General features: G+C 49.6%; 3 protein-coding genes across 5 annotated transcripts; 2 read left to right on the top strand and 1 right to left on the bottom strand.

Annotated features, from left to right (window-relative positions):
* Positions 1-14,473: 14,473 nt before the first annotated feature.
* Positions 14,474-24,686, bottom strand: LOC125133582 (zinc finger protein OZF-like). 3 transcript variants are annotated; one of them, XM_047791874.1, is made up of 4 exons: positions 24,408-24,686; positions 19,676-20,001; positions 18,138-18,264; positions 14,474-16,397 (listed from the first exon to the last, which is right to left on the bottom strand). In XM_047791874.1, the coding sequence occupies exons 2-4, from the start codon at positions 19,898-19,900 to the stop codon at positions 14,902-14,904; spliced, it is 1,848 nt and encodes a 615-aa protein (XP_047647830.1). In that variant the 5' UTR covers positions 19,901-20,001; positions 24,408-24,686; the 3' UTR covers positions 14,474-14,901. The 3 variants fall into 3 exon arrangements, with proteins under 3 accessions (XP_047647830.1, XP_047647831.1, XP_047647832.1); XM_047791875.1 differs by having other exon boundaries at positions 19,676-19,998; XM_047791876.1 differs by having other exon boundaries at positions 19,676-19,714.
* A 7,105-nt stretch (positions 24,687-31,791) lies between these two features.
* Positions 31,792-45,246, top strand: ZNF550 (zinc finger protein 550). The gene is made up of 4 exons (XM_047791948.1): positions 31,792-31,973; positions 35,044-35,170; positions 39,708-39,803; positions 43,450-45,246. Exons 1-4 carry the CDS (start codon positions 31,947-31,949, stop codon positions 44,442-44,444), a joined length of 1,245 nt encoding a protein of 414 aa, XP_047647904.1. The 5' UTR covers positions 31,792-31,946; the 3' UTR covers positions 44,445-45,246.
* A 3,643-nt stretch (positions 45,247-48,889) lies between these two features.
* On the top strand, positions 48,890-55,453 carry LOC125133616 (zinc finger protein 549-like). The gene is made up of 3 exons (XM_047791949.1): positions 48,890-49,156; positions 51,759-51,797; positions 54,774-55,453. Exons 1-3 carry the CDS (start codon positions 48,955-48,957, stop codon positions 55,325-55,327), a joined length of 795 nt encoding a protein of 264 aa, XP_047647905.1. The 5' UTR covers positions 48,890-48,954; the 3' UTR covers positions 55,328-55,453.
* Positions 55,454-69,909: the final 14,456 nt, after the last annotated feature.

Below are 69,909 nucleotides of genomic sequence, written 5' to 3'. Positions count from 1 at the left end.
TGCAGGCTTTCCCTGCCCCTGTGCCGGGTACCAGCCCGGGTAACCTCAGGCTGACTGACTAACCTCCGTGCCTCCTTCCCAGGGCTACCTCTTAACAGCTGTGAGCTTGGAAAAAAGCCACAAATCCTCTTGCTTTAACGTCCTCATCGCCCCTACATTCTGTTCTTCCACTGAAAAGGCTTTTAAAAAGCCTAACTCAGATCGTGTCCTTCCTTTGCCAAAACCCACCAAACTCCCAGGGACCCAAGAAGGTACAACCACCCATCCGCCGCTCCAGGGGCAGCACGGCCTCAAACCCCCTTCCTCGCAGAAACGAGGCGGACTCCGGCTTCCCCCGAAGTCCCGACTCACTGGCATCTCCACGCCTCCCCCACTCCACGTGACCCTGAGCGTCGGAAACCCGGAGACCACCCCTGCCGGCCTCCCGGTCCGGGACCAGGCGCCGCTCCCTCGGGCCCCTCCTAGTCGGCTGGGGAAACGGGCAGGGCACCGCCCGGGGCCCACAGCGTTTGCCTCGGCCGGGTCGCTCGGCGCGGCCGCTGCCGTCGGCGCCTCCGGCCGGAGCGGAGCGACCACGGCCCAGCGACCGGGCGGGACGCGGCACCGAGACTCCCCGCAGGCGGCGGTGTCCGGACCCGCAGGCCCGCCCTGGGCGGTGCGCGCAGAGCCTCTTCCGGCGCCTTCGAAGCCCGACACCTCGCTTCCTACGCCCCCAACACCAACTCCTACCCAGCTCCACACACTCTGCAGCAATCAAACTATCCGCCACGAGACGCCGGAAGTCCCGCTCCAGGAGGTTCTCCCTCCCGGAAATACTCTTTCTGTAGTTTCATTGGATGAACGCGCTGTCCCTTAGCGCACATTCTTCTGGGTAATGTAGTTCAAGGCGTTCGAAAATGTTGCTGAAGCGTTCCCGCCGTCGCGCAGTGGTTAACGAATCCGACTAGGAACCATGAGGTTGTGGGTTCGATCCCTGGCCTTGCTCAGTGGGTTAAGGATCCGGCATTGCCGTGAGCTGTAGTGTAGGTCGCAGACGCGGCTCGGATGCCGCGTTGTTGTGGCTCTGGCGTAGGCTGGTGGCTACAGCCCCGATTTGACCCCTAGCCTGGGAACCTCCATATGCCGCGGGAGCGGCCCAAGAAATAGCTAAAAAGACCCAAAAAATAAAATAATATAAAAGGTTGCCGAGCCCCTGAATGGCCTGGGAAAAAGCAGCACCTGGAAGGGCGCTGGGAAATGACCTACTTGGTGTTGGATGGGCTCCATCCTTCATGAGGGGGCATTGGAAATTTTCCGAGAGTGTAAAGAGCATTTAAGACTGAATTCCCGTCGTGGCTCAGACAGACTGAACCCAACTAGTATCCATGAGGTCTCAGGTTCCATCCCTGGCCTAGCTCAGTGGGTTAAGGATCCAGTATTGTGGTGAGCTGTGGTGTAGGTCTCAGATGCTGCTTGAATCCCACGTTGCAGTGGCTGTGGCATCAGCCAGCAGCTGTAGCTCCCATTTGACCCCAAGCCTGGTAACTTCCATATGCCTCGCGTGTGGCCCTAAAAGGATAAAGATTAAAAAAAATTCTCTGGGACTACTAATCACAGTAGTGCTTGGGTGTTATCTCATCTCAGACTGCTTGAATCCAACCCAAGGTGACATCCAGTAGTAACTGGAAGCAAATACACTTTATTCTTCTGCTCTTGAAATGCAAGACAGGTTGAAGTGTAAGCTTTGATCAAAGAAAAAAGTCTGACAGGACCCTGACTGGGAATAATGGGGAAAAAAGATATTGACCAGGCCTGAAGCAGCTGGACAGAAGGAAGAGAGCTGCTTCTGGCCCCCCTAAAACAGGCCTTCCTGCCTGCACATTCAGTGAGTGTGCCCAACTCAGTGACACTGATATATGATCAGGCCACCCAAGATGGCTGTTCTTTTGCTCTTTACACATCCCCTGCACTATTAGTTTGATTCACCAATACTCTGCTCACAGGGCTGAACTTCTCTCCTAATCATAAGGCCTAATCAGTAAATGCCTAGGTACTTCCCCCGGCCACCGCCAGTGATTGTTCTCATCTTTAGGTTATAACGACTTCACAATGATAGCTTATCAGAAAGGCTGTAAAGGGCAGGCTCCTTTGCTGCTTTCCTTGATAACCGATGAGTAAACCTGAACTCAATTCCCTCTAAATATGGTCACCTCCCTGTCCTCCCAGGGGGAGAGACTGCTGCCACATCCTGCCTGCTGTCTGCAGACCATGGTGTGGTGTCTCTCCAGGACCTTACTTTGGATGAGGAGGATTCCCCATCCATTAAATCACTCATGTCTCTGCCCTGGTCTCAGGGCTATTTCTTTGGTCTTGAAGATGGGCAATTAAAAGATTTATAAGCCTGTAGGGTGCAGCCCAACAACTGATCTATCCCTAAAACAGAAAATTGCCTTACCCGTAGAATATAAATCTGTTTCGTTTTGGGGTTGTTTTTGTTTTTGTTTTTGCTTCTTCAATATACACTGTCATTTTGAAGTGGATAAAATATCAAAATGACTATTGTTAATAAATATATACTACAGTATACAGATCTATGAAAAACAAAGTGAAAAGTCTAACAGAGAAAACAAAGTTTGCAGCATGACAATGTTTTCACAATTTCTTTCTTTCTTTTTTTTTCTTACTTTGTTTTTTGGCTGCCCAAGGCACATGGAGTTCTCTGACCAGGGATCAGATCTGAGCTGCAGTTTCAACCTGTTCTATATGTGTGACTTGCCGGATTCTCTTAACCCACTGTGCTGGGTGTTGAACCTGCCTCCTTGCCCTGCAGAGACACCACAGATCCCATTGCACCACAGCGGAAACTCCAGGTTTTTACAGCTCTTTCTGCACATAGATACACCCTTCTGTCTGTATGGCCGCATGGCCATATATGATTAGATACATTTGTTTAGTTAAAAAAAAAAACTCACTTCGTATATAGATCTATAGTTTGCTTTCCTCGCTTAACTGTGTATGTCGTATGACCTCAATCTATTTGCTCATCTCACAACGGACAGCTCCTTTTAAGGACAGCTTGTCAACCCAGTATCTGACTCCATCATTCAGGTCCTGGCTTATTACACCTTGTCAGTATACACCACAGTGTCTGTCTCTGGACCACCAAAGCCCCCGGGTCCCTGCAGTGCCCTTCTTCCAAAGCAGGGTGACTGAACGTAGATCCCCAGGCCCCTTTCCATGCTGGTCAGGCCACATTCCAAAGCCCTCCCCTTTCGCACCATCTCAGCCTGGGGGAAAAGAGAGATCCCGATAGTGGACATCGGGGGAGTGGAGGGAGTCTCCCCACCAAGGTGCCCTGAGGAGCCTGGGATTCTCAACAAGGGCCACAGAATGTGGGCTACTTCCAGTCCTGGGGAACCATCGGAGGTGGTACTGGCAAAAGTGCAACAGGGGCAGCAGAGAAGCTGCTTTGGCAGCAGCGCCTGGGGACTGACTTCACACGTGGGTCCAGGGGCTGCAAATCTCCTTTTCTTTCTCTTTGCAGCTCGGTCTCTGGGCACACGAAGGAGGACTTGGCTGGGCTGGGAGGCGGCAGTCTGGTCTATGCCACCTGGGACTGCACTTCTGAGTGGAAATTGTGCCTTGGAAGTGAAAAGGCAGGACTTGGCTTTGGGGACAACATTCCAGATTTCATGTCTTGGGCCATGTCATGACTCAGCCACCTGATCAACGGTGGGGTCCAAAACCTTTGGGAGGAGGGCGGGATCTCAGCCCCAGGGTATTTTCTATACTGCTGGTTTCAAGGGGTGTACACACGTACAACTAAGTCAAAATGTACATTTCAAATATGTGCAATTTAATTTACACGAGCTATACATCCATTAAACTATTTTTAAAACAAAATTTAGAATTTTATACTTTATAATCATTTTACTGTGGTTTATTAGCTACATTCATAAAATTATTTGTGGTTACTCTGTCTGTATGGTGGAAAAAGAATACAGTGATGGGCTACTCACGACACTTTCCAACTCCATGTTCAGTGATATTAAGTCGGCAATTTAACCCTGGCTATGGTAGAAGGATCTACACCAGAGAGGGCAGCAAATACTACAAACCAGGGCTTTTTTTTTTTTTTTTGTCCTTTTGCCTTTTCCAGGGCCGCTCCTGCGGCATATGGAGGTTCCCAGGCTAGGGATCAAATTGGAGCTGTAGCTGTTGGCCCACGCCAGAGCCACAGCAACTCGGGATCCGAGCCCCGTCTGCAACCTATACCACAGCTCATGGCAATGCCAGATCCTTAACCCACTGATTGAGGCCAGAGATTGAACCTGCAACCTCCTGGTTCCTAGTCGGATTCGTTAACCACTGAGCCACAATGGGAACTCCAACCAGGGCTTGATTTATAGTGTGAATGAATGTCTGGACTTAAGACTGAGGTAGCTGCAGATTTATCTTCAACGTGTGTAATGTGTGTGGCCATGACCCTGTGCATAGTAAATACATAGAGAAAAAATTAGAATTTTCTTTCAGTATTCCAAATTACAATTCTATGCAGAAAAGAAGTCCCATTAGTGGTGAAAGAGTGAAATCTCAACAGATGTCTTTCTTGTCTCCCGGATTTCCTACTTGTCAATGAAAGAGGAAATAGCAAAAAAAAAAAAAAAAAAAAAAAAAGCACAAAATAAAAGTAGGCAAGAGACAAAAGTAGAGGGAACTCCCTGGTGTCTAGCAGGAGAGCATCCAGCATTGTCACTGCTGTGGCATGGGTTTGATCCCTGGCCCAGAAAGTTCTGCACGCAGTGGGTGCAGAAAAACAAGCAAACAAACAGCAACGGAAACTTAAAAAATAACACGAAAATTAGACAAATGAAGAAAACTGAGAGAAATACAGTAAACATCATGATTTTATCGTGGGATTTTACAGTCTTAATGGGAAGGATCAGCCTGCGTTGTCAGCTCCCCACGGCACCCCATCACCCCAAACCCACGCCACAGCTGTGACCAGAGCAACAGCAGCGATAACACTGGATCCAAAACCCAATGAGCCACAAGGGAACTCCTGCACTGACTTAGCTTTTTTCTTTCTTTCTTTTTTTTTTTTTTTTTTGTTTTGGTCTTTTTAGGGCCGTACCAGAGGCATGTGGAGGTTCCCAGGCTAGGGGTTGAATCAGAGCCACAGCAATGCCAGATCTGAGCTGCATCTGTGACCTACACCACAGCTCACGGCAACGCCAGATCCTTAACCCACTGAACGAGGCCAGGGATCAAACCTACCTCCTTGTGGATACTAGTTGGATTCGTTAACCGCTGAGCCACAACGGGAACTCCTGGCTTAGCTTTTAAGGTTGAGTTCGTCAAGTATGGCTGACACAGGGGGAGTGGCAAGTCCCTGCTGATGAACAATCATTATATACGGAGTTCTCTTGCGGTGCAGGGGGTTAGGGAGACTCTTCGTCTCTGCAGCAGCTTGGCAGCTGTGCCACAGGTTCGGTTCCTGGCCTGAGAACTTCCATATGCATGGCTGCACCCCAAAGATTTTAAACAACAGCAAATACCCATTACATAGCAAGCACACAGTGAGTTATAGTCTTCTGGTGGGGTGGCAGGAACAGTGGGGAAATAGGTAAAGGGGTTAGAAGGAGGAGCCTTGTTGGAGTAACATGGTGCCCTAGCCCTTAAGGAACAGACGTGGTCACTTCTGTGTCTCTGGGTTAAGCCCTGGCCGTGCAACCTCCACATGCCATGGGGGGCAGTGGGCGAGAGGCTCAGGGCATGGGAGGGTCACAGTGGACATTCTCGGTCCTTCAGGGCTGCTCACGGTGCCTAGGACGGTGAGTGGATCCACTTGTTAATGAGGCAACAGGGACATCCTGATGTGGGTTTGCAAAGAAGAGGGACAGGGGTTCCTGCGGCGGCTCAGCGGTAATGAACCCAACTAGAATGCTTGAGGATTTGGGTTGGATACTTGGCCTTGCTCAGTGGGTTAATGGCCCGGTGTTGCCCTAATCTGTGGTGTAGGTCACAGACGCAGCTTGGATCTGGTGATGCTATGGCTGAGGCTGGCAGCTGCAGCTACAGTTTGACCACTAGACTGGGAACCTCCATATGCTGAAGGTGTGGCCTTAAAAAAACAACAAAAACAAAACAAAACAAAACAAAGATGGACAGGACCTTGGAAACAAACCACTGCATGTGGTGACAGAGCCAGTGTCACATTTGCTATAACACGAATGACCCTATGCGGGGTGCCTGGTTTGGTGTTGCTGCCCCTTTGAAAAACTTCTTAACAGAGAGCGTATGAGCAGCATGGAGCTGTGCAGTGGGGGAGGGCCCTGGGGCCCTGGTGGAGATGCAGGTGTCGGATGTAGGTGGTTCATGGCTGGGACATAGCAGAAAGGGTCCCTGCTGGAAAGGGCAGAAGAGAGCCAGTGGACCTTTGCAGTGGAAAGGCACCACTTTCATCAAAAGCCTGGCAGCTGTATGTCCTAGAGGAAGGCCCTCAACCTCCAAAAGCTACAGACCCTTGCTTTCACAAATGGACATAATAATAGAATTTTAGGAGTTCCCGTCGTGGCTCAGTGGTTAACGAATCCGACTAGGAACCAGGAAGTGGCAGGTTCGATCCCTGGCCTTGCTAAGTGGGTTAAGGATCCGGCGTTGCCGTGAGCTGTGGTGTAGGTTGCAGACGTGGCTCGGATCCCGCATTGCTGTGGCTCTGGCTTAGGCAGGTGGCTACAGCTCCGATTCGATCCCTGGCCTGGGAACATTCATATGCCACGGGAGCGGCCCAAAAAATGGCAAAAAGACCCCCAAAAAAATAAAAATTAAAAAAATATATTTTTAGCACTGATCGGGTTGAGTAGGTAAATGGAGTGATTCACAGGAAAGCCCTCAAGGTTGGTTCCTAGCAAAAAGAGTCCCCTGTCCATCAGCATGGGATGCTGATGGGTGGCATCTTGGGGTGCCATCCATGTTGGGATGGGCTACAGAGGTATGAATCAGGATGGACAAGGTGTTGAGTTCTCAAAACTGGGTGGCAAGAGGAAGAAAAATGCAGGGACCAGACTCTCCATGCCCTGGACCAGGCAAAGTGGCACTGAATCCCAGAACTCTGTCCATTTGTGGGAGATGCCAAGCAATACATCTTCTCTGTGCCTCTGTTTTCTCCCTAAAGAGGGTCCATTTGCTGCACAGTGAGTGCATGCATGGATCCTACTCTGTAAACTCCCAAACGGCCCCAAATCAGATCAGGCTACATTTATTTATTAACAGACCCTTTATCTACTGAAATCTGATGTTAAACCAAATGGCACCTTTGAATAAGAATTTTCACATTCCTTTCATTCATAAGGCTTCTCTCCAGTGTGGACTTTCCTATGGATATGGAGGAGCTGGCTTTGGCTAAAGGGTTTCCCACATTCACTGCACTGATTTAGTTTTTTTTGTTTGTTTTTGTCTTTTTGCCATTTCTTGGGCTGCTCCCACAGCATATGGAGGTTCCCAGGCTAGGGGTTGAATCCGAGCTGTAGCCACCTGCCTAAGCCGGAGCCACAGCAACTCGGGATCCGAGCCACGTCTGCAACCTACACCACAGCTCACAGCAATACCGGATCCCTAACCCACTGAGCAAGGGCAGGGATCAAACCTGCAACCTCGTGGTTCCTAGTTGGATTCGTTAACCACTGTGCCACGACAGGAACTCATTTAGTTTTTTTGGTTGGGGTTTTTGTTTTGTTTTGTTTTGCTTTTTAGGGCCGCAGGTGCAGCATATGGAAGTCGGAGCCACAGCTCCTGATAATGCTGGATCCTTAATTCACTGAGTGACGCTAGGGATCGAACCTGCATCCTCATGGTTACTAGTCAGGTTTGTTATCGCTGAGTTACAGTGGGAACTTCCAGATAAGATCTTTATACACCATGAACTCTCTGATGACGACAAAGGCTCGATCTAGCAGTGCAACACTCCCCACAGTCACTGCACTCACAAGACCTTTCTCCACTGTGAACTCTCTGACGAACACAGACATCAGATCTAACAGTAAAACATTTCCCACATTCATTGCATTCGTAAGGCCTTTCTCCACTGTGAACACTCTGATGAACACAGAGATAAGATCTAACAGTAGGGAGTTCCCGTCGTGGCGAAGGGCTTAATGAATCCGACTAGGAACCAGGAGGTTGCAGGTTCGGTCCCTGGCCTCCCTCAGTGGGTTAAGGATCCGATGTTGCCGTGAGCTGTGGTGTAGGTTGCAGACAAGGATTGGATCCTGTGTTGCTGTGGCTCTGGTGTAGGTAAGCAGCTACAGCTCCGATTCGACCCCTAGCCTGGGAACCCAACCTAGGCTTGGATCCCACATTGCTGTGGCTGTGGTGTAGGCTAGCAGCTGCAGCTCCCATTCCACCCCTAGTCCAGGAACTTCCATATGCTGCAGATGCTGCCCTAAATTAAAAAAAAAAAAAAGGAAAAAATGGTTTAAACAAATTTGTAAACATTGGGAACTACATTCTAACCATTAGAAATGGAAAATGCTGGAGCTCCTGTTGTGGCTCAGCGGTAATGAACCAAACTAGTATCCACTTAGACTTGAGTTCAATCCCTGGCTCTGCTCAGTGGGTTAAGGATCTGGCACTTCCCTGAGCTGCAGAGTCGGTTGCCAACATGGCTCGGATCTGGCTTTGCTCTGGCTGTGGTGTAGGCTGGCAGATGCAGCTCCGATTTGACCCCTGACCTGGGAACTTCCACATGTTGCATGCACAGCCCTAAAGAAAAAAATAGATTAATAAAAAAAAAATAGCTAGGAATTCCCTTGTGGCACAGTGCATTGCAGATCTGGCATTGTCATAGCAACAGCTTGGGTTTAAGGGGGAAAAAAAAAAAAGAGAGGGAAAAAAGCATTATTATTTTTTTTTAAAGAGAGAAACAAGCAAGCCAAAAAAGAGTTCCTGTCCTGGCTCAGTGGAAAAGAATCTGACTGGTATCCGTGAGGACACAGGTTCGATCCCTGGCCTTGCTCAGTGGGTTAAGGATCCAGTGTTGCCATGGCTGTGGTGTAGGTCACAGACACAGCTCCAATTGGACCCCTGGCCTGGGAACCTCCATATGCCACAGGTAAAGCCCTAAAAAGCAAATAATAATAATAATAATAATAAGCAGCCTATAAATTACAACTTACAAAGTAACACAAAGATTAGGTTATTTTATTATTGTTATTTGGCCGATCCTGTGGCACGTGGAAGTTCTGGACAGGGATAAACCCATGATACAGAAGTAACCCAAGCTAGCGCAGTGACAAAGAGAGATCCTTAGTCTGCTGCATTCAGTCCTATGGTGTATTTCTGAACAATGTCCTAACCTCAGGAAGCCCAAAAATGTTACTCTTGGGAGTTCCGGCAGTGGCACAGGGGGTTGAGAATCCGACTGTAGCAGCTCAAGTGGCTGCGGAGGGTCAGGTCAGATCCCCAACCCGATGCGGTGAGTTAAAGGATCTGGTGTTGCTGCCGCTGTGGCTCGGATTCGGTCCCTGGCCCGGGAATGTTCATATGCCATAGGTGCAGCCATAAGGAGAAAAAAAAAATTAATCTTGGGTTTCCTGAGGAAAAAGCTTTCTAAGAATGAAATACCTGCAAAGAGTATGCACCAAATGTGTATTTGCTCCCAGGGCAAGGACTGTCAGGACAGCGTCTGAGAGTGGGCAACGGGGACCCAAGAGCCTGCAGTAAAGGTTTAGAATCCCACCACGACACCTGCTCCTCGAGCAGCGGCTACCACCTCCCATGCAAGCGTCCTGAGCGTGTCTGCACAAGGACTGGAGAGAAAAACTGGGAAAGACAGCTGGGACGGCGTCACCACCAAGCGCCGTTTCAAGTGCGTAATAGGACAGACACCTCTCGGGAGGGGCAGAAAGGCTGAGGGGAAAGGGCTGAAATAATCGAAACCCCAACGGAACGTGAGACGGAAAAAACACTTGAGAGCTAATAGGTGAAAGAAGGAAACCACTAAAATCCGTATTGGAGATTTTCAGGTGATGTAAAGGCTCTTTGCAAAATACATTTTTTTTTTGTCTTTTTGCCTTTTCTAGGGCCACTGCTGCGGCATGTGGAGGTTCCCAGGCTAGGGGTCTAATTGGAGCTGTAGCCGCCAGCCTAAGCCACAGCAATGCAGGATCCAAGACACATCTGCGACCTACACCACAGCTCACGGCAACGCCGGATCCTTAACCTTAAACTGAGCGAGGGCAGGGATCGAACCCTCAACCTCATGGTTCCTAGTCAGATTCGTTAACCACTGCGCCACGATGGGAACTCCCCAAATATGATTTCTTTCCCTAACTCAGAGCATCGAGGGTATCGAAAGTGAAGAGAAAGGAAGGGTGAGGCCTTGGAAGGTATATCCTTAGTTGTGCAGATGAACGTTCCATCTGTGTTGTCGTTCTGTTCTGAATTTTAAGACATGAAGACATATTTGTTTCAGACGTGTTTCTAGGAACGTGGACTGTGTCAGCGTAGAACATGTGAAGAAGCATCCTGCTGTCCATCCAGGGCCTGCTCGCAGAACCCGACATCAATAGCCCTTTGAACACACGAGCCGCCAAGCTTTGGAAAAACCCCACGGCCTTTAAGAAGTAACTGCAGGAAAACTACTCAAAGCAGGTCTCCAGCCAAGAGGCTGTCCAGCTCTCTTCCTGGCTTGTCTTCTTATTTTCTTCCTTAGGTGGTCTGGCCATTCCTTGATTTCTGTACAGGACTCTGTATCTTATCTGCGGTGTCATTTTTGTTGTTTCTGTTTTGTTTTGTTTTGTTTGGGGCCGCACCAGCAGCATATGAGGTTCCCAGGCTGGGGGTGGAATAGGAGTTGCAGCTGCCAGCCTATGCCAGGGCCACAGCAAGGCCCAATCCGAGCCACATCTGCCACCTACACCACAGCTCATGGCATCGCCGGATCCTTAACCCACTGAGTTAGGCCAGGGATCAAATCTGCAACCTCATGTTTCCTAGTAGGATTCGTTTCCCCTGTGCCATGATGGGAACTCCTGTTTCTGTTTTTTACATTATGTGTCTGGCTAAGCCCTTGTGATGAATATATCAAATAAATACATTTGACTTTTTTTTTAAACAAAGAACATGTAAATATGCACTTCCCTACTGGAATTAGCTCTGTGCTTGATACACAAATACAATAAGCAGTTCACCTATGATATCAAGTAGCACAGAGTAACAGAAGGTGATGCGTGCTAAGGAAGCAAGTAGGGAAGCAAAGAGTGATTAAAAAATTAGGAGTTTACAATGTGCTGAGGCACTATATTGAGTGTCCACATCTGGACTTAAGGTGAAGATGACAACAGAGCCCCTATTTTAGGTCATTTATTTCTTCCTTCCCCATTGCTACATAGCCATTATTTTGCTTATTGGATGAAACTGACACTCTAGGGTGACACTGAATAAGACAACACTGAACACCTGTCCTTTTATGCTAAACTGAATATTTTAATAATTCTTCCAATGTATAGTATTTCTAATGGCTCTCTGTAAATGCTGTTTATTAGATTAAGAAGCATCGTATCTATCCTCGGTTCGGTATCTCTCAGTGGACTAGCACTGGTCAAGTCACGAGTTTAAAAAAACAGTGAGTCTCATTCAAAATATCACGTAGAAAATATGTAAAAACATTGCTAATGGGAGTTCACATTGTGGCTCAGCAGTAATGAACCAGAGTAGTATCGATGAAGATACAGGTTCGATCCCTGGCCTTGCTCAGTGGGTTAAGGATCCGGCGTTGCCGTGAGCTGTGGTGTAGGTTGCAGACGCAGCTTGGATCCCGTGTGGCTGTGCTTATGTTGTAGACCAGCAGCTGCAGCTCGGATTAGACTCCTAGCCTGGGAACCTCCATATGCCACAGGTGCGGCCCTGAATATAATAATGATAATAATAATAAAATGAACATGGAAAGGCAAAGAACCAAGAACCACTATAATGACTTTAAAAAAAAAGTCGAAGGTATACACAACCTTGATTTCAAAACACATTACAAAAACAAAATTAGTTGGAATTCCCTTGAGAGAAATTGGGTTAAGGACCTGGTGATCACTGCAGTGGCTCTGGTTGACCCGGGAACTTCCACATGCTGCAGGCTCAGCCAAAAACGAAAAACAAACAAACAAAAAACTCCCCCACAAATCAGTCAACAAATGAAAATAGTGATATAAATAAAGTCAATACATGCAACAGAAGGAAAATTCCAAAAATTAACATATACATAACTGACTGAACTTCAACAAAGATACTGATGTAATTTGAGGAAAAAGCTATAATCTTAAATCAACATCATTGCTGCAATTGGGTATCCATATTTTTTAAAGTAACTTTCAAAATTAACTGAAAACGATTCATTGACAGCAATTAAAAAAAATAAACCGTAAGTGTTACAGGAGGAAACAGAGGAAAAATTCTGCTTTTAATTTTGGGAAACATTTCTTATTTACAACACCAAAAGAATAATCAGTAAAATAATTGGACAGATTAAACTACATTAAAATTATAAAATTCTATCTGGAAAGGCGATTGAAAAACCAAGCCCTGGAGTTCCTGTTACGGCTCAACATAGTATCTGGGATGATGCAGGTTCAATTCCTGGCCTCACTAAGGGGGTTAAGGATCAGCCTTTGCAACAAGCTGTGGCATAGGCTGCAGATGAGGCTTGGCTCTGGTGCTGCTGTGGTTGTGTCGTAGGCCTACAGCTGCAGCTCCAATTTGACCCCTGGCCCAGGAACTGCCATATGTTGCAGGTATAGCCCTAAAAAGGAAGAAAAAAAAAAAAAAAAGCCCAATTTCAGAAGGATGTATTGCTTTTTTTTTTTTTTGACTTTTTGCCTTTTCTAGGGCCCCTTCTGCGGCATATGGAGGTTCCTAGGCTAGGGGGCGAATTGGAGCTATAGCCACCAGCCTATGCCAGAGCCACAGCAACGCAGGATCCGAGCCGCGTCTGCAACCTACACCACAGCTCACGGCAACACCGGATTCTTAACCCACTGAGCAAGGCCAGGGATTGAACCTGGAACCTCATGGTTCCTAGTCGGATTCCCGCCATGACGGGAACTCCGTGGATGTATTGCTAAATATTTACTTTAGAGGACCTCAATCAATAATCCATGAAGAAATAAAACAAGAGTTCTCTTGCAGCACACTGGGTTGGGGATCCAGCACTGTCCCTGCAGTGGTTTGGGTCAGTTTAGTGTGGGTTCAGTCCTTGACTGGGGAACTTCCACATGCCACAAGTGCAGCGAACAAATGAAATAAATAAAATATTTGTGCTAAACAGGTTTTAAAAATACAATCCGTGAAGAAATGTCAAAACTCAGTAATTAGAACAAAAGATATGAACACAGGAGTACCCGTCATGGCTCAGTGGCTAACGAATCTGACTAGGAACCATGAGGTCGCGGGTTCAATCCCTGGCCTTGCTCAGTGGGTTACGGATCTGGCGTTGCCATGAGCTGTGGTGTAGGTTGCAGACACGCTCAGATCTGGCGTTGCTGTGGCTCTGGAATAGACCAGCAGCTACAGCTCTGATTAGACCCCTAGCCTGGGAACCTCCATATGCTGCAGAAGAGGCCCTAGAAAAGGCAAAAAGAAGAAAAAAAAAAGATATGAGCACAAATTTCAAAAATGACATATGGCTGGAAATTAACACATGGAAAACGACTAAGCCTTGTGTTATGAGGGAAATGAAAAAAAATTTTTTTTGGCTGTGCCTGCAGTATGCAGAAGTTACCAGGCCAGGGATCAAACCATGTCACAGCAGTGACAACAGTGGATCCTTAACCACTAGGCCACCAGGTAACTCTGAGGAAAATGGAAATTAAAATCACTTGAGGAGTTCCTGTCGTGGTGCAGTGGTTAACAAATTCAACTAGGAACCATAAGGTCGCAGATTCAATCCCTGGCCCTGCTCAGTGGATTAAGGATCCGGCGTTGCCATGGGCTGTGGTGTAGGTCGAAGACACAGCTCGGATCCCACGTTGCTGTGGCTCTGGTGTAGGCCAGCAGCTACAGCTCCGATTCGACCCCTAGCCTGGGAACCTCCATATGCCATGGGTTCAGCCCTAGAAAAGACAAAAAGACCAAAAAAATTAAATAATAAAAAAAATAAAAAAATAAAATCACTTGATACTACTACAAAAGTATTATATTACTGAAATCAGAAAGCCTGTGCATACCACGTGTTGTAAGAATGAAAAGTATAGGAACTCAAGTGCTGGTGTTTCTGGTTAGTTTGACAAAGGTTACTATCACTTCGGAAAAGGTTGACTTGGAGCTCCCGTTGTAGCTCAGCTTAAGGACCCGATGCTGCCTCTATAAGGATGTAGGTTCCATCCCTGGCCTTGCTCCGTGGGTTAAGGATCAGGTGATGCCACAAGCTTTGGTATAGGTTGCAAATGTGGCTCAGATATGGTGTGGCTATGCCTGTGGCACAGGCCACAACTACAGTGTCAATTTGCCACTGGCCTGAGAACTTCCATATGCTGCAGGTGTGGCCATACAAAAAAAGAAAGAAAAAGAAAAGTTTATCTGGCCCCACGGAAGTTACACGATCACCTACTCCAAGACAAAGGTACTGTGCTGCTATATATTAAATCAAGTGAAGGAATGCCTAAGCCCACGAAGCATTTCCCCAGTGTGAAATGTCTTCTTTTTAAAAATTTTATAGCCACATCCACAGTATATGGAAGTTCCCAGGCCAGGGACTGAATCTAAGCCACAGCTTTGACCTGTGGCAATGCCAGATCCTTTAGCCTAAGGTATCAGGCCGAGGACTGAACCCTCAGCTGCAGACTGACCCAAGCTGCTGTAGTCAGATGCGTAATCCACGGTGCCACAGCAAGAACTCCTGAACTTTCTTATTGTTTATGAGCTTGGAGCTGGCTACAAAGAACTATGCTCATAAGGCTTTTCTCCACGGTGGATTCTCTGATGTACAATAAGACTTGTTTTGTAACTGTAAGGCTTCCCACATTCATTGCACTGAAAAGGCTTTACTCCAGTGTGGATCCTCTGGTGGACAACAAGACTTGTTTTGTTACTGTAGGGCTTCCCACACTCACTGCATTTAAAAGGCTTTGATCTAATGTGGACATTTCGGTGGCTGACAAGTGTATTCTTCAGCTTAAATGCTTTACCACATTGATGACACTCATAGGGCCTTTCTCCAGTGTGGATCCTCTGGTGCTCAACGAGTCTAATTTTCCTCTTGAAAGCTTTCCCACATTCACTGCACTCGTAAGGCCTTTGTGTAGTGTGAACAATCTGGTGTTTATTGAGGGCAAAGCTGCTTGTAAAGACGTTCCCACATTTCTTACACTCATAAACTTTTTCCCCAGTATGAATTCTCTGGTGGACAACAAGACTTTTTTTGTTGACATAGGCTTTCCCACACTCACTGCACATATAAGGCCTTTCTCCAGTATGGGTTCTCTGATGGATAATAAGACTTGTCTTGTAACTGAAGGACTTCCCACATTCTGTGCACTTAAAAGGCTTTTCTCCAGTATGGATCCTCTGATGTACAAGAAGTTTATTTCTGTATAGAAAGGGCTTCCCACATTCACTGCACTTATGAGGCTTCTCTCCGGTGTGAACTTTTTGGTGCTGAACAAGTGAATCCTTCCGGGCATAGGCTTTCCCACATTCATTACACTCGTAGGGTCTTTCTCCAGTGTGGACTCTTTGGTGCTGGACAAGTTTACATTTGTAGATGAAGACTTTCCCACATTTGCTGCAATCAAAAGGCTTTTCTCCAGTGTGAACTCTCTGGTGATGAGAAAGACCCCCCCTGAGTCTAAAGAATTTCCCGCAGTCATTGCACTCATAAGGTTTTTCTCCAGTGTGAACTCTCTGGTGCTCCGTGAATTTATACTTTTTAGTAAAGGCTCTGCCACATTCACTGCACTCGTAGTGCCCTCGCCCAGGGTGGGAGACCTCCCTGCTCTTCCTCCTTCTCCGTGGATGCTCTCCATTGCGGGTGGGCTGGTGCTGGAGAAAGCCCAGGCTGCCTAGGAAATCCTTCTCAACCTCTCGGCACGTGAACATATTATCAGATACAAGTACTTGGCAGCTTGTCACAAGCATGGTGCCGTTCTCCTCCCTTCTGAGCTGTTTCTCTCCACAGAGCTGCTTCTGGTGCTGCTGCAAGTGAGAAGTGAACATTTTCTGACAAGCCCCAGGAAAGGACTGTTTCAGTCCAGGATACACTCCTTGGTGCTCAGCCAGGAAAAGAGCATCTTTCGCTACCAGAGCATATGTATCAGAAGTGAGAGTCTTCAGGAAGGACGGCTCCAGCTTTGGGTTCCTAGCTTGTGCCACTTGTTCTATAGAAACACACTGTTCAGGTATGGCTTCCTTGGCTTCTCCATGCCAACAATCTGAACGGAAAAAAAAATGCTGATAAGGTGTAAGGAAACTTTTGTGGACACGAGCCCATTACAGAATTGTGTATAACATATCTGAGAATAAGTACAAGGGGTAGTTTTCGGAACAAGGGAGGGAAGGTCAGGCAGTAGAAAGGGATGGTGTGAGTACTGGACATCTGATAGGGGCAGATCTTATCAACAGCAAGAACACAGGAAACCAAGATACGGCACTATGTTAAGAGAGGCCTAGGGAGTTCCTGTTGTGGCTCAATGGGAACGAATGTGATTAGTATCCATGAGGATGTGGGTTCAATCCCTGGCCTTGCACAGGGAGCTGTGGTATAGGTCGCAGACGTGGCTCAGGTCCCACGTTGCTGTGGCGTTGATGTAGGCTGGCAGCTGCAGCTCCGATTCAACCCCTAGCCTGGGAACTTACATAGGCCATGGGTGCAGCCCTAAAAAGAAAAAAAAAAGAGAGGGAGAGGCCTGCAACAACCCACTCCTTGGCCAATGGTGTTCAGCAGGATTTTTTAGTGGTGAGGAGCATGTTGTGAAGAACATGTATCCCAATCCAGGAAAATGCAATACACCCGACCAGCTAGTGTTCAAGGACTTCATCATGACTTGAACCTCTAAGAAGAAACTCCTATGGGAGAACACTGCAGAGGGAAAGGGCTGACAATGAGGTAGAAAAGAGCCAACTGTAAGAATTCACTAAGTAGATACAAAAAAGCAGACACAGTGTCAAAATGGGGAAGACAGACAGAAACGAGGAAGTGTCATGATGGGTTTAAAGACTGAAACCACAGTGCGTGAAGGACACAGCCCTGGAAGGATTAAAACCCGCTGATGTCATTATGCCTTCCTACAGCTCCCACGCACCAGGCCCCGGGTCCAATTAACACTCTTCCTACGACTCAAGAGGCATCCACATCATCAGACACCAAGGGCTGCCTCCACCTCTCAACCTCAGTTAGTTGCCTGTAGAAACCTGTCAGATCAAAGGCCTAAGGAGACCACTGGGCAGTTAAAAAAAGACACTGGCCCAGAGTGAATCAACAATGACAGGCTTCAGGAGTTCCCGTCGTGGCTCAGTGGTTAACAAATCCGACTAGGAACCAGGAGGTTGTGGGTTTGATCCCTGGCCTTGCTCAGTGGGTTAAGGATCCGGCGTTGCCGTGAGCTGTGGTGTAGGTCGCAGATGCGGCTCGGATCTGGCGTTGCTGTGGCTTGGGCGTAGGCTGGGGGCTACAGCTCAGGTTAGACCCCTAGCCTGGGAACCTTCGTATGCCACAGGAGTGGCCCAAGAAATAGCAAAACAAACAAACAAACAATGACAGGCTTCAGGAATATTTATTACTAAAATAATCTTGAGGAGACTCCTCAAAGAATAATCTAGGGTTGACCCCAATGCTGGCCATGTAAGTGCCTGAAATTCCTGAGACAGCGGGCACAGCAAGGGCTCAGACGAGCGGCACACACCTTCCACACATTTCAACTGTCAACATACAGAGTAGTGTCACAGCCAATTGCCATTGGTCAGGCAGGCGTCAAGCCTCTGAGGCCAAACCCTTCTGTGAAAGGCCTGAGGGCATGTGGGGTGAAGGGCGGCACACATTCAGGATGGGAAACCCAGCTCGAAGGCCAGGAACTCAGGGAGGTACGCAGAGTGCACCGTCCAAGCTGGGAAGCGAGCCAGGAGAAGCAGGGCAGAGTGGAGGCCAGGGCGATGGTGTGGGAACAAGGTCTTACCCAGGGAGGCCACAAGTGACAGGTTCTCCAGCATCACGTCACAGTACAGGAGTCTCTGAGCCTCGCTCAGGAGCCCCCACTCCTCCTGGGAGAAGGACACAGCCACATCCTCAAAGGTCACATGGCCCTGTCACCAGGGGACAGATGAGATCACAGCAGCCTCGGTAACCAGCACCCCCAGGTCTCCGACCGCCTCCCATGGCCCCGGCCCAAGGGAGATTCCAGGTCCTGATGCCCAGGGATCTGCTTTCATTCATGTCCCTCTGATCGCGGTCTCCACCCACCAGTCAGAGCAGATGGGAAGACAGGCAGTGCCCTCTGTGCCCCAGGCTGCCACACACCCCAGGCCTCTGTTAAGTCACCTCTCCAGGGAGCCCAGGGATCAGGCCGCACACGGTGACACGAATGCTCAGCCTTCCGGACGAAAGCCTGTAGCTCGGCCCCGAGGACATCTTCACACCCCCTCCCTCTCCGCCGCCCAGCCCTGCAGGATCGCCACCCCTCCGGAGCCAGGCCATGGTCCTCACCCCTCCGCCGCCCCTGCCCCTCTGCTGCAGGCCCTAGGCACCTCTGTTCCCTGGAAGGGAAAAAAAGCACCATTTCCCTTCAGCAACTCTGTCACCCAGCCTGACACCCTTCAGGCTCCAACACAGTCTGTGCAAAGCTCTGAGGCCCTGGAGGGGAAATAAGGCACCGGGCCTGCCCTCCCGGCATCCGACCCCCATCCCTGCTTCCCCCTCGGTACCTTCCTCACCCACCGAGACGCCTCTGCGCCATCAGGACCCCTCCCACCCCCACACTCATGGTCACTGTCCTGCCTCATCCTCAGTGATGACAGCCACCCCGGCCAGGGGCCCGGGCACCTGAGCCAGGCCATGGAGAATCCCCTCCCCACCTTCCGGGCACCGGGACCTGCAGGGCCTTGAGTGTGACAAGGTCTGCACACCAGCCACCTGCCTGGGAGACTCTCCCAAGCGAAACCCCTCCCTCACCTCCAGATGTGTGTTCCCAGCTGCCCACCTGACACCTCCCCTGAGACACCCAGGTGAGGGGTCGAATCGGAGCTGTAGCCGCCGGCCCTCACCACAGCCCCAGCAACACCAGATCCAAGCTGCATCTGCGACCTACACCACATCTCACGGCAATGCCAGATCCTTAACCCACCGAGCAGGCCAGGGATCGAACCCATGTCTGCATGGACACTAGTTGGATTCATGTCCGCTGTGCCACGAGGGGAACTTCCTGCCACCCAGCTTTATTGGCCCAGGTCACGGGTCCTGCAGATCCCCGGACACTCCCCTCGCCCCCTCGCCTCTGGCCACAGGGACAGGCTGACTCCCGGGGCTAAGGAACAGCTTATCCCTTGACCTTTTCCACGGGACACATTTGAACACCTCAGGACAACGCCTGTCACCAAGCTTCCCGGGCCTGAGGGGACCCCAGGGGCCCAGAGCGAAGGACCGACCATCCCAGGACAACACTGGGTCCTAAGTCTGGGCGTCAGGGCCAGGGGAGGGGACGACGTCCGGCAGACTTACCTGTGTGGGGACCATACCTACGGCAGCTCCTTGGGGACCCTGTGAAAAGAGGACGAGCTGAGGTGAAGGCGGCCTGGGGAGGACGGAGTGGCTGAGCCGGTTCTTCCTTTCTTCGTCCTGGAGATGAGTGATCTCAGGCCAACCTCCGCCCTCAGTTTCTCGGTCTTCGGAGCTGGAGTCAGACAAGTCTATGGCCCTGGACAAACATGCAACCACCGAGCGCATCACTGTCCTTATGTGCACAAGGGCGACTTCTAGACGTCTCTCTCAGAATGCTGCGTAGACATCAAATGAATGACTGCCTCGCCCCTGTTCAGGCTCACCTGCTACAGAACACAGGGTTAACATTTCTGCAAACGTCCTCGACTGCTAGCTTTTCCTTACGTGTCTCTCAACCATTTCTGAGACGAAACATCTCTTTGACCACCAACTATCTAACTTACGACACCATCGTGGTGGCCTGCAATTCATTTTTATCAGTGAACTACCTGACACCGAAACAAAATCCACAGATTTGAAGGGATCGGTCCCATGAGCTGCCCTCTTGGATGAAGTCAGCTGCGAACCCAGGTCCCCAGGCTACCACTACTTCCGGGTCACTAGGCTACAAAGTCAGGGTTCCCCAGGAAAGCCTCCTTAGTTTGGACAGTTTTCTAAAATGATTCACAAAATTAGGAAAACACTTTTTTTTTTAACTTTTTCCCGTTTACTACAATGGATACGATTCGGGAACAGCCAAATGGAAGAGACGTCTAGGTCTAGGTGTGGGGGTGGGGAGTGAGGGGTGTTTTGAGGGCAGCAGAGTTTCCAGGCCATTTTCGGACATGCCACCCTCCGGGCACTTTCCTCATGTCAACATGCTCACCAATCCAGAAGCTCCCTGGATTTCATTCTTTAGCTGCTTTTATTCCTGAACTCCAATTCCCCTCTGGTACTTGGGGAGTCCTACATGGACCTGAAAGTTTTTTTTGGTTTTTTGTTTTGTTTTGTTTTGTTTTGTTTTTTGTCTTTGTTGTTGTTGTTGTTGTTGTTGCTATTTCTTGGGCCCCTCCCGCGGCATATGGAGGTTCCCAGGCTAGGGGTTGAATCGGAGCTGTAGCCGCTGGCCTACGCCAGAGCCACAGCAACGCGGGATCCGAGCCAAGTCTGCAACCTACACCACAGCTCACGGCAACGCCGGATCGTTAACCCACTGAGCAAGGGCAGGGACCGAACCCACAACCTCATGGTTCCTAGTCGGATTCGTTAACCACTGTGCCACGACGGGAACTCCTGGACCTGAAAGTTTAATCTGCTCTCTCTCTCTTTTTTTCTTTTTTCTTTCTAGGACCATACCTGCGGCATATGAAAGTTCCCAGAGACTTCCCTTCATGGCTCACTGCTTAACGAATCCAACTAGGAACCATGAGGTTGCAGGTTCGATCCCTGGCCTCGCTCAGTGGGTTAAGGATACGGCATGGCCGTGAGCTGTGGTGTAGGCCGGCAGCTATGGCTCCGATTCCACCCCTAGCCTGGGGACCTCCATATACTGTGGGTGTGGCCCTAGAAAAGGCAGAGAGACAAAAAAAAAAAAAAGTTCCAGGGCTAGGGGTCATATTGGAGCTGCGCTGCCAGCCTAACCCATAGTCACAACAAAACAAGATCAAAGCTTCTTTCACAACCTACACCACAGCTCACAGCGACACCAGGTCCTCAACCCACTGAGCACTGCCAGGGATCGAACACACCTCCTCATGGGCAGCAGTCAGTTTCCTTTCTGCTGTGCCACAACGGAAAATCCTTGAAAGTTTAATCTTCCAATCACCAAATTTTTCTGATTTAGTGTGATGACCACTCCAATCTTGTTTTTTTTTTCTTTTGCTTTTTAGGACCACACATGTGGCATATGGAAGTACAGGCTAGGAGGTCAAATCAGAGCTGCAGCCACTGACCTAGGCCACAGTCACAGGAACTCAGCTCACAGCAACGCCAGATGCTGAACCAGGCCAGGGATCAAACGTGCATCTTCACGGATCCTAACTGGGTTTGTTTCCCTGAGCCACAAAAGGAACTGTGACTACTCGAATCTTGAGGATATCTAGGGGCCCATCCCACGTCACCTCACTATAGTTACAATTTATAACTCCTGTGTGATAAAAGAATCTAATGGTGAATAACAACAACAAGAACAAAAAACCCAGTCCTAACGCCCAGAAGATTCCAAGGAGTTCAGAACTCTGTATGAAGAGCCCAAGACAAAACCTAAACATACATTTATTACTATAGCAGATACATAGCCTCATTTTAAGCAATTACTATGCTCTAACACAAAATTAACTTGCTCAAGATAATAAACTTTTTTTTTCATGTAGTTTCCTGGGAGAGCTGAGGCACCTGTGCCCTTGAGGGGGCCTGGGTGCTCCCCCAAGCAAGGCTGACCTCCTTCTGGCTCCACAAGGACTGGACACTCTGCTGAGGGTTGAGAGCAGTCGAGCTATGTCCCCTCACACCTCCTTCTCCTTCTCCATCTCCAGCCCAGGCCTGGCTCCTTATACCCTCGCTTCCCCAGGAAGCCCTGGAACCTCGGGGCCCTCCCGCTTCAGGCGGCCTCACGAGGTCCCACCCACCTTGCCCTGCCCTCCAGCGCCAGCTCTCTCTTCTTGCCTCTCATGTCCCCTCTCACAGCAAAGCGACAAGACAAGACGTTCCCTCCTAAATTTGACCTCCAGACTTGGCCCAAGTCACGGCCTTCGGCGGTCCCCCCAGGCACATTGCTGAGCCACCTCCTCCTCCCTCAATGACAGACAAGAGACTCCACAGCACAGAGGTTACCGCAACTTTGGGAATCTCAGAAGCATGTCCCAAATGCAGGTTGTAATCTCTCCCTGAAGCCAATTTCGCACATCACCTGCTCATCTCACCTCTTCCGATGGTCAGCTAAAGAAGGCCTTCACTGGCCTTTACTCTGCCTTTAAGTCAGAGCCACATTCGCTGTGGCAGGAAATATGACCAATTGATATTATTATTATTATTAATTTTGCTTTTTAGGGCCGCACCTGCAGCTTATGGAAGTTCCCAGGTAGGGGCTGAATCGGAGCCACAGCTGCCGGCCACAGCCATAGCCACATCCATAGCCACATGGGATCCGAGCCACAACTGCAACACACACCAGAGCTCACAGCAATGCCAGATCCCCAACCCACTGAGAGAGGTCAAGGATGGAAGCTGCATCCTCATGAAGACTAGTCAGATTCATTTCCACTGCACCACAATGGGAACGCCCCAATTATCTTTTTCCTTTTTTTGCTTTTTAGGGCCACACTCGCGGCACATGGAGGTTCCCAGGCTAGAGGTCTAATCGGAGCTACAGCTGCCGGCCACAGCAATGCCAGATCCGAGCTGCATCTGTGACCTACACCACAGCTCATGGCAACATCAGATCCTTAACCTACTAAGAGAGGCCAGGGATCGAACCTGTAACCTCATGGTTCCTAGTCGGATTCATTTCCAATGCACCACAACAGGAACTCCCCCAATTATTTTTAACGTTTATTAGGAATCTTAGTACTTACATTCCTTAATAAAAAATTAATAAGCAGAAACCTCACCTAGAATTGGCAACACAGAAAGGTAGGCCTCACTGACCTAAGACAGCAGTGGAGTTCAAAAGGAGAAAGAAACACTATCCTGGAAAGGACTCAGACAATGAAAAGCCAGGGACTTTGGTAACTATAGTCTTTCTAACTTCTTTTTATTTATTTATTTTTGCTTTTTAGGGCCACACCTGCAGCATATGGAGGTTCCCAGGCTAGGGGTTGAATCAGAGCTGTAGCCACTGGCCTACACCAGAGCCACACCACCACCAGATCCAAGACACATCTGCCACCTACACCACAGCTCACAGCAACAAAGGATCCTTAACCCACTGAGGATCGAACCCGCATCCTCATGGATCCTAGATGGGTTCATTAACCGATGAGCCATGGTGGAAACTCCCTAACTTCCTTTTTAAATCTCTATAAAAATTTTAGCTGACCAATCCTGCACACTCCAAATGCAATTCCTTGATTATTCAGGGGGAAAAAAAAAAAAACACATGTGCATGAGAAATAGCAGGCATTTTATTTGTTTCAGGTCAACATATACTATAGCCACCACTCTGGTCCAGGAACCACCTTATTCTTCTGGAGCCTAATGCAGTAGGCTCAGAGTTCCCTTGTGGCACAGTGGGTTAAGGATCTGGCATTTTCACTGCAGTGGATCAAGTTCCATCCCTGGCCCCAGAATTCCCACATGTCACATGCATGGCCAAAAATAAAACAAGGCAGTAGGCTCTCCAGGTCTTCTTGCCTTCACCCTCAACACCTCCTCCCTAGTCTGTTCTCCTCTGAGCAGCTTTTCAAATAGTTTTAAAACTCTCAGATCGCCTTCCTGCTTTATTCACAATGCTCCAGAACCCCAGAAAGTTCAGACTAGTGACTCCTCCTCAAATTGTCTTCTCCGAGGAAAGGGGTCGGAACCCAGGATTCCCAAATGCTCCTGTCCCTCGTGCACCTCCAAGGATGTGCACGTGCCGCGCCCACGCCCTTGAACATTTAACAATCTTCTCACTTCACACACCTGTCAGAAATGGGGCCACCACACACGCACACCTAATATTCTGCAGACAGGAGGCTGAACCACAGTGCCCTGAGCGGAAAACCCTCTTAGGGGCTTGGGGATATGGATCAGGATCTGGGTGCGCAAGAGTCACCTGGGCCGTGGCCTTTGGCACGCTGGTTGCCATAGGACTCTTTGGGCGCAGTGATGCCGGGAGACGAGCGCGTGATGACGGCGGAGACCTGGGTCGATAATCCCGGAAGCACGTTCCGCAACCCGCTCACTCCCGTGCAGTGTGGACCGCGCCCCCTCGGGCGCTTTCCAGTCTCCGTTACCTCGGTTCCACCCACTGATTTAGAGCCTCGGCTCCTGCCGACAGCAGCAAAAGCCGCCAAACCATCGCCATCGGAAAGACGCCGGAAGTCCCGCCCACCTGCTAGTCACATTTCCGCAAAAGCCCCAGCCTGGGGCGGTCATTGGTGCGGAGCTCAAGGCCGGTCTGCGCACAGTCCTCTGGGTAATGTAGTTCCTCTCACCACGGGTTTGTGATGCGCCAACTTCCAGGGCGTTAATGTAGCAAGTCCCTGGGGGAAGAACAAATTTAAAACACATCCAAATAGACACAGCAAAGCCTATACCTATAATCTTTGTAAAAGTATGATTTAATTCGCATTTCTAAACATCAAAGCAATGCAGGATTGGGGGGCGGAAATCATTCCAGTTGTGAAAAGACTGCAAGTAGCTACAGTCCTTATTTGTTGCTTTTGTTTTTTATGAAAAACTTAGGAGAATTTCCACGTAAGAAAAGTCAAGTCATTAGGATTTTGTAATGAAAAACGGAATTATGGAGTTCCCGTAATGGCGCCGCGGAGACGAATCTGACGAGGAACCATGAGGTTGTGGGTTCAATCCCTGGCCTCGCTCAGTGGGTTAAGGATCCGGTGTTGTCATGAGCTGTGGTGTGGGTCGCAGACCGCGGCTCAGATCCCTCCTTGCTGTGACTGTGGTTAGGCCAGCAGCTGTAGGTCTGACTGGACCCCTAGCCTGGGAACCTTCATATGTTCCAGGTTCGGCCCGAAAAAGCAAAAGCAAAAAAAAAAACCCCAAAACCAAAAAACCACAAACGGAATTATGTTCAAAATATTTCTATTACTGGCTAAAAAACACCCCATAAAATTAGATCATAGAAGTCTATCATGTAAAGACTTAGCCCAAGTGGCAATAAACCTAAATAAATCAGAGAGGCAATAATAAAGCACAAAATACTTACTATTTTTGTTGCATTTTTTTCTCTTTTTGGCCATGCCTGCACCACGCTGAAGTGCATTTGGTCACAGACTAGGGAAAATAACAGGGACAATACAACAGGGGATGAATGATGACATTTGAGTATGTACTGTGCAATAAATAAGAGTATTTTACCAATACTGAACTTACTGATTATGATAACGCTCTAATATCAAATGTGCTCTTAGGAAACATGCACTGAAGTATTGGCTTGTACAGAGGCAAAATATTTCCAAATTAAACTTAAACCACTCAGGCGTTCCCGTCGGGGCGCAGTGGAAACGAATCTGACTAGGAATCATGAGGTTGTAGGTTCCACCCCAAGCCTCGCTCAGTGGGTTAAGGATCTGGCATTGCCGTGAGCTGTGATGTAGGTTGCAGACGCAGCTCGGATCTGGCATTGCTGTGGCCCTGGTGTAGGCTGGCAGCAACAGTTCGGATTAGACCCCTAAAAAGACAAAAGGCAGAAAACATACAAACAAACAAACTTAAATTACTCAGATATACATACACATCGGTATGTATGTTGAGGCAAGTGTGGCCAAAAAAGGTGTTTTTTTTGGGGGGGGGAGAAGAGAAAAAAAGATTCCATATAGAACTACCATAAGACCCAGCAATCCCATCCCTGGGCATATATCTGAACAAAACTTTCATTGAAAAATATACATATACCCCTGTGTTCATTGCCGCACTCTTCACAGTAGCAAAGACATAGAAATAATCTAAATGTCCACTGGCAGATGAATGGATTAAAAAGATCTGGTTTATATACACAATGTAATACTGCTCACCCATATAAAAAACAAAATAATGCCATTTGCAGCAACTCGGATGGAACCAGAGACTATCATACTAAGTGAAGTAAAGTCAGAAAGAGAAAGACCAATACCATATGATATCACTTATATCTGGAATCTAATATATGGCAGAAATGAACCTGTCTACAGAAAAGAAACAAACTCACAGACGTGAAAAACAGACTTGTGGTTGCCAAGGGTCAGGGGGAAGGATTGGGATGGACAAGGAGTTTGGGGTTAGTAGATGCAAACTATTTGCATTTGCAGTGGATAAGCAATGATATCCTGTTGTATAGCCCAGGGAACTATATCTAGTTACTTATGGTGGAGCATGATAGTGGATAATGTCAGAAAAAGAATGTGTGTGTGTGTGTGTGTGTGTGTATCCCGGTCATTTTGTTGTGCAGCAGAAATTGACAGAACATTGTAAATAAGTAATAATAAAAAAGTTTAAATCCTAAAAAGAAAACAAACATATGCAAGAAAGGAAAAAGTTTTCCATTTGGGAAATTCTGCAATCCTTATTTGTTGTTTTTCTTTTTTAAGCAAACCTTGAAGAATATTCAAGTAAGAAAAATCAAGTCATTAAGATTTTGAAATAACAAGTAAGGAAGGGGATTATGTCAACAAAATATCTTAGCATTCTTCTTTATTGGCTGTCCAAATAAATACAAAAATTTAGGAGCTCCCGTCATGGCTCTGCAAAAATGAATGTGACTAGCGTCCATGAGAATGCAGGTTTGATCCCTGGCCTCAATCAGTGGGTAAGGATACGGCGTTGCCATGACCTGTGGTACAGATTGCCAGCGCGGTTCGGATCTGGCATAGCTGTGGCTGTGGCATAGGCTGGCAGCTGTAGCTCCGATTCAACTCCTAGCCTGGGAACCTCCATGTGCTGCAGGTGCAGCCATAAAAAGACTTAAAAAAAAAATTTAGATAACGAAGTCTGTCGTGGATAGTGTTGACCTAAAGAAACCTGAGAGGTAATAATTAAGCACAAGATGGAGTTCCCGTCATGGCTCAGTGGTTAATGAATCCTACTAGGAACCATGAGGTTGCACTTTCGATCCCCGGCCTTGCTCAGTGGGTTAAGGATCCAGCATGGCCATGAGGTGTGGTGTAGGTTGCAGGCGAGGCTCAGATCCTGAGTTGCTGTGGCTCTGGTGTAGGCTGGCAGCTACAGCTCCAATTGGACCCCTAGCCTGGGAATCTCCATGTGCCGCGGGAGTAGCCCTAGAAAAAGAAAAAAAAAGACAAAATAATAATAATAATAATTAAGCACAACACATTTGTTTGGGATCAGGGAATTGCAGTTTGAGACACACATTCAAGTAGCAACCCAAAAGGTGTTCTTCTAGGGAATGAAAGCCAAAAGATTTTAATGGTAAAGAAAGGTTTACATTACAAAGGATTTTATGTATAGATGGAGGCAGAAGCTATTCTTGGCTGAACATGGTGGCTCAGCATGTTAGGGAACTGGCATTTTCACTGCTGTGGCTCAGGTTGCATCCCTGGCTCAGCAACTTCCACTTGCCACTTGCTGGGTCAAAAAAAAAAATCAAAGTCACTTTGAGCTTATCATGAATAACAGAATTTTATGACCCGTGTCAGTAAATAGTCTTGTCATCCAAAAAAAATTGAAATCCAGATTCAGCCTTTGCTCATAATACTCCATACGCAATGCTGAGAAATTGTGGCTGCATCAGAGAAGGCTGCTCTGATGTCTTGGTGTCTCTCTTTTACAACTCATTTCCAGTGTTATTACTGTTTCTATCCAGTACCAGTTTTCCATGCATCTTTTTATTTATTTTACTTTTTTTTTCTTTTTCAGGGCTGCACCTGCAACATATGGAAGTTCCCAGGCTAGGGGTGGAATCAGAACTGCAGGTGCTGGCCTACTATGCCACGGCCACAGCAATGCCAGATCTTTAACCCACTGAATGAGGCCAGGGATCGAACCCGCATCCTCATGGATACTAATCGGGTTTGTAACCCACTGAGCCACAATGGGAACTCCTGCCATGCATCTTTTATTTATTGTCTGCATGTTCTGATGATCATTGGGTAGTTGATTATTTTATAAGTTGTTAAAACATTTGAACATATTACTATTGCTATTTCAGCATTCATTAGCCAGAAATCCTCCGCAAAGAATTTTGCCATGATTTCTTTTTGGTTTCCTCAAAATATAGAAAAAGGAAGAAAGAGCTTGATTCATTCACTCTTTTGTTGAGGGAGTGACCACGCCAGTGGCATGCAGAAATTCCCGGACCAGACTTCAAACCAGCCCCACAGCAGTGACAATGTCCGATCCTTAACCACTGGGCCACCGGGAAACTCTGTTCCATTCATTCTTTTTTTTTTTTTTTTTTGTCTTTTTGCCATTTCTAGGGCCGCTTACCGGGGCATATGGAGGTTCCCGGGCTAGGGGTCGAATCAGAGCTGTAGCCGCCAGCCTATGCCAGAGCCACAGCCACGTGGGATCCGAGCCCCCTCTTTGATCCACACCACAGCTCACGGCAACGCGGGATCCTTAAGCCACTGAGCGAGGTCAGGGATCGAACCCACATCCTCATGGATGCTCGTCGGGTTCATTAACCCCTGAGCCACAACAGGAACTCCTGAGGAGAAATATCATATGGAAAAATTCGTTGGGCTTACTTGGCTTTTAACACGAACACTGAAATATCCCTGTGCGGGAAGGACTTATTTTGTGTGGGAAACAGGGCGGAAGGTCACATCATCGACTTCTTCCGAGGCTTCCTTAGAGCCATCACCCTTTTCCCCTGTCGAGATCCTGGCTGACTCTTTTCTTTCTTCTCCCTTTGTTACTGACCAGGTTCATAGCTTCCTTAATCAATAGAAATTGCAAAGAGACCAGATGAGAAATTCAGGCAAGGTTTTCCTGGGACTCTGCTGTCATGCGTGGGAGGGGAGGGAAGTAACTCAATCCCCTGCTTGTTCCCTGGGGAACGGGGTGTGTGTGCTGCTCCCTTAAATGGGTTGAGGGTAGGGGTGGGTCCAGGGGTTGGACCAGAGGGTTGGCTTAGGTAGAATCTCACTCCCCTGGAGGCGCTAAGCGCAGCGATCATGCACAGGACCCTGGTTTTACTTAGGATCCCTCAGAAGTGGTAGTTGGGGGGCTCCCCTCGTGGCTGAGCAGAAACGAATCTGACTGACATCTGTGAGGATGCAGGTTCATCCCTGGCCTCCCTCAGTGGGTTAAGGATCCGGCCTTGTTAAGGATCCGGCGGTGCCGTGAGCTGTGGTGTAGGTCCCAGATGTGGCTCGGGATGTGGCATTGCTGTGGCTGTGGCGTAGGCCAGCGGCTACAGCTCTGAGTCGACCCCTAACCTGGGAAACTGTGTATGCTGTGGCTATTGCCCTAAAAAGACAAAAAAAAAAAAAAAAGAAAAGAAAAGAAAAAAAGAAAAAGTGGTAGTCTGCTTTTTTTTTTTGGTATCTCATAGTTCATAACTTGCCTCACTGCACAGTTATTTTTAGTGCCTTATAATGTTGTTGTATTCTGTTGCTTGAAGAGATGTTTTTCTCGGTGCAACCATTGCAGCAAAGGTTACCAGGAAGGTCCTGGGCTGTCTCACCTTGACCGCACATATTGAAGCCTACAAAGTTATCTCTGAAGTTTTGATCTATATAAAGTTGAAGAAGAATAAGATAATATTTGTTGGTTACTGCTCTAGTGGCAGGCACTTTGTGAGTTGGCAACAGTACAGTGGTGCATCGAGGTTTTTCTTTGGGTTCCTTTTTGCTCAATATTCTCTTTAAAGGAAGACAATATATATTCAAAAAATAGAAGGGACAAAATAAATATGAAGATACTTAGATAATAACATAGTCATAAAATTATAATTTATGTTAAAGCTCTTTCCTTCTTTCTTCTTTTTGGCTGGATAGATATCAAAGCCGTGCCACAACAGCAACCGAAGCCACTGCAGTGACAACACTGGATCCTTGCCACTCTTTGCCACAAAAGAACTCCCAGCACTTTGTGAAATAAATCTTCTCTTTATATTCCACACATATTTTTTTAAAGGCCACACCCATGGCATATGCAGGTTCCCAGGCTAGGGGTTGAATCGGAGCTGCAGCTGCTGGCCTGGGCCACAGCCACAGCCAACACCAGATCTGAGCTGTGTCCGTGACCTCCACCATAGCTCACGGGAAAGCCAGATCCTTAACCCACTGAGCGAGGCCTGGGATCAAACCTGTGTCCTCATGGATACTAGTCAGATTTGTTTCCACTGAGCCACAATGGGAACTCCTCCACACACGCTTCTGAGGAACTTCATAAATGTATTTAAACATTTCTAGAAAGCCGAGTTTGTCTATTGTCCACCTGTTTTCAGGGACACCCAGCGTCTTCTGCAGCATCCCAGTAATGGCCAAGTGTGAAATCCTTTCTCTCTTGACCTTGAGCAAACACAGAGAAACTCACAAAACTGATCGTGAAACTTCAGTCTGCATGCATTTGAACAGTAACAAGATAGAGTTTACTAATTCACATATATGAGTGTAGATACTTTTTTTTTTTTTTGGTCTTTTTGCCATTTCTTGAGCTGCTCCTGCAGCATGTGGAGGTTCCCGGGCTAGGGGTCGAATCGGAGCTGTAGCCGCCAGCCTACACCAGAGCCACAGCAACGCGGGATCCGAGCCGCCTCTGCAACCTACACCACAGCTCACAGCAACACCAGATCCTTAACCCATTGAGCAAGGCCGGGGACCAAACCGCAACCTCGTGGTTCCCAGTTGGGTTCGTTAACCACTGAGCCACGACGGTAACTCCGAGCTTAGGTACTTTGTATGTGAGTGATGTCATGATATCATGGGAGCAGGCTCAGTATGGTTAAAGGAGAGCCTAGAGAGAGTGTGAGAGAGGCGGGCTGGACAAGTGCCGTTATTGGGGGTCAGGAAGGAGTATAGATGTGCTGGAATATCACTAGGTCACAGGGAAGGACAAGAAGGCTGTTTCAGAGGCCAGCCTTATAATGCTGCTGTCCCCGGTCACCTGGGTGGGGGTGCTCATAACCTTTTTTGGGGGGATGTCAGGGCAATAGAATAGGAAGTTTAAACAATCTACAATACAGTGTGTACAATTAGAAGCTTAATTGACAAGATACAGAAAATACAACAAGGAAATCTGGGTGCGTCGCCTTTAGGCACATCGGATGCCTTGTCGGCTTCCTTAGAGCCTTTGCCATTCCTCTGCCAGCTGCAGTCTCTAGGCCTCTCCTGGAAGGAGCAGAGACTCCCCTACCTGGACGGATGTATGACGAAAACTACACTACCCAGAAGGCTGTGCTCCGCAAACTGGCCGAGGGAGCCGGACGAATGACGTCACCGAAAGGCGGCGGTGCTGGCGCGCGCTGTGGGGGCGGGACTTCCTGCGTAGCCCGGGAGGCGGTTTGTTGGTGGGGGGGGGGGGGGTGTCTCTCTCCTGGGTCAGTTCGCCCTGGATCCTCGGAGTCTGGCGGGGAGGGCCGCAAGGAGGACCCGCGTGCGCCTTTGTGCGACCTGGGCGAGGGTCACGTGAGCCCACTAGCCTACCGCTCTCCAGCGCCCTAGCGTGGCGCCGCACTCGCCGCGCTCCGATGGCGGCGTGGGTGACCGCGCGGCAGGTGAGTGCGCGCTGCGCCAGGCCACGCCCTTTGGGGCCGCCACCCACGTGGCCGAGGCGCTCCGCTGCGTAGCATTGCGGTGTCCTGTGACTCTCTTTCCTGTTCTGTACAGGCCATTGTTGTCCTCACCTCGGGATGGGGTCAGTTGTGCTCCGGGTCGGATTCCACGCCAAGGGCTCCAGGGGAAGGGTCTCATTTTTGGCAGTCAGTGGGATGCAGTCTGGAAGGGAGAGGTGTGGCTTCTAGAATCCCCCTGACCCCGCTGCTCGCGTGGAACGACCTGCAGGAAAGAGCGCGGGCAGCGCATGCTGGAGCGCTTTCTGTGGGTTGCAGCCGTGCCCCTTCCCCAGGCCATGAACGTGAACAACTTCCTCTGCTGCCCTTGGCTTCTGTTTTTTTGGACATAAGATAGAAATATTAAAATTCCTTCAACTGGGTTGAGGGAACTAGAAAAGGCACATGGGTAATGTGTAGGGAACATCACTCTGGCTCTTTCCACCGAGGGGCCTCCTGAGCCTATCTTGATCTTAGAGCCTCAGCCCTGGGGGAATTTGATCCTTGGGCTTTCCTGTCCTGTAACCTCTACAAAGATTAAGATCTGCGCTGGGGAAGAGGAGCGGTAGCTTGCAGCAATTTGCGTGTTGCTGCTCTGCTGGGACAGAAAAGGTGTCAGGAAAGGCCGGGACCTAAGAAGGCCAAGGAATTTTCTCTTTCAGTTTACAGCCAGTAGAACTAGCTTCCCACTGACAGTCGTTGAGTCTGTTTTCCAGTTTGAGGTTGTTACATTTGAAAAGCGAGTCCAGGAGTTCCCTTGTGGCACAGTGGGCTAAGGACCGGGCATAGTCACTGCAGCAGCTGGGGTCACTGCTCTGGCATGGGTTCAGTCCCTGGCCCGGGAACATCCACATGCCGAGGGTGCAGCCCCCCCAAAAAGTAATGAAAAAAAGAATGAGTCCATTCAGATGGTCTGTGATGATAGTGTGTAGGAGAGTGTGGTCCCTTTGGACCAAAAAAAACTCACAAGAGGTTCTGGGTTACTCTGTGCCATCAAAAGTACCCTGTCCCTCATCAGGAGTTCTCTTTTGGCGCACCTGTTTAAAGATCTGGCCTTGTCACTGCAGCAGCTCAGGTCACTGCTGTGACACTGGTTTGACCCCTGGTCCAGAAACTTCCACATGCCACAGATTTGGCCAAAAATTAAATAAATAAATAATTGGGTAACCTTATCATAATCCTGATCTCTGTCAGGACTTGGCTTATGTGGTTTTTTTTTTTTTTTTTTTGCTTTTTATGGCTGCATCTGCAGCAGATGGAAAGTTCTCAAGCTAGGGGTTGAATCAGCTACAGCTGCTGGCCTGCACCACAGCCACAGCCACGCCAGATCCAAGCCATGTCTGCAGCCTACTCCGCAGCTTGTGGCAGCCCCAGATCCTTAACCCACTGAGCCCCAACGGGAACTCTGGACTTGGTTTATATGTTAATTTCCCACGCACGTGGCTCCCTTCCTCACTTTGTTTCAGACTCACTCCAGAGTGCTGTTCTGAGAGAGGCTCTCCCTGGTGCCCCGTCTGACATGGACTGTAACCTCTTGAGTCTTCTCACTGTGACCTTGACTTTGGAACCTGAGGGCCCCTCTGACATTGTTTTGCTCATTTATTTAGTTGCTTGTTTAGCACCTCGTTCCAGCCTCGAAACACGAGCACCTGTTGCTACTCTGTGCCAAGACCCAGACAGAATGGCCTGGGCCTGTAAAACGTTAAATGAGTGATTGGGTCGCCCCCTCGGATGCTCCCATCACACTAACAATAAATACAGCGCTCCGCCTGAGCTGCCCCTTGCTAACCTCCAGGCTCCTTTCCCTTCTGTGCTTACCCCGCTCACTCCGGCTGGCCAGGCAGCCCTAAACTGGCAACATTCCTGCCAACGGGCAGCTTCCGCCCTTGCAGTGTCCTTCATCTGGGGCCCTGCTCCCAGGTCTGTACAGGGCCCACTCTTCATGCTTCCCTTGTACCAGTGTCATGTCTTAGGATAATCTCCTCCTGGCTTTTTTTTTTTTTGGCCACCTCTGTGGCATCTTGAAGTTCCCGGGCCAGGGAGAATCTGAGCTGCAGCTATGACCGGGGCCACAGCTGTGGCAATGCGGGTCCTTAACCCACTGCGCCAGGCTGAGGATCAAACCCCCATCTCAGCAGCGACCTGAGTGTCGCAGAGACAACGTCAGATCCTTAACCCGCTGCACCCCAGCTGGAACACCCTTTTCCTGGCTATTTTACTTCTGGTTAAGGTACCCCTGGCCCCCCGCCTGCCCTATATTCTGGCACCGCTGTGTCGCCTTTTGCTAGTGTTCAAATGCCAACCCCTTCCTCAAGTTTGAGATTGTGGGTGACTTCCTAGAGCTGCCCGGTCCTCGGGCCTCTGGCCATGACATGGGAAGAGTTTGGCACTTGCCTTGTGGGCCGCGGGAGGATTCGTAGCAGTGACAGTACATTGCGCGCTGAACTGGGCCCGGCGCTCCAGCATCTGCTCCGTGGTTCTCGTTCTCCAAAGTGCCTGGTGAAGTGGGAATGGTGGTTGTGTTGCCATGGCATCGAGGCTTAGCGGGATGATGGCGTGACCTCCCTGTGATCACACAGCCAGCAAGCATCAGGTTTAAGGGTCTTCATTTGAACCCTGGAAGTCTGGCTCCAGGGCAAGGGATCTTTAGTGACTTTACCTTCGCAGGTGAAGCTTCCAGCCTGGGGCAGGTGTACCGTGAGGACCAGGGCGACTCTGAGGCTGCCACGGCCATTGTTGGAATGACCATCGTGGTCCTTTTCCCCCGAGGACTCGCCGTCTGCCCCACGGTCCTCGTGGATCCCCACTGTGTCGTGTCTAGTGGATTCCCTCATGGAGTCTTTGCTCTCAGCCACAGTTCCATTATGTCCAAAGTCTGCTTCCACCTCCCCTTGAGCCCAGCAGAGGACTTGGCCCTGGGAGGCCTGGGTCTCTCTGCACCTCCGCCAGCACCCGAGTGATAGGCTTGATCCCAGGGGCCCAAGGCCAGTCCCACCACCTGCGTCTGACTCTCCAGGTGTCGGTGACCTTCAAGGATGTGGCCGTGACCTTTACCCAGGAGGAGTGGGGACAGCTTGACCTGGACCAGAGGACCCTGTACTGGGAGGTGATGCTGGAGACCTGTGGGCTCCTGGTTTCACTGGGTAAGTGCTCTCGTCTTTTTTTTTTTTTTTTTGTCTTTTTGCCTTTTCTAGGGCAGCTTCTTCGGCATATGGAGGTTCCCAGGCTAGGGGTCTAATCGGAGCTGTAGTTGCCGGCCTGCACCGCAGACACAGTAACATGGGATCCGAGCCGCGTCTGCGATCTACGCCACAGCTCATGGCAACGCCGGATCTTTAACCCACTGAGCAGGGCCAGGGATCGAACCCTCAACCTCATGGTTCCTAGTTGGATTCGTTAACCACTGAGCCACGATGGGAACTCCTAAGTGCTCACCTCTTAGGCCTCTAGGAACCCCCGCCTCCTTGTTTCCTGGCTGATCAGGGTCACAGGAGCCGCCTTTCCTCCTCCCAGGCGCTTCTTCTCCTGCCTGGTGTCTCTGTGTCTGTATCAGGGATCGGGGATTAAACACAGTGTCCTTCTAGACCTTCCGGACACCAGCCCTTGCTGAGGTCCCCACACGCTCGGGCCTCAGTCTGTGGTCCCTGTTCCAGATTCCACAGGAGGGAGGCTGACTGGTCCAGCCTGGTTGGGTCAAGTGTCCCCACAGCCCTGCTACAGGGTCCTGGGGGACGGCCTGTTCTCAGAAGAGAGACCGAGTCAGGCAGATGGCCACCTAGCCTCTGTCACCGGGGCCATCCAGGGATCTTCTGAACAGCACAGTCTCAGATTGAAGGGCCCTGGTGCTGGAGTTCCCATTGTGTCTCAGTGGGTTAGGGATCCATGTAATCTTGGCGAAGATGTGGGTTCGATCCCTGGCCTCATCCAGTGTTGCTGTGGCTATGGTGTAGGCTGGCAGCTGCAGCCCGATTGGACCCCTGGCCTGATATGTGCATCGGATGTGGTCATTAAAGAAAAAAGGTCCCTGGCCCCTCCATCATCATCACACGTTTTCTGAGGCCAGGACCACAACCATCCGCTGGGCGGGGCATCATTCAGAAGAGGCACAGGGCAGTTCCCGTTGTGGTGCAGTGGAAGCGAATCCGACTAGGAACCATGAGGTTGTGGGTTCGATCTCTGGCCTCGCTCAGTGGGTTAGGGATCCGGCGTTGTCGTGAGCTGTGGTGTAGGTCGCTGACTTGGCTCGGATCCTGTATTTTTTTTTTTTGTATTTTTGCTATTTCTTGGGCCGTTCCCGTGGCATATGGAGGTTCCCAGGCTAGGGGTCGAATCGGAGCTGTAGCCACCGGCCTACGCCAGAGCCACAGCAACGCGGGATCCGAGCTGCGTCTGCAGCCTACACCACAGCTCATGGCAACGCCGGATCGGATCCTGTATTGTTGTGGCTGTGGTGTAGGCTGGCGGCTACAGCTCTGATTCGACCCTTGGCCTGGGAGCTTCCATATGCTGTAGGTGGGGCCCTAGCCAAAAAAAAAAAAAAAAGAAAAGCGGCACAGGAATGTCCTGAAATGCCAGGGAGGAACCCCTGCAAAAGCCAGTACTTTTCCCTTCTCTGTCCGGCCTGCTGATTGTCGTCAGGGGGAATCTCCATCAGTGTGAGTGCATGTCCCATGTCCCTAGTGGTGGCTCATTTTTCTGTTCAGCGGAGGGGACGGCCTCTAGCTCCCAGCCCTGAGAAGTCTACCTGAATCCCCCAGGACCCTGACGGCCTTATTTTGATTTCATTGTTGTTTGTGTGGTGTTTGTTTTTTGTTTGGTTTTTTCCCTTTTTGGCAGCCCCCCGCCACGTGCAGAAGTTCCCAGGCCAGGGATTGAACCCACGCCACAGCTGTGACAGTGCTAGATCCTTAACTCACCTCACCCGCCCCCGCCTGGGGAACTCCCATCATTGCTGTGTTTTGGTGGCAGACTTCCCTTTATGGGAAGGGAAACTGACTTTCCTCATTTGCTCCATCAAAAAGGGCTTCTCTTTTATTTATTTTTGTCTTTTTCCAAGGGCTGCACCCAGGGCATATGGAGGTTCCCAGGCTAGGGGTCGAATTAGAGCTGTAGCCGTCCGCCTACACCACAGCCACAGCAATGCCAGATCCGAGCCGCATCTACAACCTGCAGCACAGCTCACGGCAACGCCGGACCCTTAACCCACTGAACGAGGCCAGGGATCGAACCTGCAACCTCATGGTTCTAGTCAGGTTCGTTAACCACTGAGCCATGAAGGGAATTCCAAAACTGAGTCATTTTAAAGAGAAGCCCTTGGTAATGGTGGCCCCTCTGATGTGCTGTGCAGACCCCTTCTCTGAGTTCAGCTGAGGAATAGCTGACTTGTGATAAGTCATAGAAAGAAAAAGAAGGTGTTGAGGATATAAGCGAGGGTCATCACGTGACTGGGTGCGTCCCACAAGCACCTCAGGAAGGGTCATGGGACCCGAGACTGCAGGCTGAGGGCTGGGAGGGAGGGTGATGAGAGAGTCCCGGAGGGGGAACCAGCGTGAGAGAAGGCCCTGCAGTCAGAGGGGGCTCAACTCTCGGCCGCCCCAAGGCTCGTCCGAGTCTCCTTTGCTCCTGCCTCTGCCTTGAGCTCGGTGTCAGGCACTCAGCACTCGCTGGTGCCCAGTCCTGTGGCCTGTCTGCGTGAATCCTGGGCTGAGGGTGGAATCTGCCAGTCGAGTCCTTGGTGGGTCCGGAGACGTCTGTGCAGAGCCCCGTCCTCGCTGAGATGGTGCATTTGGCTCCATGTCTCAGAAAAGCAGCTCCCTCGGGGAGAAAATTTATCACTTCTGCAGAGGGCACGCCCGCAGGCAGGGCCGCCGTCTTGGATGCAGCAGCTGTATTATCCTCTGACTCAAAGGTTCTGTTTCTCCCCCACCAGCCAGCACCTCCCTTCTCCTCAGGCCAGCTTCCTCCGGGAATGCTGTGGCCAAGGCAGAAGCAGCAGGCCCCCTGCGCAGCCCACCCATCCCACGTCCAAGTAAAGGCTTCCTTCCCAGAATGACAGTCAGCCCGGGGGGCCTGCCTGCCTCGGGTCACTGCTGGTCAGGGATGCCGTTTGCTGCTTCCTGTCCACCTGTCGTTTTCAGGCCTCTGGGAACGAGAGTCCCCTGGCGAGATTTCAGAAATGGTGCTGGCTGGGCCTGACCCGAAGACGTTTTTAAATTTAATTTTGGAGTTCCTGTCGTGGCTCAGCAGCAATGGTCCTGGCTATCCGTGAGAACCTGGGTTCAATCCCTGGCCTCACTCAGTGGGTGAAGGATCCAGCATTGCCGTGAGCTGTGGAGTAGGTTGCAGATGTGGCTCAGATCTGGCGTTGCTATGCCTGTGGCCTAAGCTGGCAGCTGTAGCTCCAATTCGACCCCTAGTCTGGGGTCCATATGCCACAGGTGTGACCCTAAAAGAAAGAAAAGTAAAAAAATGATAATGAAATTTTTTTTTTTTTGGCTTCAACGTGTAGCGGCTTGATGTGGGATCTCACTTCCCAGACAGGGATTGAACCCAGGCCACAGTGGGGAGAGCACTGACTCCTAACCACTAGGCCACCAGGGAACTCCCAATAAATTTTGTTTTTTGGTTTGCTGTTGGGGTTGGGCATCCTTGGGCGGTTCTGAAGCAGAGGGTGTTTGAGAAGCAGTGACTTAGATGAATGGCTAGGTGTTCCTGGTGGCTCAGCAGGTTAAGGATCTGGTGTCACTGCTGTGGCTCGGACTCGGTCCCTGGCCCGGGAACTCCCTCCTGCTGCGGGCACAGCCAAACAGCCCTCCGCAGAAACAAACAAATGGGAAGTTCCCGTGTGGCACCACAGGTTAAGGATCAGGCGTTGTTGCTGCTGTGGTGCGGGTTTGATCTCTGGCCCAGGAACTTCTCCATGCCTCGGGCGTGGCCAAAAAACAACGGAAAACACGTGCTGGAAGGAGGGACTCAGCTTGCCGGTGTCCAGTGGCTGCGTGGGACAGTGGCACAGAAGCCTCGGCACAGGGTTGGCTTCTGATGAAGTTCAAGGGTGGGGTGTGGTGTAGATGCCACACCCCCCTGTACCGCAGCTGCCACCTGGGAGTAGTGTTTGTGTCCTCCGTTTCCAGGTCACAAATAGATATTTTCTTTACTTTGGGAGCAGCTACGTGCATGGTCTTTTCGTTGCTGTCATCCAGTCCCAGGCGGGATGGGGGAGGTTCTGTCTTCTCACCAAAACACCTGTATCCTGGAGTTCCCACTGTGGTGTCGTGAGTTAAGGATCTGACTGCATTGGCTTGGGTCACTGCAGCATTGCGAGTGTGATGCCCAGCCTGGAACTTCTATTTGCCACGGGAGGTGGGGGCGGGTGGCCAAAAAAGAAAAAAAAAAAAAAAAGTGGGGGAGTTCCCTTTGTGGCTCAGCGGTTAACAAACCTGACTAGGATCCATGAGGATGGGGGTTCGATCCCTGGCCTCACTCAGTGGGTTAAGGATCTGGCGTTGCCACAAGCTGCAGCATAGTCACAGATGCAGCTTGGATCTGGCGTGGCTGTGGCCTCCGCCAGCAGCTGCAGCTCTGATTCGACCCCCGGCCTGGGAACTTGCATATGCTGCAGGCGCAGCCCTAAAAAGAAAAAAGACACCACCCACATCCTGCTTCTTTCTCCCTCACCAGGGCATCCAGTTCCCCAGCCGGAGCTGACCCACCTGCTGGAGCATAGGCAGGAGCTGTGGCCAGTCACGAGAGGCCGCTCACGTCGCACGTGCACAGGTAGGAGCTGGTGGCTGCTGGGCAGGTGGGTGGGTGCACGGCAGCCTTCGGTGCACGTGGGGAGCAGTGCCTCGAGCTTCTGTGTGGAACCCTTTGTCGGTCCGGCTGTTTCTCTCACATCAGGGTACAGTGTGTGTCAGGCACCCTCTGAGGTCAGGGCGTGATTCTGAGTTTAGGTCAGGGTATTCCAGCTGGTGGTGGGGAGACGAGAGAGGAAGGGAGAGGCCACACCTGGCCGCACACGTCCTCTGTTCCCGCGTCTCCCGGGGACAAGACCTCGGCGTTTGGCCACCGCTGGATGCTCAGGACTGAAGAACGTGGGTCAGCTTTGTGCCCAAGGAGAGGACTCAGCGACTTGGTTTATACCGTCTCTGCCTGCTGTCCCGCAGCCACTCAGATGCACTCGGAGTCTTCACCTCTTCCTCTCTTGCTGCTGCCTTAGCTTTTTCTTGGTCTTTCTAGGCCTGCTCCTGCGGCCTATGGAGGTTCCCAGGCTGGGGGTCCATTCGGAGCTGTGACCACTGACCTACACCACAGCCCCAGCAATGTCAGATCCTTAACCCACTGAGCAGGGCCAGGGATCAAGCCTGCATCCTCATGGATGCTAGTCGGGTTTGTTAACTGCTGAGCCATGACAGGAATTCCTGCTGCCTTAGCTTTAATCATTGTCATAAAGCCTCTGTCCCGCTTCTTGCCCTTGAACCCTTAAGGGCTTGTCTCAGTTTCTCGCCCATGGCTTCCCGTCTTGCCCTCGGTGGAGGGCGTCTCAGGCGGAGTCCAGTTCCTCCAGTAGAGCCGCCACCATACCTTCATCTTCTCAGGGAACTTCATTCCTCCCTCTTCTTTCTAACTTGTCTGCCTTCATTCTCTCTCTCCTCCACATTAAAATGCACTCAAGTTGCCTGCACTTGCAGAAAAACAGAATAGAAACAAGTGCTTTTAGGGGTTCCCATTGGGCTCAGCGGTGACCAACCCAACTTGTGTCCCTGAGGATGTGGGTTTGATCCCGGACATAGCTTGTGGGTTAAGGATCTGACGATGCCGCAAGCTGCGGCGTAGGTCGCAGATGTGGCTCAGATCCCCAGTCGCCGTGGCTGTAGTACAGGCCTCAGCTGCAGCTCCGATTGCACCCCTAGCCCAGGAGCTTCCATATGCTGCAGGTGTGGCCATAAAAAAAAAAAAAAATGCTTTTAGGTCCGTAATAGCCCCCAGACCATTGATCACTCTCGAAAGAGTCGCCTCATTTTGGAAACGATGTGCAGCTGTCCCTTGGTCTTTGTGGGGATTGGGTCCAGGGCCCTCGCAGATATCAAAATCCAGGGGTGCTGCAGTCCTTTACCACAGGCTGGCTCCTCTGTGTGCACAGCTTGACGTCTGCAGATTCCGTCGTCTGCAGCTTGTGTGGTATTTTGGGATTTTGCGGCTGGAGGGTTGGTTTTTGGCTATGGCATGCAGTGGCTTGATAGGGGATCTTGGTTCCCAGACCAGAGATCAAACCTGGACCCAGTTGGTGAACGTGCCAATTCGTAACCACCAGACCACCAGGGAACTCCCCTAGATTGTGTAGTATTTTGGTCCATGGTTGGTTGATTCCCTGGATGTGGAACCCACAGACACGGGGCCCTGAAGTCTCATGTAAGTGGACCGTGGGGTTCAAACCCAGGTTATTCAAGGGCTAACTATACATTTCTATAACTTTTGTTTAAAATCTATGTAATTTTTGTAGAATATCAGTGTACAGTGACATGCATCAATCCCTCGGGGTCATCTACACTTTTGACACTTATATAAACCAGAGTGTCTGCCACCCCGGCCACAACATAGACTATTTCTAGGACAGTGGCATGTTCTTGCTGCCTCTTCCTTGTCGGTGGCTCCCGCTACAGTGGTTCCCACTGATTACACTCTGTCCCTGTGGATAGGGTTTTATTGTTCTTTTTCTTTTGGCAGGGGTGTGGGTGGGGCCTTAACAGAAATTTCTTACCTCAGTTCTGTTCTGTTCTTTTCTTTCTTTCTTTCTTTTTCTTTTTTCTTTTTTTGGTGTTGTTTGGGCCCCACCTGCAGCATATGGAGGTTCCCGGGCTAGGAGCTGAATCAGAGCTACACTTACGGCAATGCTGGATCCTTAACCCACTGAGCGAGGCCAGGGATCGAACCTGCATCCTCATGGATACTAGTCAGATTTGTTTCCGCTGAGCCACAACAGGAACTCCTCTTGTCTCAGTTCTAGAGGCTGAGTGGCAGCAGGGTTGGTTTCTACTGGGGCCTCTTTCCTGGGCCTGCAAACAGGATGACTTGCTCTTGCTACTGGCAGCTGCAGTCATGCTGACTGCCGGGGACCACAATGAGAACAAGCCCAGGCTTCTTCAGGAAATCAGAGCCAAGGGAGGTGGGCATACATGGATTGGGCCTTGTGAGATTGTGAAGGCTTAAGTGAGTTCAGAATCTGCAGGGCAGGCCAGCAAGCTGGAAGAGTAGACGCCTGCAGGCTTGAGTCTGAAGGCAGAAGTCCTTCCCTCCAAGGGGATCTGTGGCTTTTCTCAATTTCTTTCTTTTTTTTTTTTTAATCTATTTTGCCTCCCTCCCTCCCTCCCTTCCTTCTTTTCTCTTAAGGCCATTAATTTATTGGACAAGGCCCACCCGGATTATAAAGGGCTACTTGCTTTTCTCAAAGTTTGATGAGTTCCATGTCAGGCGTCTGTAAAAAGTACATCACAGCAACATCCAGAATGGTGTCTGACCAAACAGCTTGGCTCAGTAGCCAAGCCCAGTTGACATATAAAATTAACCACCACAGGAGCTCCCCAGTGCCCTAGCAGCTACGGATCCAGTGGCACTGCTCTGGCGCACATTTGATCCCTGGCCTGGCAACGCCTGTATGCCTCGGGCGCAGCCAGAAACAAAAAAAATTAACCACCACAAATACTAAGGATGATGACCCACAATTTAGCAAATACACTGGGTCAGGAACTGTGCCGAGAGCTTCATGGGCATTTTTCTCATTTAATCCTCACGACTGCCAGGGGAACTGTGTCTTCTAGTCTCTCGGGTGAGGAAGTTAGGACTTAAAGAAGAAAGTGATCCATCCAATTTCAGCTCACTTACAAGAGGCAGGGCTCGACTGGGGCATTCTGGCTCCTGAGGCCTCCCTGGCAACACCACACTGATGCCTCCCAACAGAGCACCAACTTGTCTGTTGTACCATTTGTCCTTACCGTGTCTCTCCATCCCTTCTCCTTTCTGACAGCTCTGGCCTCGCTATTAGGACCCAGCCTGTGGGCCACCTCCCTGGGAAGCTGCCCCTTTTCTTCCCAGTCCTGTAGGTGCCCCTTCTCAGCACTGGGACATCTGTCCTTGAAGCCGTGTTATCAAATCTGGCCTCCCTCCACTGCTGTGGACCTCAAGGAAGGAGCTCCAGCCCAAGTCCTCTGTCTCCTGGTCCACCCTGCCAGCCGATCTTCTCTCTAATGCTGTCCAGGTTCCAGAATCATAACAAGTAATGGGAAATCTAGGTTATGTTGATGTAAGAACACAGCAAACATCAGAGGTGCTTCTTTGCATCCTCACTTGTCCACTGAAGTGTTGCTTCTGTCTCTTCTGTGTTGCATCAACTAACGTCCTCCTTTGTGTATTGGGTCCCTTTCAGGTGACAGGGCAAAATGTCAGACCGAAGAGCCAAGCACGTCTCAATCAGTTTTGTCCGAGGGAGCCTCGCTCCAAGGAAGCCTGACTCTGGGGTCTTCAAGGGACTCTAGCCGGGGGCAAGCCAGGGATCTGGAAGGGCTTTTGGACATGCAGAGAGGTCAACTGAGGCCAGAGACAGACGCCCACAAGGAGACCCATCCTGGGAAAAGGAGCCTTGACAATGATGGGTTGGGCCCAGATGACAGTGTGGCACAGGAAAGCATCTCTCAGAGAGATGTCCTCCATGACCGTGACCCCCAGGGACCAGGACAAGGCCCCCTGGTTCATAACCTCTACAAATGCAAGCAGTGTGGCAAGGGCTTTAGCAGGAAGTGGTACCTTGTTCGCCATCAGCGGATTCACACTGGCATGAAGCCCTACGAATGCAACGCGTGTGGGAAAGCCTTCAGCCAGAGCTCAACGCTCATCCGCCACTACCTCATCCACACGGGGGAGAAACCGTACAAGTGCGCAGAGTGCGGGAAGGCCTTCAAACGCAGGTCCTACCTCCTGCAGCACCAGCCGATCCACACCGGGGAGAAGCCCTATGTGTGCAGCCAGTGTGGAAGGGCCTTCAGCCACCGCTCTACTTTCATTCGCCACAGTAGGACCCACACTGGAGAAAAACCCTTCGAATGCAAAGAGTGTGCGAAGTCCTTCAGCCACAGGGCACACCTCATCCAGCACTACATCATCCACACAGGCGAGAAGCCCTACGACTGCACCGAGTGCGGGAAAGCCTTCAGGTGCGGCTCCGAGCTGCTGCAGCACCAGCGGCTCCACACCGGGGAGAAGCCTTTCGAGTGCGGCCAGTGTGGGAAGGCCTTTCACCGGAGCACGTACCTGCTGCAGCACTCGGTCATCCACACCGCGGAGACGCCCTTCGGGTGCGCCAAGTGTGGGAAGGCCTTCAAACGCAGGTCCCACCTCCTGCAGCACCAGCGGGTTCACACTTGAGCAGAGGGCCTTCCCCTGCCGCTCCGCCTTCACCATTGGTGAGGGCATCTAGGCTGGAGGGAGAACCCTCTGAGTGCAAAGAATGCTGGAAAGGGTTTGGGGGCAGCTCTTGAAACGCAGAAGTAGTCCCCTTGGAGAGGCGCCTCGGGGATGCCATGAAAAGCAGAGAATTTATGCTGCAGAGGAACCATGTCACCGGTGGGTGCAGCTCCATCAGCAGCAGCGACCATTCCCGGGAAGGACGTTGTGAGGATTCCCAGAAGGACACCCTCAGCAGAAAGAAGAGAATCTTCCTTTGTCCTGAGAGTATGTAGTGAAGAGGCGCCTATGAGTGCCCTGAGAAAGCCTCCTGTGACAGGTCACCCCTTGTCACACAGAGTCCAGCTGGACCTTGAAAGAGCCTGGGCTTTCCCTGTGTGGAAGCGCAGACGAGACAGACCCAGGGTCGCTGTGCGCTTTTATCAACCTTCCGCCACAGGGCTGCCCCTTGGTTTGCACTTGAGCCATCTGAGCATTAATGTTAAAAACAAAAATAAACGGGAGGTGGAGGCAACGGAGACGAAGGCTCTAGACGGCAAAGGCGAATGCTTCTGCGGGCTCTCGCCAACTCGTGGGCCACGCCTCTTGCAGTTTGGCGTCGCATTTATGTCCTGGTCAGGCAATGTTGGAAAGAGGAAGGGACCCCAGCCCGGAATTTTTTAATATGTATTTTCTGCCATCCTGTGTTAGGAAAGTTGGACGGTGAGGGCAACTCTACCGGTTTTTGTTGGAAACCTTTGTTCCAAACATCTCTGGCCATTCAGAGCGTGTGTGTGTGTCTGTGTGTCTGTGTGTCTGTGTGTGTGTCCATGCTGGGTCATGAGGAATTTCCCAGGCCAAGGACTGAACCTGCACCACAGCAGTGACAATGCCAGATCCTTAACTGGCTAAGCCACCAGGAAACTGCAGGAGCATAATTCTTTGTGAGAAATGCAAAGGCTCAGTCATGAGCTACTTGAACTTGTAAGAAATTAGAATACTGAAAATAACATCACACTTGTATTTTTTAAGGAGAAAATGATCCATAGACTAATTTCCATATTAAAATGTGACCCCTAAAAGCTGTCGAAACTTTTGTTTTTTCGTGTTAGTTTTTTTGGCCATGCCTGCAGCATGCAGAAGTTCCTGGCCCAGGGATCACACCTGCGTCATAGCCATAACAATGTCAAGTCCTTACCCACTAGGCTACCAGGGAACTCCTGTAGTTTTAAACGTCCAATACGCTCTTTCTTTCTTTCTGTCTCTTTCATCACACCCTCCTTCCTTCCCTCCCTTCCTTTTTTTTTTTTCTTTTTGCCTTTTCTAAGGCTGCTCCCGAGGCATATGGAGGTTCCCAGGCTAGGGGTCTAACCGGAGCTGTAGCCACCGGCCTACGCCACACCCACAGCCACAACCACGTGAGATCCAAGCCAAGTCTGCGACCCACACCACAGCTCACGGCAACACCAGATCCTTAACCCACTGAGCAAGGCCAGGGATCGAACCTTCAACCTCATGGTTCCTAGTCAGATTCATTAACCACTGAGCCACGACAGGAACTCCTTTTTTTGTCTTTTTAGAGCCACACCTGCAGCATATAGAAGTTCCCAGGTTAGGGGCTAAATCAGAGCTGCAGCTGCTGGCCTATGCCACAGCCACAGCAACTCAGGATCCTTAACCCACTGACCAAGGCGAGGAATCAAAGCTGAATCCTAGTTGGGTTCATTACCTCTGAGCCATGATGAGAACTCCTCTCACTTTTTTTTTTTTTTTGTCTTTTTAGGGCCACACGCGTAGCATAGGGAGGTTCCCAGTCTAGGGGTCCAATCAGAGCTGTAGCTGCCAGCCTACGCCAGAGCCACAGCAACGCCAGACCCGAACTGCGTCTTCGACCTACACCACAGCTCACAGCAACGTGGGATCCGTCACCCACTGAGCAAGGCCAGGGATCAAACCTGCGTCCTTATGGATGCTAGTCAGATTCGTTTCCGCTGAGCCACGACGGGAACCCCTGCTCTCACTCTTTCTTGATTCTATTCTGTGTGTTTTCTTCCTTTTTAAAAAAATTTTATTGCCTCACTTTAGGCATGTGTACGTTCCCAGGCCAGGGACTGAATCCAAGCCATAGCTGTGGGCTACCCTGCAGCTACAGCAATGGCAGATCCTTTAACCCACTGCGCCAGGCCTGGATTTGAACCTGCACCTCTGCAGTGACCCAAGCCGCTGCAACTGGTTCTTAACCCACTATATCGCAGTGGGAACTCTCTTTTCTTTCTTTTCTCCAAGAGCAAGGTGATCATCTTGAACGTGTGTGACCTTCCGAGGCGAGTCCTAGTTCTTTCCTCTCTCTGCTGTTTCTCAGGTTTTCTAAGCCTGTGGAGTAGACTGGGCTTTTCCAGTCCCCATCTATACAGCTTTCTAGGGGTTGCGTTAGAGCTAAAACCATTCAAATAAAACAGACATCTGAGTTAAATTCGTGAGAAACTCATAAAATACAGAGGAGGATTCTCCTTGTCTGATATTATAAATGTTTGTGTGAAGTTTTTTCCTTTTTGCAAAATAAAGTGGCAGAGATTGTAACAGGTGAATTCAGATATATACCTGCAGGTGTTGTGTTCCTTGGGGTTCACAGTTGCCATCAGAGGCTTATTCCCTCGTGTTTGCATTGGATGTGAGTACATGGAATTTTTCCTGGGATTCTTTGTGACTAGTTTTCAGGCTACACAAGATCATCTTTGTTAATTCAGGTTAAAAAATGTGCTATAGTTCCCATCATGGCACAGCGGAAATGAGTCCAACGAGGAACCATGACGTTGCAGGTATGATCCCTGGGCTCCCTCAGTGGGTTAAGGATCCGGCATTGCCGTGAGCTGTGCTGTAGGTCACAGACACAGCTTGGATCCTCCGTTGCTGTGGCTCTGGTGTAGGCTGGCAGCTACAGCTCCAATTAGACCCCTAGCCTGGGAACCTCCATATGCCGTGGGTGTGGCTCAAAAAGGACAAAAGACAAAAAAAAAAAAGTACTATACAAGAGTTCCCGCTATGGCACAGTGGGCTCAGGATCCAGCGTTGTCTCTGGCAGCGCAGGTTCTATCCCTGGCCTAGCTCAGTGGGTCAAATATCCAGCATTGCTGCAGCTGTGGTGTAGGTCACAGCTCTAGGTCAGATTTGATCCCTGGCCTAGGGACTTCCATATGCCACGAGTAGAGGAAAAGAAAAAAAAAAAAAAAACTATATGGGGAAATATACAATGGTCATTTCTCTACTTGCAGCCTTCTTCAGAGCCTTTTAAAAGAGTGCACACACAAATTCACATTTTCATGGTGGTAGTGCACATAGTATGGCTACACTTTTTGATGGGTTTATAAGAGCTCTATTTCTTTTTGTTTTCAGGAGAATGTGCATGGTTTTCTATCTTTTGGGAAAGAATGGACTCTTCTCCCCTGCCCAGCTGCACCTGTGGCATATGGCATATGGCCAGGGATCAGATTTGAGCCACAGCAATGACCAGAGCTGCTGCAGTGACAGTGCCAAATCCTTAACCTACTGCAGCCCAAAGGAACTCCAAGAATGGAGCCTTAAAGACCGAACCCTCCTCTTTCCTTTCTCTGGAAGGGGATGCATTCTAGCTCTGACTGTACTTGTGGCTGTGCCACTGGGTTTGGGAGAGCTGGTGAGTGCCACTGCTAATACTCTGTCTCTCATCAAAGGGTTCTTTCCATGCTTGGGACCTCTCAGTTTGTCCTGAAGCAGGAGTGACATGTTTTTTTCTTTTTTTTAATTTTTATTTATTTATTTAATTTATCTTGCTTTTTAGGGCTGCACCTGCAGCATATGGAGGTTCCCAGGGTAGGGGTCACATTGGAGCTGTAGCCTCTGGCTGATGCCACACTCACAGCAACACCAGATCTGAGCCACATCTGCGACCTACACCACATCTCACAGCAATGCTGGATCCTTAACCCATTGAGCAAGGTGTCCTCATGGATACTAGTCAGAATTGCTGAGTCATAGCGGAACTCTACAAAATCTTAATGACTTGACTTTTCTTACTTGGAAATCCTCCCAAGATTTCCATCAAAAACAAGCAACAAATAAGGACTGTGGCTGCTTACAGTCTTTTCACAACTGGAATGCTCTATTTCTCCTAATCCTGTATCATTTTGATATTTAGGAATGTGAATTAAGTCCTACTTTTGTAAAAATTATAGATATAGACTTTGTCGAGTCTATTTTGGTGTGTTTTCAATTTCTGCTTCCCTCAGAGACTTGGGACATTAATAACCCACAGGTTTGCATATTACAAACCTGAGGTAGGGGAACTACATTACCCAGAGGACTGTGCGCAGACCGGCCTTGAGCTCCGCACCAATGGCCGCCCCAGGCTGGGGCTTTTCCGGAAATGTGACTAGCAGGTGGGCAGGATTTCCGGCGTCTTTCTGATGGCGGTTGTTTGGCGGCTTTTGCTGCTGTCGGCAGAATTTTAGCCTGTATGTCAGTGGGTAGAACCGAGATAAAGGAGACGCGGAAGCGCCCGAGGGGGCGCGGTCCACACTGCACGGGAGCGAGCGGGTTGCGGAACGTGCTTCCGGGATTATCAACCCGGGTCTCCACCATCATCACGCGCTCGTCTCCTGGCACCACTGCGCCCAAAAGGTGCTATAGCAAACAGCGGGCCAAAGGCCACGGCCCAGGTGACTCTTGCGCCCCGCGATCCTGACCCAAGTCCCCCAGCCCCCCGTGAAGGTCTTCCGCTCAGGGCTTTGGGGTTCAGCCTCCTGTCTCCGAAACATCAGGTGTGCGTGTGTGGTGGCCCCGTCTCTGACAGGTGTATGGAGAGGGTTAAAGGCCGTGGGCGCGCCACCAGCAAATCCTTGGAGGTGAACAAGGGCCCGGAGTATTTGGGAATCCTCGGTTCCTACTCTTTTCTACAAGTGGTAGAGAATTTGAGGAGTCAGCAATCTGAGCATCTGGTGTCAGTGAAGGGTTGTGACTAAAGCAGGAACACACTCTGAGTTACAGGGTTTTTGTTTTTTTGTTTTGTCAGAGGGCCGCACCAGGCGGCATATGGAAGTTCCCAGGCTAGGGGTCGAATCGCAGCTGCAGCTGCGGGTCTATACTACAGCCACACCAGATCCCATCCGCGTCTGCAACCTACACCGCAGCTCATGGGCAACACTGGATCCTTAACCCACTGAGCTGGGCAACTTTTTTGGAGTTCCTCTTGTGGCTCAGGGGTAAGGAACCTGACTAGTATCCATGAGGGTCGGAGGAGAACAGACCGGGGAGAGGCTGATGAGGGTGAAGGCAGGGGGACCTGGAAGAGCCTGCTGCATTAGACTCTAAGGAATAAAGTGGTTTCTGGGCCAGAGTGATGGCTATGAAAATTGGTGGCCGCAAACAGATAAACTGAGCGCTATTTCTTCTATAAAGATGAGTTTTTTTCAGGATCACCAGGGAAATGCAGTTGGAGTGTTGCAACCATGGTGAGCTAACACCTATAGAGATTGTAAAAAGGAAGATAGAAGGGCTAATAATGCACCAGAGTGTCCACAGTGTTTCATTGGTTGCGTTCTTTCTAGGAAAGAAGTGAGTTGTCTTCCTTTTATTTTATTTATTTATTTTGCTTTCTAGGGCCAGACCCGTGGCATTTGGAGCTTCCCAGCCTAGGGGTTGAATTAGAGGTACAGCTGCCAGCCTGTGCCACAGCCACAGTAACGCTGGATCCAAGCCGCATCTGTGTCCTACACCACAGCTCATGGCAACACTGGATCCTTAACCCACTGAGCGAGGCCAGGGATCCAACCCACAACCTCCTGGTTATTAGTCAGATTCGTTTCCACCCCACAACGGGAACCCCTTCTCTTCCTTTTAAATTCAGTTATTGTCTCAGGTCATGAGGGCTCAACCTTCTGCTGTGCCAGCTCTACTGGATGTTTCCATTATTAATTTTTTTCATAGGGATATAAGTAATAAGATTCCGAGTCAAGCTTCTGAGATTCCCAAAGTTGTGCCATGGAGTCTCTTGTCTGTCATTGAGGGAGGAGGTGGTGGCTCAGCGATGTGCCTGGGGGGACTCGGGCCAGGTCTGGAGGTCAAATGTAGGAGGGAACGTCTTGTCCTGCTGCTTTGCTGTGAGAGGGGACGTGAGAGGCAAGAAGAAAGAGCTGGCGCTGGAGGGCAGGGCAAAGTGGGTGGGACCTCGTGAGGCCGTGTGAAGTGGGAGGGCCCTGAGGTTCCAGGGCTTCCTGGGGAAGCGAGGGTATAAGGAGCCAGGCCTGGGCTGGAGATGGAGAAGGAGGTGTGAGGGGACATAGCTCGACTGCTCTCAACCCTCAGCAGAGTGTCCAGTCCTTGTGAAGCCAGAAGGAGGTCAGCCTTGCTTGGGGGAGCACCCAGGCCCCTCAAGGGCACAGGTGCCTCAGCAGGTTTCCAAGCTGTTCTTGAGCAAGCAATAATTGCTTAAAATGGCAGTATATGTCTGTGTGTACATATATATATAATAATTTAATTATATGTAAATTATATATATACACACATGTGCATTTAGTTTTGTTTCGGGCTTTTCACATAAGACTCTGGATCCTTTGTAATTTCCTGAGCCTCAGGAGTGTTTTGTTGTTATTCACACAGGAGTTCAAGTAAGTGACTTAGGGTGGGTCCTCTAGATGTCCTCAGGATGGGACTGGTCACCAGAAACATCCAGTCAGTAGAAGTTTACACTTCCAACCCCACTCGGGACCTCCTATGGATCCCAGGGAATCTGCAGACAAGGTGTAAAAATTGCCGGGAATTCCCTTCTCGTACACTGGATTAAGAGTCAGGCGTTCTCACTGCAGTGGTTTGGCTTTTTGCTGTGGCACGGGTTTGATGCCTGGCCAGGGAACTTCCACATGCCACAAGAGCTCCATCCCCACCAAAAAAAAAAAAAAAAAATTAAATCGTATTTATATCATGACTCGAAAGACGTAAACAATATCCAGTTTTCAAAAACACGCGGAAATGTGAATCTTCTGACCCGCAATAGCTCAGTCTTAACGATGGAAACGCACCAATGCAGTGTTTGGAGAAGGACACCACTAAGAGATGCTGTTTTACATATTTAGAAACTGAATTAGGTAGGTTGCGTGTTTGTCCAGGGCGCTAGACTTGTCCAGCCCCAGCTCCGAAGACCAAGAAACTGAAGGCGGAGGTCGGCCTGAGATCACTCATCTCCAGGACGAAGAAAGGAAGAACCGGCTCAGCCACTCCGTCCTCCCTAGGCCGCCTTCACCTCAGCTCGTCCTCTTTTCACAGGGTCCCCAAGGAGCTGCCGTAGGTATGGTCCCCACACAGGTAAGTCTGCCGGACGTCGTCCCCTCCCCTGGCCCTGACGCCCAGACTTAGGACCCAGTGTTGTCCTGGGATGGTCGGTCCTTCGCTCTGGGCCCCTGGGGTCCCCTCAGGCCCGGGAAGCTTGGTGACAGGCGTTGTCCTGAGGTGTTCAAATGTGTCCCGTGGAAAAGGTCAAGGGATAAGCTGTTCCTTAGCCCCGGGAGTCAGCCTGTCCCTGTGGCCGGAGGCGAGGGGGCGAGGGGAGTGTCCGGGGATCTGCAGGACCCGTGACCTGGGCCAATAAAGCTGGGTGGCAGGAAGTTCCCCTCGTGGCACAGCGGACATGAATCCAACTAGTGTCCATGCAGACATGGGTTCGATCCCTGGCCTGCTCGGTGGGTTAAGGATCTGGCATTGCCGTGAGATGTGGTGTAGGTCGCAGATGCAGCTTGGATCTGGTGTTGCTGGGGCTGTGGTGAGGGCCGGCGGCTACAGCTCCGATTCGACCCCTCACCTGGGTGTCTCAGGGGAGGTGTCAGGTGGGCAGCTGGGAACACACATCTGGAGGTGAGGGAGGGGTTTCGCTTGGGAGAGTCTCCCAGGCAGGTGGCTGGTGTGCAGACCTTGTCACACTCAAGGCCCTGCAGGTCCCGGTGCCCGGAAGGTGGGGAGGGGATTCTCCATGGCCTGGCTCAGGTGCCCGGGCCCCTGGCCGGGGTGGCTGTCATCACTGAGGATGAGGCAGGACAGTGACCATGAGTGTGGGGGTGGGAGGGGTCCTGATGGCGCAGAGGCGTCTCGGTGGGTGAGGAAGGTACCGAGGGGGAAGCAGGGATGGGGGTCGGATGCCGGGAGGGCAGGCCCGGTGCCTTATTTCCCCTCCAGGGCCTCAGAGCTTTGCACAGACTGTGTTGGAGCCTGAAGGGTGTCAGGCTGGGTGACAGAGTTGCTGAAGGGAAATGGTGCTTTTTTTCCCTTCCAGGGAACAGAGGTGCCTAGGGCCTGCAGCAGAGGGGCAGGGGCGGCGGAGGGGTGAGGACCTCGGCCTGGCTTCCTCCGCTCTACTCTCTCTGCTCTCCCTCTACTCTCACTTCTTACCCTTGGCTGATTTCTACCTCAGTGGCCTCCCCATCACGTCTGTCCCTCTATCTGCTGTGTTTTCCAGTAGTGATCTCTTCCTAATGTAACACGAGAGGTGTGAGAAACTATGAAGTCCCTGCACTTCCCGTTGTGGCTCAGCGGTTAACGAATCTGACTAGCATCCATGAGGACACAGGTTTAATTCCTGGCCTTGCTCAGTGGATTAAGGATCCCACGTTGCTGTGAGCTGTGGTTTAGGTCACAGATGTGGCTCGGATCCTGCGTTGCCGTGGCTGTGGTGTAGGCCGGCAGCTGTAGCTCCAGTTTGACCCCTAGCCTGGGAATCTTCATATGCAGCAGTTGCGGCCCTAAAAAGCAAAAATAAATAAATAAATTATATACATATATATATATATATATAGATGAAATCCAAGAACAGTGGCTGATTTGTGTTTTCCTGGAGTGGGATGCATATTCTGCATGGTATACTTTTTTTTTTCCTTCTGCTTTTTAGGGCTGCATCACAGTATATGGAGGTTCCCAGGCTAGAGGTCTAATCAGAGATACAGCTGCTGGCCACTGCCACAGCCATGGCAATGCCAGATCCGAGGCGCATCTGTGACCTATACCACAGCTCACTTCAACACTGGATCCTTAATCCACTGAGCGAGGCCAGGGATCGAACGCACAACCTCATGGTTCCTAGTCAGATTTATTTCTGCTGTGCCACGTTGGGAACTCCAGTATAATTTTCTTTAAATTTATTTATTTATTTATTTATTTATTTTTGGCTTTTCTAGGGCCGCTTCCCTAGGCATATGGAGGTTCCCAGGCTAGGGGTCTAATCGGAGCTGTAGCCACCAGCCTACACCAGAGCCACAGCAACGCGGGATCTGAGCCGCCTCTGCGACCTACATCACAGCTCATGGCAACGCCGGACCCTTAACCCACTGAGTGAGGCCAGGGATTGAACTCGCAACCTCATGGTTCCTAGTCGGATTCGTTGACCACTGTGCCACGATGGTGACTCCAAAATTTATTTATTTTCATCTTAATTGATTTTGATTTTTTCCATTATAGCTGGTTTACAGTGTTCTGTCAGTTTCCTACTGTACAGCAAAGTGACCCAGTCACACATTCCTATACATTCTTTTTCTTACATTATCCTCCATCAGGCTCCATCATAAATGACTAGATAGAGTTCCCAGTGCTATACAGCAGGATCTCATTGCTTATCCATTTCAAAGGCAATAGTTTGCATCTACTAACCCCAAATTCCCAGTCCATCCCACTCCCTCTCCCTGCCCCTTGGCAACCCCGTCTTTTCTCCTAAGTGCATGAGATTCTCTTCTGTGGAAAGTTTCATTTGTGCCATATATTAGATTCTAGATGTAAGTGATATGTGGTATTTGTTTTTCTCTTTCTGACTTACTTTACTTCACTTAGTGTAAGGGTCTCTAGTTCCATCCATGTTGCTGCAAATGGCATTCTTTTGTTCTTTATGATGGCTGAGTAGTATTCCATTATGTATCTATATCACATCTTCTTAATCCATTCCTCCATTGATGGACATTTAGGTTGTTTCCATGTCTTCGCTATTGTGAACAGCTGCATAGGATACTTTTCATCACCAGAATATCTTGCTGAACACCATTGGCCAAGTAGTGGATCGTTCCAGGCCTGTCCTCTTAACGTAGTGCCGTATCTTGGTTTCCTGTGTTCTTGCTGTTGATAAGATCTGCCCCTATTCTGTGACCATCAGACGTCCAGTACCCACACCATCCCTTTCTACTGCCTGACCTTCCCTCCCTTGTTCCGAAAACTACCCCTTGTACTTATTCTCAGATATGTTCTGTAATGGGCTCGTGTCCCACAAAAGTTTCCTTACACCTTATCAGCATTTTTTTTTCCGTTCAGATTGTTGGCATGGAGGAGAAGCCGAGGAAGCCATACCTGAACAGTGTGTTTTTATAGAACAAGTGGCACAAGCTAGGAACCCAAAGCTGGAGCCGTCCTTCCTGAAGACTCTCACTTCTGATACATATGCTCTGGTAGCGAAAGATGCTCTTTTCCTGGCTGAGCACCAAGGAGTGTATCCTGGACTGAAACAGTCCTTTCCTGGGGCTTGTCAGAAAATGTTCACTTCTCACTTGCAGCAGCACCAGAAGCAGCTCCGTGGAGAGAAACAGCTCAGAAGGGAGGAGAACGGCACCATGCTTGTGACAAGCTGCCAAGTACTTGTATCTGATAATATGTTCACGTGCCGAGAGGTTGAGAAGGATTTCCTAGGCAGCCTGGACTTTCTCCAGCACCAGCCCACCCGCAATGGAGAGCATCCACGGAGAAGGAGGAAGAGCAGGGAGGTCTCCCACCCTGGGCGAGGGCACTACGAGTGCAGTGAATGTGGCAAAGCCTTCACTAAAAAAGTTCACGGAGCACCAGAGAGTTCACACCGGAGAAAAACCTTTTGAGTGCTGTTGAGGGAACGTCTTTGCCCAAAAATATAAACTTAATGAGCACAAGAGAATCCACACTGGCGAAAGACCTATGAGGAGTTCCCGTCGTGGCTCAGTGGTTAACAAATCCGACTAGGAACCATGAGGTTGCGGGTTCGATCCCTGCCCCTGCTCAGTGGGTTAATGATCCGGCATTGCCGTGACCTGTGCTGTAGGTTGCAGACTCAGCTTGGATCCTGCGTTGCTGTAGCTCTGGTATCGGCCGGTGGCTACAGCTCCGATTGGACCCCTAGCCTGGGAACCTCCATGTGCCGCGGGAGCGGCCCAAGAAATGGCAAAAAGACAAAAAATAAATAATAAAAGAACTATGAGTGTCAGAATGTGGGAACGCTTTCCTTTGAAAGGATTCACTTGTTCATCACCATAATATCCACACTGGAGAAACTCATCATAAGTGTAGTGGATGTAGGAAGCCTTTCCATTACAAAAATAATCTTGGCGTTCCCGTCATGAGTCAGTGATTAACGAACCCAACTGGGATCCATGAGTATGTGGGTTCAATCCCTGGCCTTGCTCAGTGGTTTAAGGATCCCGTGTTGCTGTGGCTGTGGTGTAGGCCAGTGGCTACAGCTCCGATTTGACCCCTAGCCTGGGAACTTCCTTATGCTGCGCGTGTGGCCCTGAAAAGGCAAAAGACAAAAAACCAAAACAAACCCAAAAAACAAAAATAATCTTCTTGTGCACCTCCACATCCATAGTGGATAAAGGCCTTATGTGTGTAGCAAATATGGTAAGTCCTGTGTCTTCAAAAAAAGGCTGTTGTATCACCGGTGTATCCACACTGGAGAAAGACTTCGTGTGCAGTGAATATGGGAAAGCTTATATCTACAAAGGAAGTCCCGTTGTCCATAAGAGAATTCATACTTTAGAAAATGCTTATGGGCATAACAAGTGTGAGAAATTCTTTACAAGTAACTTTGCCCTTAGGAGACACCAGAATGTTCACACTGCACGGAGGTGTCATGAGTGCAGTAAAGGTGCAAAGCAGTGAGTGACAAAGTTAAACTTCATGAGCACAGAAAATCCACTCTGGAGAAAGACCACATGAGTGTAATGAATGTGAGAAAGCCTTCATGTGCAAGTACGCTCTTGTTCGGCACCAAAAAGTCCACATTGGAGTAAAACCATTTAAACGCAGTGAGTGTGGGAGGCCCTTCACTCACAAAACATGTCTTATTGTCCAGCAGAGAATCCACGCTGTTGAAATGCCTTGAGTGTATTTCTTTGTAGGCAGCTCCAGGCTCATAAACAAAGTACACACTGGGGAAGTGCTTTTTGATCATAGGCTTTCCTTCGCGTGAGTTAATATCTAGCAGCACTGGAAGGAGGTCCACTGTGGTGCATTGGGTTATGAATCCACCGGCAGGAGTTCCTGCTGTGACGCAACAGAATCAGCAGCATCTTGGGAGCCTTGGGTTGCCGGTTTGACACAGTGGGTTAAGGATCCAGCTTTGCCACAGGTGCAGCATAGGACACAACTGTGGCTTGGATCTTATCCCTGGCCTGGGAATTTCATATGCTGCCGGGTGGCCAAAAATGAAAAGAAGAATCCACTGCAATGGCTTAGGTTGGTCCAGAGGCTTGGGTTCGATCTCTGGCCCAGGTGCAGTGGGTTCCAAAAAAAAAAAATTGTGGCGCAGTGGTTAACGAATATGACTAGGAACCATCCCTGGCCTTGCTCAGTGGGTTAACGATCCGGCGTTGCTGTGAGCTGTGCTGTAGGCCGGTGGCTACAGCTCCGATTAGACCCCTAGCCTGGGAACCTCCATATGCTGAGGTAGCGGCCCAAGAAAAGGCAAAAAGATGAAAAAAAAAATCTGGTGTTGCTGCAACTGTGGCTTGGGTTCATTCCCTGGTCTGGGGATCTTTGAGGTACCATGGTGGTGCCTTAAAAGGAAAAAGTAAAATCTAGCAGCACGATTCTTATGTCATACAAAGTAATGTATGTGCGGTCAGTCAGACTTTTCTAAAGTGATGGTATCTTTTTATGGTCTCAACAGAAGCACCAGAACCTGTTCCTTACACTCTTTCCAATATTTGATATGGTCAGGCTTTCTAATTTCAGTGCTGCGATAGGTGAATCTAGTGATTTTAACTAGCATTTTCTTCATGACAGAGTGTAAGTGGTTTTCCATGTATTTTTAACTATACCTTTTTTTTTTTTTTTTTTGGTCTTTTTAGGACCACACCTGTGGCATATGGAAGATTCCTGGCTAGGGATCAAAACAGAGCTGTAGCTGCCAGCCTACACCACAGCCACTGCAACACCAGATCCGAGCTGTGCCTGTGACACCACAGCTCAGGGCAATGCCTGGATCCTTAACTCACTGAGCGAGGCCAGGGATTGAACCGCTATCCTCATGGATACTAGTCGAGTTCGTTACCACTGAACCACAACGGAACTCCCCCATATTTATTTATTGAAACATTATTTGTCATTCTTATTACTGAGTTGTTTTTGGCTTTTGAGGGTTTTTTTCATCTTGGTGTACAGTGACTTCATGTGGCAGCTCAGTTCCAGACCATGGATTGAACCTGGGCTCCCGCGGTGTAAGTGCTGAATATTAACCAGGAGACCACCAGAGAACTCCCATAATTACTGAGTTTCGACATTGCTTCATGGATTATTGATTAAGGTCCTCTAATGGAGGTATTTACCAATATTCTTTCAGACTCTGTCTTGTCATTTCAGTTGCTTTTCCAGAGAAAGTGTTTTTAATTTCAGTGTAGTCTTATTTTTTTTATTTATTCTTTTACAGATTATTCTTTTGGTATTGTAAATTCAAAATGTTTCCCAAATATAAGGAGAGATTTTTTCTGATAGTTTCCTGCTTCTATAATTTAGGGCCACCCCTGCAGCATATGGAAATGCCCAGGCTAGGGGTCAAATCGTAGCTGTAGCCACTGGCCTGTGACAGAGCCACAGCAATGTGGAATCCAAGCCACGTCTATGACCTATGCTACAGCTCACAGTAACACCAGATCCTTAACCCACTGAGCAAGGCCAGGGATCGAACCTGCAACCTCATTCATGCTAGTCAGATTCATTTCCACTGAGCCATGATGGGAACTCCAACAGTCCTAAATGGTTTTAATTTCTCTGCGTCATGAATCCTGTGTTCACTAATTAATGATCCTAGTTTCTTATTTGTGAAGATCTAGATAGTAATCTTCCATTGTTTAACTTAGCAAAACTCAGTAGAGTTTCAAGTTATCAAAATTTGGACTCTTTTTTAAAAATTGAAGTATAGTTGATTTACAATATTTTGTTTCAAGTGTACAGTGAAGTGATTTGGTTACATGTATAATTTTTTTCAGGTTCTTTTCTATTACAGCTTAATACAAGTTAATTGAATATAGCTCCCTAAACTGTAAATCATTGTAAATCATTGTTTGTCAACATAATAGTGTCTATCTGTTAATTTCACATTCCTAGTTTCTCCCTTACCTCCTTACTCCCGCTATTTTTTTTTAGGGCTACACCTGCGGCATATGGCGGTTCCCAGACTAGGTGTCTCATCAGAGCTACAGCTGCCGGCCTATGCCACAGCCACAGCAAAGCCAGATCCAAGCCTCATCTGCGACCTACACCATAGCTCACAGCCACGCCAGATCCCTAATCCACCGAGTGAGGCCAGGGATCGAACCCACAACCTCATGGTTCCTAGTTGGATTTGTTTCATTGTGCCATGACGGGAACTCTCTCCCCTTCCCCTTTTGATAACCAAATGTTTTATTTTCTATGTCCATGAGTGTTTGTTTTGTAAATAAATTCATTTGTATTATTCTTTAAATTCCACATATAACTGATACAATATTTCTGTCTGCTTCACTTAGTATTATAATCTCTAGTTGTATCTATGGTGCTGTAAATGTCAGTATTTCATTTCTAGTTATTTTATTTTTGCTTTTCAGGGCCTCACTGGTAAATACCTCCATTAGAGGACCTTAATCAATAATCCATGAAGCAATGTCAAAACTCAGTAATTATGGGAGTTCTCTGGTGGTCTCCTGGTTAATATTCAGCACTTACACCTCGGAGGCCCATTGAATTAGACTTTTGTCTTTTCTGGATATATGCCCAGGAGTGGGATTGCTGGATCATATGGTGATTCTGTTTTTAGTATTTTTATGGAACCTCCACACTGTTGTCCATTGTGGCTGCACCAGTTGTCATTCCTGCCAACAGTGTAGGAGAGTTGCCTTTTTTCTATACCCTTTCTAGCAATTATTATTTTATTTTTAATTTTTCTTTATAGGGTCAATCTGCAGCATATGGTAGTTCCCAGGCTAGGGGTCAAATCAGAGCTGCAGCTGCTTGCCTACACCACAGCCACAGCAATGCCAGATCCTTAACCAACTGAGCGAGGCCAGGGATCGAACCTGCATCCTCATGGATACTTGTGTTCATTTCCACTGCACCACAACAGGAACTCCTGACTTTGGGGTTTTGTTTGTTTGTTTTTCTTTTCCTAATTATTTTAGGTGGTAGGTTAGGTAGTTTTTTCGAGATTTTTTTTTTTTTTTTTGCCTTTTCTAGGGCTGCATCCCACAGCATATGGAGGTTCCCAGGCTAGGGGTCTAATCGGAGCTATAGATGTGGGCCTACACCAGAACCACAGCAATGTGGGATCCCAGCCACGTCTTCAACCTACACCACAGCTCACGGCAACACCAGATCCTTAACCCACTGAGCAAGGCCAGGGATCGAACCCACAACCTCATGGTTCCTAATCAGATTCTTTAAGCACTGCACCACAACAGGAACTCCTGTTTGTTCGTTTCTTGAGGAAGGCCTGTATTACTCCGAACTTCCCTTTTAGAACTGCTTTTGCTGCACCCCCTGGATTTTGTAAGGTTGTGTTTTCATTTTTTCATTGTCATTTGTCTCGATTCTATTTGTTTTTTTCTTGACCAATTGGTTTTTTAGTAGCATGTTGTTTAGTCTCCATGTAACTTTTTTTTCTCATTTTTCTGTCTGTGGTTGATTTCTAGTTTCTTACCATTGTGGTCAAAAAAGATGCTTTAAATAATTTCTGTCCTCTTAAATTTGTTGAGGCTTCTTTCATGTCCTAGTATGTGGTCTATTTTATTTTATTATTATTTGTTTTTTCTAGGGCCACACCCATGGTATATGGAGGTTCCCAGGCTTCAGAGCTATAGCTGCTGGCCTATGCCAGAGACACAGAAACCCCAGATCTGAGCCACATCTGTGACCTACACCACAGCTCATGGGAACACCGGATCCTTAACCCACTGAGCGAGGCCAGGGATCGAACCCGAAACCTCATGGTTCCTAGTCAGATTCGTTAACCACTGAGCCACGATGGGAACTCCCTGGTCTATCTGAGATGAGTTTGGGTGTGTTCAGGGTGGATGGCCATAGACACTCCCTGGTCTATTTTAAAGAGTGTTCCATGTGCATTTGAAAAGAATATATATTCTGGGTTCTTCAGAATTTAGGAAAAAAAAAAAAAGTCCCAGGAAACAAAAGTCCAGGCATGGATGGCTTCACATGGGAATTCTGCCAAACATATAAAGATCAGCTGACAAATCCTTCTCAAACCATTGCAAAAAGTTGAAGAGGATGAAACACTCTCAAATTGATTTTATAAGGCCTCCGTTGCCCTGATAGCAAAACCAGACAAAGACATCAGAAAAAAGGAAAATTACAGGCAGTGGCTGGGAGGGGGTGTTGGAGAAATTTTGCTTCTAGGTGTCGTTTCAGATCAAAATCTCAGTACATGGTTTGGCTGCTTGACTTGTGGTTTTATTCTGCTGTCTTTGAAAAACAACTCAGTATCTTATTATAAATAGGATTGGACCAGTTTAAGTCTGATTCTTCAGGTACACATCTAAGGAAGTTATCCTGGCCTTTGCTCATCTTCTTATGGAAAAGAAACCTAATATCACTGATATAATTCACATGATTAATATGTTAGCTTTTTCCCAAACGTGTTCTGCCTAATGTCTGATCTTGCAGAAGCAGAACCTGACATAGGGGTCAATGACATGATTTATTCAGGGGAAATTATCAGGAGGTTTTGAATGACAGAGAACAGGGGAAGGAAGATAACTACGCAAATGTGTGGCCTCATGTGGAATCTACCTTGACCTGATCGCCTTTAGAGATCTGGCCTGTAAATTGTAACCACACATTTGTCCCACGTTGAGAAAAAGGAGCATCGTTTTGTAACGTCAAGGCAGACAGTCATTAAATATGCCGCAGAGAGACTTTTCTGTGTTTACTTTTACTAAAAATTTGGACTTACTTGTAACTGCAGGAATCTATAATGAGACATTTTGCTTTCTGTTATTTCTGAACATTAGTTCCTTCAGTTGAGGAGTCTAGATTGCATAGCTATGGTCCTTCCTTTAAAAAAGAAAAAGAGGCCTTCTCATCATGGCTCAGTGGAAATGAATCTGACTAGCATCCATGAGGACATGGGTTCGATCCCTGGCCCTGCCCAGTGGGTTAAGGATCTGGCATTGCTGTGAGCTATGGTATAGGTCACAGACACAGCTTGGATCCTGTGTTGCCATGGCTGTGGTGTAGGCCAGCAGCTGCAGCTCCGATTCGACCTCCAGACTGGGAACCTCCATATGCCATGGGTGTGGCCCTAAAAAAAAATAATAAAAAAGAAAAATAATTTTGTTTGGTTTGGTTTGGTTCTTTTGGGCCATGCCCATGGCATGTGGAAGTTCCCAGTCCAGGGACTGAACCAGTACCACAGCTGTGACCCAGGCCACTTCAGTGACAATGCTGGGTCCTTAACATCCTCTGCCACAAAAGAAGTCCATTATGGTCATTCTTTAAAAAAATCCTTCTATCAAAGAATAAAACTTCTGACTTGTTTAAAAAAAAAAAAAAGTCCCACACCAAAATGCCTATAGTCTGCCTCACTTGGGTGTTTGATAGATTCTGAAAATAGGTATGTTCAAAAGTGAGATTGTAATATTTTCTCCTAACCCCCCCCCCCATCTACACCACCACCCTTCCCATCTCAGTGACAAATCCATCTTCCAGCTTAGACAAACATTGAGTCATCCTGATTAGCGTACTGTGAAGCTGACTGGGAGGTGGAGAAGCCACGTTCTGATCTAAGGACAAAGAGCTGTGTAACCAAAATCATGTGCAGATCCTCAGTAATAAAGATAGTATATAATGAGAACATGGGACATCTTGGGGTGAATTTTTATTGAATAAATATTAGTTCACAGGATGCAGTAACTGTGCAAAACCTTGCCAGGAGACTGAAAGTGGTGAGTCATTTGCCTTTCACAAATGTTTTTCAGAGATCATTTCAAATCCTTTGGCAGATCCTACTGCTATTACAGAAACAGATTGAAATCAAGAAAACCTGAAAGTTTACCTCAGATTTCCGGTGGCCGCTTTCTACACACTTTTACCCCTGCAGGGAACGTCATAGCAGGAATTGGAATTTGGTAAATCTCCTTTTCCAATTGATCTCAGGTGTCACACTACTAGCAGAAATGAACATGCTTTGAAATACGGAGTAAGAAACAGCTATATTGATGCGATGGCAGGGTTGGTCATGAATTCCATCAGTGAGTTTATAGGCGGGAAAACTTTCTGAAGGAAAAAGAGACAGCATCTTGGTTATGTGATTCCAGGCTGCCTATCATCTCCGCTTTCTTCCCCTCTCTGAGGTCTTTTTCCTGTTGTCCCTAACCGGTAGTGAAGCTCACAGAATGACTCTTGAGCTTCAGTCTTTCCTGTAATTGAAGATCATCAAGATCATATTAGATAAAATCTTTAAGTGGACTCTCTCCCTGCATTATAGTATCACCGGCTGGTGTGCCCTTGGGGATCTTGCCACGGGAACAAATGAAATAACATGACTAAACGGCACAAAACAAGCGCTGGAAATTGGAGCGGAGGGAGGGGGGCCATTTCAGAAGAAGCGCAGAGGCCTCACCCAAGCCCCAGCGGCTGCTGAGGTGTCATCTCACAGTGGCCCTCACCCGGTCACCCCTAATCCTCGCCGGAGATGCCTGGAAGGAGGTCTCGAGGTGCCTGGCGGAGCTGCCGGAGCCGTGTTACCCAGCAGGCTCTGCGGCACGAGGCGGTAGCTCTGAGCCAATGATGGCACAGGACGGTGATCCCGTGACAGGCGAGACTTCCCACCGCATCCTCGTCCGCGTGGCAGCAGGTTGGCCGCCCCGGGTTTAGTTCTTGGGATTGGAGCTGCCCGGCTGTGCGCAAGCCTGAGGCCCAGGCGCAGGGAGGTTGGAGAAGAGGCTTCCTGCACGGCCCGCACAGAGGCGAGGCTGAGGGTGGGCGGGCAGCGGAGGAGCGTCAGCCGAGCCCTTTGGACCCTTCCTGCTCTCGCACCTTGCGGGTCCGTGTCCCTTCCAGGGTCCATGGCAGCGCCAGAGGCACAGACGGACCCGGCACTGGTGAGTGGATGGTCCCCAGGCCCTTTGGACCTCCAGCCCCGTCCTTCCGGAGCCCCCATATAGAGGAAAGTGTGGTCCTGTGTCTTTTCACTGCCCCTAATTCTGCCTTTGAGTTCGGCAGTGGTGGAGGCTGGTCAGTCATTGCCAGCCTAGTGCCCAGAATCCAGGCCAGGGTTGATACGGTTCTCAGCTCAGTTAATGGCTGAATTGTAGAGGGGTGTTCCCGGCACAGGAACCACTAGGTGAAAATGCTGGGAGGGGGGAGTTCCCGTTGTGGCTCAGTGGTTAACGCACCTGATTAGTATCCACGAGGGTGCGGGTTCGATCCGTGGCCTTTCTCACTGGGTTAATAAGGATCCAGCGTTGCCTTGAGTTGCAGTGTAGGTTGCAGACGCGGCTCGGATCCCGGCGTGGCTGAGGCTGTGGTGTAGGCCGGCAGCTACAGCTCCAATTCAATCCCTAGCCTGGGAACCTCCACATGCTGCGGGTGTGGGCCTGAAAAGACAAAGACAAAACAAACAAAAAAAAAGCTGGGTGGCGAGGCTGGGCTGCGTGCGGTTGTGGATCTTCATTTTGTCTGTGGGGAACAGTGTCGAGAAAAACGTCAGGTCTGGGATGCCGGGCCAAGGAACGGGGCCTCTTTTTCGGTTGATGGGGACTGTGGAAGATGTGGAGGCCAGGAGGAAGAGGATCAGACCCAGGTTTTAGTAGCCTTCCCCTACCTGTAGAGGGAAGAGCAGACGTGGGGGTGGGCAGAGTCAGCGGCAGCGGGGAGCTCCCTGCAACCCTCACCCATGCATGGACCCCTCCCAGCCCAGGTGTGTGTTTCAGGTGTGCACAACGAGTTTTGGAGTCCACCGTCTGAGTTCAGCTCCAGGCTCTGTCTGGTAGTGAGAAAGTCAGCTGCGTCTTGACACCTCAGTTTCCTCAGCTGCTACCTGGGGTGAATCACGGTGCCTTCTCTCAGGGGGTCCTGGAGAGACACGAGGTGGGCCAGTGGTGAACCCCCCGAATACACCCAAGGGATACGCAGGAAATGCTAGTTGTTACTGCTCATTACTCGGATTTTAGGGGCCGATGAGACCTTGTCCCTGCTCTTGTCTTTATGGCAGTGCAGTTGAGAGAAATGGGACATCTCGGAATCCCCTCCGTTGCTGCACCAGCCGAATGGACTGGGCCTTGGTAAAGAGCTCAAGCAACAGCGTGGAGGCTTCAGTGCACATTCTGACCTTGCCCTTCCTGGGGCTGTGACCTTGAGCGAGTCTTAGCACTGCCCCTGTCTTTCTTCTCTTGGGGTTAGTGAAAATATTTACATTCCCTCAGAGCTTTCCTCGTGGCCTGCTGGTTAGGACTTGGCACTTTCACCACTGTGCCGCGCTGTGGCCCAGGTTCAGTCCCTAGTCGGAGAACTGAGATCCCACATGAAGCCACTGTATGCCTTGACCAAAAAAAAAAAAAAAAAAAAAAAAATTCCTCGCCCTGGATTAAGGGGATCAGAGAGGTTGTGTGTGGTATGTGTTCTCTGCTATCCAGCTTTGGTCAGGTAGCATCACTCCAGTTTTCTGGAAGTAGAGCCTCTTGTTCTGTGATAATCTTAGGAACTCACCCAGGGAAAAATTCAGCCCTGGGTTTCCCTGGTCTCAGGCTTGTATCCACTTGAGGCCTGGGGGAGTTCCCTGGTGGCATAGCAGGTTAAGACTCCAGAGTGGTCACTGCGGTGGCAGGGATTCCATCCCTGGCCCAGGACTTGCTGTATGCCAGAGGCAAGGCAAAAAAAAAAAAAAAAAAAAAAAAGAAGAAGAAGAAGAAGAAAAAAGAAAGAAAGAAAGAGGGAGAGCCTGGGGACAGATGCACAGCAGCTGCAGCATTTTTGGAATCGCTGCTTCTCTGCTAGGAGGGCCTTGGGCGGACTGGGAGCCAGGAAGGTCATGGATTCATCTCGGCCTTTGCTGATTATTTACAGCACACAAAGCTGGCTTGCCGCTCACAGAGTTCATTCATTTTTCTGTTTCAAACATTGACTTTCATGCGAAGAGTGGGTCCATCATGTTGTGGCACTGTGCCACGTGGGTGTGCTTTGGGATGTCAACACAGGCACCAGACGCCTCTCCAGCGCGTGACCCTGTGTACTCTTGTCTTGTGAATTCACTTTTTGCTCGAATTCACTTTCTGTTCATTTTTGTGGCCCTGTCCCTTCTTTTCCAGTCGTGCCACAGTGGCCCCTCCTCAGAGAGGCCTTCCAGGATTTGCCCCCAGCCTCTCGAATCTGCCCACTCTGTTTTCTGGTCATCAGGACCCTTAGAGCCCCTTGACATTGTTTTGCTGTGTTACTCAGTGGCTCGTTGAGGATCTGTGGATCCGCGTTTGCTGCTCCATCCCTAGAATGAGAGCAGCGCCTGCCCTGGGGCTCAGTAGCTGGTTGGAGAGCTGGTTGGGTTTTGCTGCCATTTGTTGGGCTGCTCCTGCAGCATATGGAGGTTCCCAGGCTAGGGGTCGAATCGGAGCTGTAACTGCCAGCCTACACCACAGCCACAGCCACGCGGGATCCGAGCCACGTCTGCGACCTACACCACAGCTCATGGCAACGCTGGATCCTTAACCCACTGAGCAAGGCCAGGGATCGAACCCACAACCTCATGGTTCCTAGTCAGATTCTTTAACCGCTGAGCCATGACGGGAACTCCTTTCCTGACTTTTAGAATAAGTTCAACACCCCCTTCCGCCCCCGTGGCCCGGCTGTCCCTCTGTGCTGCCTGTGTGTCCATGTCCATCCGGCTCACTGCCCTCCTGCTCCACTGTCCTTGAGCCCTGGATTTGCCCTGGGGAACAGTTGTTATGTTTCATCTCATTCAGTCCCCACCTCCTCGGAGTTAGTTTCTGTCATTTTACAGATGCTTTATATGAAAAAAAAAAAAATGGAGTTCTCTTGTGATGCAGCTGGTTAAGGGTCTGCATTGTCACTAAGGGTCACGGCCCTGGCCCCCTGGAACTTCTGCATGCTGTGGGTGCAGCCAAAAAAAAAAAAGGAACTTGAGGCTCAGAGATGCTGTTACCTGCCCAGGGTCACACAGCTCTTACGGAGTTGAAACTCACCATCTTTTTCATCGGCTACCATGTGTCACCCAGAGCCTGTGTTCCCAGCTGTAGTTGGCTGGGATGGCCTGAGAATAACCCTGGAATTAAACTTGGTTAGATGGGCAGGGCTTATCTCCTGCAAGTGGGCTTGGGGACGGGAGGTGGGGGAGCCACCCCAGGCAGAGGAATCCTTGTGGGTGGGGACAGAGAGCACAGAGCTGTTCCAGGAGGCATGAGAGGGCCTGTGGTTGCCGAGGGCTCTCCCACTGGCTTGGATGTGGCTTGGGGAGAGTGTGCCTTCATTGGTTGGACGGTCACCCACCCTCATCCAGGACAGATGACATGAGCAGTCAGAGTGCCTGCAGCTGAGTCTCACCCACTTAGGTTCCCTGGGCTCTCAGGTACCCATGCCTGGGGGGCTGAGTGCTGTCAGGACTCAGGAAGGGAAACCCGACGGGGGGGGTCCCTGTGAAATCACCTCTGGGAGTCTCCCGGGGCCAGGGGCCCTGAGTGGGCACGAGGAGTGGCTCCAGGCCCTGCCACTCCACGGGCAGGTGGCACCCCCCGCCCCACGCCTCTCCCGAGAGGTGGGTGAGGACGGCTCTGGTCCTCTGCCCGTGGCCATGGACGCATGTAAAGGGATGGCTGGTGAATTGACAGCAACCGTTTCTAGAAGTGCTTCACCTCTGGAATGTGGGGGTTACACGGACACTGGACCAGAGGGACTGGCTTCACATCCCACCCCTGCTGTGTAGACTGGGGTCTCTCTGGGCAACTCACTAGCGCTCCCTGGGCCTCAGCTCTGACTGGTGACCTCCATGGTTGTGGGAGGATGAATCAAAGTGAGAAAATATGCAGAGCCTGTCATGTGCCAGGGACTCCAGTGTTGGCTTTATGGACATTTGCTCTCCAGTTCTCACATGACCTGATGAAGTGAGAATTCTTATACTCATGGTGGAAATCAAGGCCCAGAGAAATGAAGGGGCTTCCCTGGGGTCACCCAGCAGGCAGGTGTTGATTCAAGACATGGACTTCAGGAGTTACCGTTGTTGCACAGCGGAAACGAATCCAATCTGGAAACCGTGAGGACGCAGGTTCGATCCCTGGCCTCGCTCAGTGGGTTAAGGATCCAGCGTTGCCGTGAGCTGGGATGTAGGTCTCAGACACGGCTTGAATGTGGCATTGCTGTGGCTGTGGTGTAGGCCAGCGGCTATAGCTCCGATTGGACCCCTAGCCTGGGGAAAAAAAAAAAAAAAAGTGGACTTCCAACCCAGGAGTCGGCCTCAGCAGTGGAGACATTTAACCCCTTCACCACAGCCTGTGAAGCCCTCAGTCCAGGGCCGGCCCGCGGTGAGGACCAGGGAGGCTCAGCTGCTGTTACCCTTGTGCGAATTACCATCACGCCCACATTCCCTGTTCCTCTGACCTCCCAGAGCCCTCCAGGTCCTCCCACGAGTCCTCCCACGAATGCCGTTGTCCATGTCGGGCTCCACCGTTTCTGCCCTCGGAGGCTTTTCTCTCAGCCGCCTTTGTCTCGCCCTTCACCCCGGCGCAGAGCTCGGTCCTCAGAGCTCGGTGGTGGTTCGGGGCTGGGTCTCTGCACCTTAGCCGGGGGACCGAGTGACAGGCCCCGATCCCCGCCTGCAGCCCCAGCGCGCATGATGCTCCGTTTGACTTTCCAGGCACCGGTGACCTTCCAGGATGTGGTCGTGACCTTCACCAGGGAGGAGCGGGAATTGCTGGGCCGGGCTCAGAGGACCCTGTACCGGAAGGTGATGCTGGAGACCTTCCGGCTCCTGCTCTCGATGGGTAAGGCCTCTCCTCATCTCCAGGCAGGGGCCCTGCAGCCTCCCACTCGTCCCATCCTCTCTCTCAAGGCCTCGAGGGAAGGTGGGCAGGTCTCTGGCGGTGCCCGCCCTCCACCCCCCAAGTCCCCGCCTTGTTCTGGGCTCTCCTCTGCCTGCTCTCCCTCTGTCTTCACCTCGAATCACGGAGCAAGAGGCACAGTCCTCCTCGTGGACGGACGTGTGGACCCAGGGGCAGCGTGTCCGGAGGAGGAGCCGCCCCTGGGAGGGAGGAGGGTTTTCTCCCTTTGCATAGATTGTCTTTTTGGTGTTTTTTTTTTTTTTTTTTAATGATTTCCTTTGCTGTGCAAAAGCCTGTCATTTTGATCACGTCTCACTGGTTTATTTTTGTTTTTATTTGTATTGCCTTGGGAGGCAGACCTAAGAAAACATTGGTATGGTTTATATAAGAGAATGGTCTGTGTATGTTCTCTTCCAGGAGATTTATGGTGTTTTGTCTTTTCTTCTTCTTTCTTTTTTTGGTTTGTTTTCTTTCTTTCTTTTCTTTTTTTTTTTTTGGCTTTTGCCTTTTGCCTTTTGCCTTTTTCCTTTTTAGGACCACACCGATGGCATATGGAAGTTCCCAGGCTAGGGGTCGAATTGGAGCTGCAGCTGCTGGCCTACACCACAGCCACAGCAACACTGGATCCCAGGATCCAAACCTTGTCTGTGACCTACTGTCCAGCTCATGGCAACGCAGGATCCTTAACCCAATGAGTGAGGCCGGATATAGAACCTGCATTCTCCTGAATACTAGTCGGATTCTTTTCCACTGTGCCACAGCAGGAACTCCGAGTTTTATGGTGTCTTCTCTTATGTTTAAGTCTTTAAGCCACTTTGAGTTTATTTCTGTACATGGTGTGAGGGTGTGTTCTAGTTTCATTGATTTACCTGCAGCTGTCCAGTTTTTCCAGCACCACTTGCCTGTCATTTTCCCATTTTATATTCTTGCCTCTTTTATCAAAGATTGGATGATCCTCAATTTATTTCTGGGTTCTATCTTTGGTTCCATTGGTCTGTGTGTCTGTTTTTGTACCAGTACCACACTGTCTTGATTACTGTAGCTTTAGAATATTGTCTGAAGTCTAGGAGAGTTATGCCTCTTGTCTTTATGGTTCCATATAAATTTTTGGATTATATGTTCTAGTTCTGTGAAAAAGGTCATGGGGAATTTGGTAGGAATTGCATTAAACCTGT

Source organism: Phacochoerus africanus, chromosome 8, assembly GCF_016906955.1.
Source record: "Phacochoerus africanus isolate WHEZ1 chromosome 8, ROS_Pafr_v1, whole genome shotgun sequence".
NCBI lineage: Eukaryota > Metazoa > Chordata > Mammalia > Artiodactyla > Suidae > Phacochoerus > Phacochoerus africanus.
The sequence above is the reverse complement of the archived record's forward strand: the minus strand, read 5'-3'. Positions and strand labels throughout refer to the sequence as shown.

What these genes read in the sequence shown, in the direction of transcription:
- LOC125133616 (XM_047791949.1), top strand. Translation starts at nt 48,955, where the DNA reads ATGTCAGTGGGTAGAACCGAGATAAAGGAGACGCGGAAGCGCCCGAGG. An exon ending in GGCCAAAGGCCACGGCCCAG is followed by an intron (nt 49,157 to 51,758) that starts GTGACTCTTGCG and finishes CTCTTTTCACAG; the next exon opens with GGTCCCCAAGGAGCTGCCGT. An exon ending in TAGGTATGGTCCCCACACAG is followed by an intron (nt 51,798 to 54,773) that starts GTAAGTCTGCCG and finishes TTTTCCGTTCAG; the next exon opens with ATTGTTGGCATGGAGGAGAA.
- ZNF550 (XM_047791948.1), top strand. Translation starts at nt 31,947, where the DNA reads ATGGCGGCGTGGGTGACCGCGCGGCAG. An exon ending in CGTGGGTGACCGCGCGGCAG is followed by an intron (nt 31,974 to 35,043) that starts GTGAGTGCGCGC and finishes CTGACTCTCCAG; the next exon opens with GTGTCGGTGACCTTCAAGGA. An exon ending in CTCACGTCGCACGTGCACAG is followed by an intron (nt 39,804 to 43,449) that starts GTAGGAGCTGGT and finishes GGTCCCTTTCAG; the next exon opens with GTGACAGGGCAAAATGTCAG.
- LOC125133582 (XM_047791874.1), bottom strand. Translation starts at nt 19,900, where the DNA reads ATGCGCTCGGTGGTTGCATGTTTGTCCAGGGCCATAGACTTGTCTGAC. An exon ending in TAGGTATGGTCCCCACACAG is followed by an intron (nt 18,265 to 19,675) that starts GTAAGTCTGCCG and finishes CCCTGGTGACAG; the next exon opens with GGCCATGTGACCTTTGAGGA. An exon ending in GTCACTTGTGGCCTCCCTGG is followed by an intron (nt 16,398 to 18,137) that starts GTAAGACCTTGT and finishes TTTTCCGTTCAG; the next exon opens with ATTGTTGGCATGGAGAAGCC.